At 38.7% G+C, this 72,089-nt stretch overlaps 3 protein-coding genes, 1 long non-coding RNA gene and 1 pseudogene across 11 annotated transcripts; 4 read left to right on the top strand and 1 right to left on the bottom strand.

Annotated features, from left to right (window-relative positions):
• Window positions 1-25,515: 25,515 nt before the first annotated feature.
• LOC147501490 (cytochrome P450 CYP82D47-like) lies at window positions 25,516-27,726 on the top strand. Its single transcript, XM_086606559.1, has 2 exons — window positions 25,516-26,592; window positions 26,854-27,726. The coding sequence occupies exons 1-2, from the start codon at window positions 25,657-25,659 to the stop codon at window positions 27,472-27,474; spliced, it is 1,557 nt and encodes a 518-aa protein (XP_086462685.1). The 5' UTR covers window positions 25,516-25,656; the 3' UTR covers window positions 27,475-27,726.
• An 11,039-nt stretch (window positions 27,727-38,765) lies between these two features.
• Window positions 38,766-43,149, bottom strand: LOC147501488 (uncharacterized). The gene is made up of 3 exons (XR_015221393.1): window positions 42,705-43,149; window positions 40,503-40,560; window positions 38,766-39,131 (listed from the first exon to the last, which is right to left on the bottom strand). It is a non-coding gene; the product is annotated as an uncharacterized LOC147501488 (long non-coding RNA).
• LOC147501489 (ACT domain-containing protein ACR12 pseudogene) lies at window positions 40,772-42,453 on the top strand (annotated as a pseudogene).
• A 1,565-nt stretch (window positions 43,150-44,714) lies between the features above and the next one.
• Window positions 44,715-64,113, top strand: LOC147501487 (uncharacterized). 8 transcript variants are annotated; one of them, XM_086606554.1, is made up of 20 exons: window positions 44,715-44,932; window positions 45,022-45,054; window positions 45,138-50,073; window positions 50,160-50,348; window positions 50,980-51,094; window positions 51,258-52,311; window positions 53,515-53,962; window positions 55,067-55,120; window positions 55,217-58,028; window positions 58,154-58,267; window positions 58,435-58,565; window positions 59,085-59,177; window positions 59,337-59,606; window positions 60,481-61,105; window positions 61,186-61,305; window positions 61,825-61,900; window positions 61,990-62,286; window positions 62,411-62,818; window positions 63,178-63,331; window positions 63,757-64,113. In XM_086606554.1, exons 1-17 carry the CDS (start codon window positions 44,748-44,750, stop codon window positions 62,087-62,089), a joined length of 11,355 nt encoding a protein of 3,784 aa, XP_086462680.1. In that variant the 5' UTR covers window positions 44,715-44,747; the 3' UTR covers window positions 62,090-62,286; window positions 62,411-62,818; window positions 63,178-63,331; window positions 63,757-64,113. The 8 variants fall into 8 exon arrangements, with proteins under 8 accessions (XP_086462680.1, XP_086462677.1, XP_086462682.1 ...); XM_086606551.1 differs by having other exon boundaries at window positions 62,411-62,822; XM_086606556.1 differs by lacking the exon at window positions 61,186-61,305 and having other exon boundaries at window positions 62,411-62,822.
• A 3,304-nt stretch (window positions 64,114-67,417) lies between these two features.
• LOC147501486 (uncharacterized) lies at window positions 67,418-67,804 on the top strand. The gene has a single exon (XM_086604317.1). The coding sequence runs from the start codon at window positions 67,418-67,420 to the stop codon at window positions 67,802-67,804; it is 387 nt and encodes a 128-aa protein (XP_086460443.1).
• The last annotated feature ends 4,285 nt before the right edge of the window (window positions 67,805-72,089 follow it).

The following is a 72,089-nucleotide window of genomic DNA, read 5'->3' as shown; positions in this document are numbered from 1 at the left end:
CTCACTAAAAAGGTAGAGGCCATTTATGTTCAACAAAAGCCTATCCCCGTCATGAACGTAAATTCAAATCCATGTAGTTTTCATTTGGAGCCCCGACCATCCCGACTCCCATCGTCCTATAGCCTATGAACAGGCTTGTTCCATTAATAGTGAACCTAACGCCCCTTGGAGACAAAATCCCAACTTCGGTTGGAGAAATAACCAACACGTCACAGCTCCAGGGTACAATAATCAATATGTTAGGCCAACACAAAGTTTTAACCAAGCTCCACCACGACAAGGACAGGGTCAGGGTAATTTTAATAATTATAACAACCAAGTGCAACCTCGACAAGGTCAAGCACAAAGTCAAGGTAGTTATAATAATTATAATGTTAATAGAGGTATCATTCCGGTAAATAATAACTATCAAAATCCACCCATAAATAATTCACGTGAAATAGTTCCAGTCACACCACCCGTGACTACTACACCCGCACAACCGGATCGTCTTGACACCTTCATACAAGTGAGCCAAAAACTTTTCCAAACCATGGCTCAATCTAACCAATAGCTTCTACAATCCGTTAATAATTTAACCCAACAGTTGGCTCAAGATAAAGCCCAACCCAAAGGTGTGTTTTCAAGTCACGAAATACCTAATCCTAAAACAACAAATACAGCCTTTGAGGTAACCGATAATACTAGTAATGAATATGAAAATGTAGGTGAGCTAAAGGCCATCACCACTCTCCGTTCTGGCAGAGTGGTTGATAACAAAGTAACTATGCCTATAGTTACCCCACCAGTAGCCCTTACACCTGCTATTTTACTAGATACCGAAATAGAAACTGAAGAGCCTACCACTGTAGAGGTACCAGTTACAACACAACCTAAGAAACAGAAAGCCACGGTTAAACATCCAGGTGATACCATTGCTAAATATAGACAGAAACCACCGTTTCCACAAAAATTAGCCGTGTTAACTAGGGATACTAATTATGAGGAGATTAGGGACGTTTTCAAGAATCTAACTATAAACCTTCCCTTCCTCGAAGCTATTAAAAAGCTACCACACCATGCTAAGTTTCTTAAGGAATTGTGTACTACTAGGCGTAAGACCAATATACCAAAAGACGCCTTTTTAACAGAACAATTCCCAACTCTATCTGAACATAATGGAATTGTTAAGTACAAGGACCCTGGTCGTCCTACTGTACAATGCACCTTAGGAGATTCTTATACGACGACCGCGTTATTAGACTTGGGGGCTAGTGTTAACTTACTCCTGTTTTATTTGTATAGACAAATAGGTCTAGACGAGATGTAACCCACTAAAATGACGTTGCAATTAGCTGATCGGTCTATTAAGTATCCTAAGGGTGTCGTCGAAAATGTTCTGGTAAAAATTCAGGATTTCTACTATCCGGCTGATTTTGTCATCCTCGATACAGAAGTCGTTAACGACTCTGTCCCGATAATCTTAGGGCATTCTTTCCTGGCAACTGCCAATGCGCTCATTAATTGCCGCGATGGTTCAATGTCCATGTCTTTTGGCCATCTTGCTATTGAAGTCAATGTTTTTAAAACAAAGACACAGTTACCCGATTCGTCTATGGATGGAGAGGTTAGCATGATCGAGAGCTTCGCTCGAGATTATTTCAACAACACATTCCCTGATAATCATATGCCCAAATTTCTTTCCTTTAGAAGTTCAGACTCCAACATTTCCATCCCTACACTAGTCGATACACATATTACGGATGAGGATGAGATAGATGACTTTCTCAAAGATGTAGAGGACTATCATAGTAACGAGGATATGACCAATCTAGATAAGCAATTCGATGAGTTTCTTAGAGCAGGTCATGATTCACCCTATCAAGAACTACATTCCACAACATCCACCTCGACTTCCCTCCTTCCACCCTTTCAAAGGAATCTCGAGTTTGCACTCGATCCTTTTGTTTCTTCTGTGCTTCATAAGTTTTTAAATCCACCTAGTAAACAAATACTTCAGAAGACAAAAGCATTTGACACCTTCATTTTTAGACTTGAGACAGTCCCTACACACACCATGAATGAGTTTTGTGCTAAACCCACATCCTCATTTTTTACATGTTGTCCTTCTACAACTTATCCATATCCACCATATTCTCCACAACCATTCACTTTTCCACACTTATTTACTAGAACACCCACTCGTTCAAAAATGAAAAAGAAGGTGCATGCTAGGTTACGTAATAGGGTTATCCGACTTCGCTTTCATTTCACTAGGTTGCGTCATAGGAAATCTTGGTGCTTGATTGTGTTTGGATATGTTTTCTCGTGATATTTATTTATGGAATGATCCTCAACTATTTCAATTTGTTGATATATGATAAACCGCATGTTCATGCATATGTTTAGATAAAGTCTCGAAAGTATCCGACTATAAACGACTCAACTTTTTGTGTTTGGTGCATTTCCTTTCATTTCCATATATTGGTGAGTGCACCATTAAGGTAACCGGGCCCTCCCGGACGGTGTGTGTGGTAAGTACCGGATCCTAAGTCCACGATTAACATAATTCACGTTTTCCACTCTTGCATGTTTTTCTCGGATTTTTGAGTCATGTTTCTCTATGGGGTGAATTATGTCTTTCTTGCTCATTGTTTTTCCTTATAAAAGTAAAAAATATTAAATAATAAACATAGTAATCTAGGAAGTCTCGGGAATCTGACTTTAAAAGACCCACTGTTAAAAAACAAATTTTCGAAACTTTGTTGTAAAAAATTTGTTTGGGGGTGGGGTGTTCGTGTTTCCGTACTAGAATGTTTTATGTCCCATTAGAGTTGCTTAGGCCTTTGAATTGTATTACGATCCGGGTTGACATAATCTTGAATTTAGAGTTCAGTCGTTCGCATAACGTACGTCATGCACGCACTTTGAGGCGTTTTCCACTATCTTATATGTCATCCACGGTCGGAATAGAATGTTTTATGGATCATTGGATTGGAAATTCTCTCCTGATCATTTCCATATCTCATTCGCAAAAATCGGACCGGTAACGAAGCGGCAATTTTGATTTGAAGTTTCGCGAAAAAATCGAAAAATTCACAAATTTCGATTTGGGCTTGGGGCCCAACCCGCTTCACCGACCGACGCTTTTCAGCGCCCTTTACCTTCACCATCAGTTCATCATTTTTTTTTCCACAAACCGCCATTAACAAAACTTCAAACCCGACCTAAAAAAATAAATTAAAAAGAAAACCTAATTAACCCACGCCCACAATCCAAGACCCAACCTAAATCTATCTCTCCAACCGCTACCACAACCTCCACCAATTTACATCAACAAAACCACCGGAAAATCAAAAAAAAAAAAAATTGGTGCTGCGCCACCACCACCACACCACCACCACCATCGTTCTTTTTAGTGAGGTGTCCCTCATTGCTTCCCCCTACCTTCTACAAACCTCAAACCGTATTCAAACTTCCAATGGCTCAAACAACGCGAATTTGACCGAACAAGCTTTTATTGGCGACCACTTCGCTACCGTTTTACGGTGACGAAATGATCGATAGAGATGGAATAGCTTGTGGTACTCGACCGAAGCCTATTACCACGAAGACTTAGTCCGACGGTTCTACAAACGAGGGAGTTGGAGGGACTAGGATTTTGTTATGGTGGCGAAGAGGAGGAAGGAAGTGATCATGGGTTGTTGGCTGAGATTCTAGCCATTCCGCCTAGAATCCATCCGATGTCACGTTGCAGGAGTCCCAATATAATGGGGTAGAGCCATTGATGAAGCGGTGGCGATTCACCGAAGGGAACTACAATGCGAGATCGCATGATTGTGTTCGTCGAGCATCCCTTAGAACCAACCACCGGGCTGCAATTTTCGATGGATTGGTTGGAACGTCATGGGGAAGGAGAAGGTCAGCGACATCGGCCTGAACTGCCTCCACATCTTATGGATACTCCAGGAGCAGAAGTACGAGTTATGTATCTTGGAGTTTTTGCTTAGCATGATTAGGGGAGTAGAGAAGTCTGTTGCACCTCTCCCTGTGTTGATAACCAAGATCATGCTGAAGTTGAGAGCAGCTCAGGCATCAGATAGGTCTTACATCACCCCCTACAATCAAACCCTCGCGATCTATAAGGAGTGTGTCCAACGAGTTTGGGCGTCGAGGATAGAGAAGAAGACGAGGAGGATGGGGGAAATGAGAATGCCGAGGAGGATGGGGGAAATGAGAATGCCTCGGAGGATGAGGAGGACTTGACTTGTTTTGATACGGATGCCCTAGAGAGGTGTTGGTCGGATGCGAACGCATGGCCATAATTCATCGTGGCATCGCGCTCGCTCAACACTATTTCGAAGAAGACCTCGGACTCGACGGCAACTATCCATCATAACTTCGAGATCCATACCCAGAGAGAGGATGAGAGGTGGGAACAGATGAGGGCCGAGCTAGAAGCTCAGCGCCAGTTCCGGACCGACATGCTTGCACGATTCCCACCTCACGGGATTCTCCTTCGAGGACACACTATCGAGGCACGAAAGGCCGTCGCCGAAGGGCGAATAATGGTGCCGGGCCCATCGGGAGCTCGGGAGCCATCTCGGACCGTGTGCCCTCCGCTACCGATGTCTGTGAGTGGTTAGGGATAGTATCGTTTGATGTTCTATTTTTATTTGTAGTTTCATTATTGTCATTTATTTTCATGTAAGTTTTATTTCCGTAATTTGAATTTTGTAGTGAAATGTACTTGAATGAAAATTTTAATATAAATGCGGTTATTTTCATTATCGTGGTTGTTTAATATTGATCCCACCTTCCCAAATTGTTTGGGGGTGGTTTTATCTATTCCAAAGATGATTTTTATATGACCCTCGCCTTAGAATTTATTATGAGTCAAGGTGAAAATATGGCCGTTTAGGCATATCCATGAATAAGTATCATTGTAGGATGAAATCTCGATTAAATAGGTAGATTCTATCATAAATTCAACCTAAAAGATACTAGGTTTGTTTTAGAATCAAGAAAATGAGTTGTTTCCATTTTCGGGTTTGGAAATTTTGGTATTGCCGGAAACTGCCGTAAAAACCTTTTGGCAACTTCCCGATCCGTTTTAGCAACTTAAAACCTATATAAACTTCATACATTCTACACTCACAACTCACACTATACCTAACCTCCATCACTCACCTTTCACTCCCACGTTTCGTCTCATTTTCCGAAGTTTCAAGAACAACGAAAGAACTCCTGAGGAGAGCCGCGCTCGCGCGCTCGCAATTTTTTAGATTTTTGTCGAGCGACTTTTCGGTGTGTGGCGACGACGCGCTCAAACACCGGAATTCCAAATCTTCGTATTTTCGGCCGACTTCCGTGGACCTGAAAATTCCAGTTTTCTGCGGGTAGTTTCCGGATCATTCGCAGCTATTCCAGAGCGTAATTTTGAGATGACATCTCCAACCTTGATACCGAAACAGTCTTTTGAAGATTTGTTCCAAAGCACTACTTATGGTGCTTGGTTTCGCGAGGTGATCACATACGTTGGCTAGGAGCCGCTTATGGTAAGACCTGATGCACTTTATTCTCCAACACTAGCATCTTATTTTTACGATAACTGCATTTTCTTTGAAAGACCAGATGGAGAACAAGTGTTCTCCATCAACATTGATAATGAACCAATGGAAATTATCAGGTTCTTGCTAGCATTTGTTCTTGGACTTGCTATGCCCGCTGAAATACAAGACCCATGGTGCTATTGGGTAGATAATATGTATGTCTACACTTATGAGTTTTTGCATGAGTCGTATGGCGGGCATTTTCCATATCGAGGACCAAGGGAATATAACGTCGCTTTTGGTAGCTTTGTCCATGAACATAGGAACTGTGTTATGTTTTGGATCATGCTAAACATTTTAGGGAATGGCGTTTTTCTTACGTGAATGATGCCACTTGCGCCGCTTCTTCCTTTCTTTAGCCACGGGACGTATGTGTCATGACCTTCCCGAACCTTGATGTCTAGTTTAGCTTCGATCCCATAGCATGAGGCATAAGTTCCTTCTTATGCCTATTCTAGTTTCCCGTATTATGCTATATTTCTTTCCCTGTTTTTGTACACGTTTCACGGATTGGATTACGGGATTAATCGCACGACCCACCAATAGTATTATTCGATCTTTCCGTGCAATGACTTGGCAAGGGTGGAGGATACAACATCATTAGGTTGCACCCTACACCCCGTCAGACCAAGTGACTCTTAATAGGTTAGCAATAATAGATGATAAATGGCGGAAAGCCTGGCAAATTATCATGGCATGGCAGGACGCAAAGGAACCTCACTTCTTTATGGAAGAAAAGGATGAGGAAGATGATGAGTAATGCGGGAGATAAGGTAAGTTTTCATTCTAGTTAGTGTCTGCTTATGTCCCAAGCAATTTCATTCTTGTTAACCCCATAATGGGTAGAACTCATATAGAGTTGCGTCGGTTTTATTTCCTATGTTAGTACGTTCTAACTTTATTTTGCAGATGTTCCTGAATTTCACACATTTCAATGGTATTTTTCCTACCCTCTTTATTTACAATACTTTGAGGACAAAGCATGCTTCTTGTTTGGGGGGGCATAGAAACACGTGTAATTAAGGCATCTGTTAGGATATAGATATGTATAATATGCATTTGTTTTCTAGTTAAAATTTCAAAAATTCAAAAATATAAATAAATAAGTTATGATATACACTCAGGAATAGTGGTATTGTTTTCTTTCTCTATGCTCTTAACAACCTAGAAGTCTCACGTAGCTTTTGCATCAGAATAATTGTTAGAAACTTAGGTTAATATGTAGGTAATAATCTTTGCATCTATCTATAAATATATTACATGAGTATCTATGATTGTTAGCAAGAAGTTTCGAAATCTAGGCTAGAATACTTATTATACAAATCCTGTGAGAATATAGCCTAAAAGCCTTATATGAGCGAAACATTTGAGAAATGACACAAGGGAGAAGTAAAATCCGGATAGAGAAATCACACGTCCACTTGCTTGATCACTATGCCATATCCTAAGCGAGAATTTAGGCCCTCTTTGGATCGATATAGCCAGAAATTCAAACCTATGAATTATTTTCCGCTAATCGCCCCTCTGAGCCTTTCTTTAGCCTTCCATAAACCACAATTCCTTTACCCTATTACAAAAACAAAACAAAATAAAAAATTCAACTTACCCAATCTAGAATAAGTCTGAGAATAGAATGAGTGAAGAAAGAAGAAGAGAAAAACCTGTGTAAACAAAAATTAGTTAGTTCTTGAGGAAAAGAAAAGAAGTTTCCATCCAAGGAAAAAAAAAAAAAAATAGAAATAAATAAAAAACTCTAAAAATAGAATAAAAGGAGTCAAAAGCCAAAGAAAAAAAAAAAGAAAAATATGGCTAAGGATGGAAACAAAGTATAGAAGCAAAAAGAAAATAACAAGGTTTTTTCTAAGTTACATAATATGAAAACTCTATTATCTCGGACTTGTCCTTTTTGAATATCCATTTCTTTCCTTCTTAAACCATCTCCTAATCCCCCGAACACCTAATAAAGACCTCTAGCTCAATTAGGAAAAGGTTAGTGTGATAGTAAAGTAGCAGATGTGTTTGATCGACTCCGACTTCCTTGTTGTCATTGAGATTGTAAGGTAAAGTGTGCCCACCGCATTAACCGGAGTAATGGAACTTGAGTGGAAAAATCGAGTGTCAGTATCTTGACTATTATTGTGAGAACCTACTTAAGGACGCTTATTCGAAGTTTTAAACGAACCCGCTAGACATTTCATAGTATTACTCATTGTATATATGTTTATTGTAGATGATTAATTATTATGCATATATTAGCTTAGGTTTAGCCTTGATTACTCTATATGCATTGCTAGTGAGAGGTATAGTTAATTTAGAGCATGAATACTGAAACAATAGTTTTATTTCTTAGTCGTTGTAGTATAGATGAAGTTTGTGAGTACCTTCACTGGAAAACTCTCACGAGGTTATAACTCGTCCACTAGGGAATTCCTAGTGGTTTAAGGCCTTGTCAGATATGGTCAATGCAATCGTGACTCAAATAAACGAAGAGTAGTTAGAACTCCATTTTTATCACTTATTCTAATTTCTCATCTTTGCTTGAGGACAAGCAAAATGCTGTTTGGGGGTGGTTTGATAAGAGCCCAAAACTGTAGTTTTAACCCTCAGAATGCATATACTTTTAGACCAATTATGTGAGTAATAATTAAGAGTTAACACCGACACGTGTTTTTATGCATTTCGGGCTTCAAAGTCCATTATGTGCAGAAATGTGCCACTTTTAGCGAGATAAAGAAGCAAAAGGTCGGTTACTAAGGAGTTCCGTGATTAAAGGCCAAGATTCAAGAAGACAAAGCCTTTCTAAAAAGCCCTGGCCAAAAGCTGAAAAGTCAACGGCGTAAAAAAAGACACAAAAGTCGTAGAACTTCCGAAGACCATATCTTTGGACTCAGACCTCGGAATGGGGCCTACCTTATGTCAAAATGACCGTCTCAAAAAGAGCTTTCCAATGGTCTAAGCTTTGATCCAATCAGAAGAGCAGAAGTGGACGAAAAGTCCGTTGAAACCAACTGCAGCTGAAGAGGCTTTTTTGGACTGAAAGAATTGGGTTTTGGGCCTGATTCTCTGGCCCAAAACATGGTTCCAAGCCCATGCACGATTTTTGGATCTGAAAGTATAAAAACCAAAGCTTAGCTCTTTGTTAATGGTAGATAGGGTAGATAGTTAAGGTAGCTAGTTTTAGACCTAAAACAATAGATCTAGTTTTTATTTAATTAAATTGAGTTTAGTTTATATTCAATTCTTGTTTTAGATTAAACTCTTAGAATCATTACTCTTAATTAGTTTGATTAATAAAATAGCTAGTTTGTTAATTTCGATTCTTGTCATTTACATTTGTGTTAGATCTGATTTCATTTATTACTTGTTATTCAATTCTTAGTTATTAATTAGATTTTAATTATTGTTTAATTTAGATTAGTAAATTTCAATTCTTTATATTATGTTTAGTTTTAATTTAATCGAAATGATTACGTAATGATTCTCGCTAAACCTCCATTAGGGGGTTGAGAAGCCTTGATGAAAGCTTGATTCCGATTACGTAGAAGTCGTCGTAATTTCCTTTCCACTCTAGAAACGATTAGTTCACCATGAGAATGGGTTTAATCGTTCACATGCTAGTTATGAATTGGTAGGAATGCCATGTGTAATTAGGGATTAGGAAGAACCAATTGCTCTGCGAAGCAGTTCAATTCGGATTACGACGATTCGTCGTTAATAGGATTAAGTCGAGTTAAGGTGGAATCAATCCCCCTCTAACTCCTTATCATCAAATCAACGTAGCATTCCAATAGTTGTTCTGATAATCGACTAGTTGCATCTTGTGGATAGTTCCATCGTAGTCTAGTAAATCTCTCATTAGACTTTAGAGTTAAGAGTACTTATATGTAGAGAACATTAACATGCGGAAGGACTAGGAGTGGAACGAATCACTCTACTCCACTATATCTCATAGGATTGAGAGTAGAATCTTTGATAAACATAGGCACATAAGATAGTTTTAGTTTACTTACGTTTTGAGTTTCATCGTTCATTTCGTAGGTAAACTATCAATTTTATGTTTTATCAGTTTCCCTGAACTGGAATCTAATCTTTCTGCCCATAAGATGTGACTTCACCTATCGAGAGAGTTCGGTTGCCTTTGTCGCAAGGCTACCTCACTCCAAAAGCTACGGACATTGTATCCCTCGCTCACATCCTCTCAATGTATACTCCAGCCTTCGCCTTTTTTGGGCTATGGCTGGGAATACTTGGAGTCTGTTCACTCACCCCGGGGCCTCATTTTAGGCAAATGGAATGAATAACCAGCCCTTAGAAAGTCAGAAACGACATAAACAGGACAACTTCAAATCTAAAAACCACAATATGAGGCAATTGCTATCGCCGCTTTCTTCTTTGTTCTTCCTAGACTTTGCTCGAGAGCCTTCGATATCCAACTCTTTGCTCACAGTAGAAGCAACACGCATAGGATCTTTTCTCACGAAATTCATTTACAGTATGTACAACATCCCCAGATCTTTAGAATTGAGAATCATTCTTTGGTCGAGCGACGGAACGATCCGATTTACCAACTATTAGTGGCACATACCATGGAAGAAAAAAAAAAGAAAAATGGAATTTGATTTGGTAAGCGTATAGCTAGCGTTCTCGATTCCTTTCATAGTCTCGGTCTATAGCTTGCCCTATGCTATGGGCTCTCTCTATCTCTACAAAATAAGAATATAATAGCAGAGGTCCGGTTCGTAAAACCAAGGGAAGGGAGAACTAAAAGCGCCTTTTCGTTTTTTCTACGCTAATATCTAAATCTTCGCACAATCTCAATTTGAAATAGGGGAACCCTCCGGGTATCAAGCTAAAATCTCATATCGATAGTGCATTCCCCATCAATTCTGGTCTTCTCCAAATCGTGTCGGTCGTACCGACTCGTGACGAAAAGCTTATCTTATATATATCATTTATCATTTCGATTAAGTACATGCTTGATTCGCTGTTGGTTGGTCTTGATCCTTTCCCATCGGCCGTAGATTTTAGGCAAGTTATAACCCGGATAGTTAATAGTTAGCATTAAAAGCTGATGTGATAACACCTTATTCTGTCAGAGACGGATCTTGTGATATTGATGAGAACACGGTCAAAGCAAATCTCACGTGAGTGATCCAAATTCTTAGGGGCAGCTTCACTTCAGAGCACCCCCTACAAACCTCTTCCCCTTTGGGAAAATATTGGGGGCAAAGGACTTGCCTGTTGATGATTAGTTAATAAGATCGTAAGAGAAGAAATGGACAGTGAAAGGACTGAAAGCGCTTGTCCAGCCTATTTATATTAACCAACTTCGATTCCCCTTCTCCCAATAGAGCTACTTCTAGTCGAATACTTTCATAAACATAAAGACCTTCTTTTTCAATGAAATAAATTTTCCGCTAATAAAGTCACTGACATCAATTGGATCAGACTTGCTCTTGACCAGGTATTCTAGGAACGCATAAAGTAAGGTCTAACTAATATAGTCAGAGGGGGCGAAAATTGGCTTGGGCATTCAGCTGTGAAATTAGGTGTACATCCGCTTCGCCTCCGGTTCTCAGACATCCACTTTTATTAGCGCTTCCCTTTCAGACGCGCAGTCATGGTTCGGCCTTTGATACCGCTCATTGTCCTAAGTGTTGACCATCGAGACTTTAATCTAATGCCATCACCGGAGATACCATACGGTAGTGATCCCGCTTCCGACATGAAATTATTGGAAGTATTTTGCATTGTCATTCATCAAATATGGGGAACGCCCATACTGATCGTCCTATATCTTTGGTTCTCAGATATCCCACTCTAGAAATTGTGATGTAGTCTCAATTGTCAAAGTTGAGTGTCTAGTCGGATAAAACTAGTCTTATGGTTCCCATCCGTGAACCAATCAAAGTAGCTATCCTTCTGGATCCCTGATTCTAAGAGGGCTTCAACTCCGTGATAGATCTCGATCCTAGAATCCTATAGCTTCCTACCCCTCACATCCATAGGGTTAATGAACCAATTGCAGAACCACAATCTCTATCTTAGGTTCGTATAAATTGGAAACCACTGCCTTTAAACAATTCGTTTTGCTTACTTATCAAGGGTAAGCGGCAAGCGATGTACAAACCGATACCAACGCTTCTTAGGCGCAGCTCTCCATTGGTTTTAGTCCTTAAGACCTTAGCACGATCTATCTCTATTCTACGATTACATATAAGAGAAAACCACACCGATAATAGACTCCACTTCGAAAGTAGTGGTAAATCTAGCTCCAAGAAGTGGTAGTCGAAAGTACAATTGTAAGAACAACAGAGACAGAAGTCGTTTTCAGAAATAGATATCCAAGCGGATTGGCTGTTTCTTACTTCCTTCCCTCCGGTCAGCCTCGCTCGCGGCATACTTTTCTAGCTTTATTGCTGGCTCTAAGCCTACCACTTTGAAAACCTCAAGTATCGACAAGGTGGACGTATCTTTGGACTTCGGTACACTCTCTTTACTTCAATGAGTATATGTGTTACCTTTCCCACCAACAGTTGAACATTATACAATTTTCATGAATTTTATGGAAGCTTATGAAGTGCACCAGTTTAACAATCTGGAGGATCTTTACCTTTTTTTTTAGCCTTCCCTTCCCTATGGAGTTGATTTGTTGCATGACGCATCTCTATGTTGCTGATGGGACCATAGTTTGACCACGTCAAAATATTTCACATGCATTGCTTACTTGCATTTTTGCTTTAATCTTCTTTTAATTTGGATAAGTATACTAATGTCTCTTTTCTTTTCCAATTTGTTGTTTGTACCAGATTGGTCAATTGGTTGGCAGTATATTGATAAGGAAAACTTGGGTGGATCGGATGTTGTTCGAATCGGCAGATTATGGGAATTTGGCCAAAATCTTATTTTTTGAAGAACTAATCTTATTTAGTTGATGGCTTTGAAGATTATGTAATTCAGTATATTGGTAGAGACTAATTGTGTGGATGCTCAAATAATTTTTTTGGATGATCTTAATTAATGAAATATATTTTGCTATGATTTATTGTGAATGAATACATCTATGATTGGGGTTTTTAGTTTAATCATAAATTGTATTGGGCAAATTTATAAAAATTGAAATTATTCAAATAATGCGTAGTACCTATTATATATATGAGTAAACTCATTTGCAATGCCAAGCTCGTTGTAAAAGAATCAGTGCTGCAAATGTGTTTAAACAATTACCAACACATTTGGTGCAGCTAAAACCACCAGCAGTGGGGTAGCTAAAAGCACACATTACCAACACATTTGGTGCGGCTAAAACCACCAGTAGTGGGGCAGCTAAAAGCACACTTTTGGCAACGCCCTTGGTGCAGCTAATGGTTTAAACCTTTTGCGACAAAGATCGCTACAGCTAATGTTTTGCTTCTTTTGTGACGCCAAAAGGTGCAACTAAAAGTAACCCTTTTGCAATGCTAGCAAGTGCAGCTAAAATGAACTTTTTGCAATGCCAACTGCTGGAAATAGTTTAAATATTTTAAAAATCATTTTAGTTTGGGAAAATACTTTAGCAACACTAATAAAGTAATAGCAACGGAACAAGGCGTTGCAATAACCTTCAGGCTTTTGCGACGCCAATTGTTGCGTCTTAATTTAGTTTTTGTGACCCAATTTTTTGCAACGCCTTTGCGACGCCCACATTGGCGTTGCTACTGATCATTGGCAGCGCTGTTTCATACTTGTAGCAACACCAGATGGCGTTGCAATTGAGCCTTTCTGTTGTAGTGACAGTTCTTTTTTATGCTTGTAACGAAATGGATGACGGAATGTTACTCAGGCTAATGGAGCTCCACGACCTGGATCATGGACTATTTCAGCTACTACTCCTTTCAGGTACCCATTACGTTCACTGAAGTCAAGTGACCGGAAACGGGCGGGTCCTTTGCGGTGGTGGGTGTGGGATTTGAATACGGACCTGACTCCTTTACGCTGTGCTCGAATCACACGTCCCATTTATTTGGTTTTCCTCTCTGTGTTTTGAGGAAGCGGCTGGGAGAGAATATGGAGTATTCGTTATGTCATGGTGTTCAAGGAATAGCTAGTCAAGTTACTATGTTCTTGCTACTTAGGTATACCATTTATCTTATTTGTGGATGATTATTTAGTTTGGATTCGCTTATGTTTTGTGTGATTCTATTTGGTTTTACTTTATGCTGTCAGATTGGGGAAAGGTGAAATTCCTACAGCTACAACTATAAATTGGGTCTTAAGGATGGAAATTGGGTATTTGAGTAAGATATTTCTATCAAAATATGGTCGCCATTTTGATATGAATCCAAAAGGATGGAGATTGTTTGCCAATCTTTTGGAAAATGCTGCATATGATCTGGCAATATTAACATATGTCTTTCCTCATCTCTTTGTTCCAATTGTTGCAGTCACTAGAGCAGGTCGTTCTACAACTGCATATTAATCCAGGTCTACGACTTTTTATATATTCATCTCATAGTATAATCACAATCTTGCTTATTATACCATTTTACTTTAGTCATGGTTATCTTATTGGTATTTCTAGAAACGAAAGTGTCAAGTGAGTCTACTGGCCAGATCCTTGAGGCAGGATTAAGGTGAATGCCTTGTGGGCATACACATTTTACTAATATAAATAAATAATTGGAAATATCCAAAATAAAGGATGTAAGTATAAGAAAAGGAGAATATGTATGAAAAATACAGATTCAAATAACAACAACATATCTTTAGTGGTTCAAGTGAAATATAATGAGAAACAATGAGAATACCATTTTTTGTGACTCATTTTTATGGTATTGTGGTATAATAGTGTATTTACTTTGTTATTTCATTTTGTTGTCATAACTTTGTGTTAGATGGACTTGTGAGTTGCTTATGGTCTACGTTACCACACGATTTCCATTTGTATTTTTCTAACTTCTCACATAATGACATACTAACTAGTTTTGCTTCTTGAACACACTTATTTTTTGGTCTATTTTTACTGACTCATGCATAACTTTGTTTTTCATGGTCAGGCCATTCATTGTTTTCAATAATCTCTATCTTTGCTATTTTACTGGATGTTCGTAGGAGGTGGTTAATATTTTGAAAGGTTGATTTGATTTGAGATTGAGTTGTCTCCAATGCCGTAGGGGTATGACTTTTATCTATTTTTATACGGGAAATAAGTAGTAAGCTTTTTATTGTCAGCATAAGCTTCAGCAGATAATATTGGATTCACTAGTTCCCCATTAGACATTTATGGACCATATCATGTGTAGTAACACAATTAGAAATTTGTGTCGCAATAGAACATGAAAAATATTACAGCATTGAATTTCATTTGTGTTTTTAACTCATATATATAGCAGTAGGATCTAGTGTAGTTGGTTGTCCTTGCTACTTTAGATTGTCTACAATATTGTTTTTGACGATGTTAGTGCTTACTACAAATGTAATGACCTTAAAGTAATACATGTTTATCTTATGATCCATATGACATCTATGTTTCTGTGTGAGGTACTTGTGTTAAGTCTTTTTTTCCTTGTTTCAAGATGGTACTCTTACCCATTATTCCATGTTGTTTAATTCCAACTCTATTGGGTCTTGCCTATTATTTTTTTCTATCTTCTTGCAAGCTTTGGGCTATGGGCAGATTATTATTTTTCATGTTGTAAAAGGTTGGGAATTTGACCAATGGTGTTTTCATCCTAGGTCCATACATACAACTTGGAAAAAATATTTTCACATTCATTGGACTATTGTATACAGCTTTAAGGAGCATAAGAACAAGGTCATGTCGATATGGCACAGGTTTGTAATCGCAGGATTTGGGTAGGGTCCCACCAGCCTACATATTTACTGCCATTATTTTGGCTGTTATAATAGCAAGTCTATATTTTTTTTAACCATTTTTTTTTTCTTTTTCTGGTGGAACAATTTTCAAATGCCTAAATAACCTCATTAATGGTCCACAATTAATTCAAAAGAAGATGGTACATAGTGCTAAAGAATGTATAAAGTAGCATGCAAGCAACTTAGAAATGTAAAGTGAAGGAGTGGAATCAAAGAGTGAGAAACCTCTTACAGTCCGTCCTTGTGGGTGTGTACGTGTGTTATACTTGTCATTCTAGTTTAGAAGAACTTGTCTAATTTAGTTGAATGTTTTGAAGAAAATGTAATGCGATGTATTGGCAAAGAGAACGTAATTGTAATGGATGATCTTATTTAATGAATTATACTTTGTTATAATTTATTGTACAATGAAATGGGGTTGTTATTGTTATCTACATAAATTGCTCTGGGAAGAATTTGCAAATTCAAAAGAATCAAAATATTGCGTCAAATACATTTGTTGACCATCAAAGCAGCAGGACATTTCAATATGGTAGGGTTAGGCAATTAAAAAGACCCTTTTGCAACGCCGAAGGTGTTGATAAAAGTATATTTTTTGCGACGCCAATGGTGTTGTTAATAATTGTTTTTTCACAACGCCTAGCATTGCAAATAATTTGAAATAATTTGAAAATCAATTCGTTTTGAAAAATAAAGTACCAACGCACATAAATTATTAGCAACACAGTGAGGCGTTGCAAAAGACTAAAAGTTTTTGCAACGCCATTGTTTGTGTCACATTTGATCTTTCCATTTTTTTACAACACCTTTGCGACGCCATGTTTGGCATTGCAATTGATCAATTGCAACACTTTTTTATACATTTAGCGACGGGGTATAGCGCTGCAACTGAGCCTTTCTGTTGTAGTAATCAGCTCGTTCAAAACATTCTCCTTAGAACATATTCCTCGAGAGGACAACAGACATGCAGACAGCTTGGCTTTCCTAGCCTCCAAAATACAAGAGGCATGTGGCATGTCCAACCATAGTCTGCATTGACATTCTGGAACGACCTGCTTACCAGAAAGAAAGTATCAACAGCCTCACAGATTTCCAGCCTTCATCCGAAAAAGAGATCAAACAATCTTGGATGGGCCAATTCCTCAAGTTCATCTTACATGGTGAGATCCCATCAAAACAAAGAATGCTCGTGCAATACAATTCCGAGCCCTAAGATACATAGTGATCAACAAAAGACTGTTCCGCAAATCAGCAGGAGGACCCCTCCTAAGGTGCATAACTCCAAGGGAGGGACAACTCATTTTCGACGAAATCCACAAAAGTGAATGTGGCAACCACGCAGGAGCAAGATCACTGGCACACAAAGCAATAGTCCAAGGGTATTATTGGCCAGGCATGCATATCGAGGCAAAAAGGTACATTCTTAAATGCCTCCAATGTCAAACTTTTAGCCACAATCACCTAAGTCCAAGAAGGGAATTGACCAACATAGCCAGCCTATGGCCGTTCCACATGTGGGGGCTAGACATCATGGGATCATTCATCCCACAAAAGAAATCAGGGCTCAAATACGTCCTAGCAGCCACAGATTACTTCACCAAGTGGGTTGAAGCAATCCCACTAGTCCAAGTCAAGGAAGTCAACGTAATCAAATTCATCTGGAGAGCAAAAAAAACCAATGGCCAGAGCAACTCGAAAACATTCTATGGGCATACAGAACAACAGCTAGATCCAGTACAAATGAGTTTCCGTTCACACTTTGCTTCGGAACGGAAGCAGTGATACCATCAGAGCTCACAATCACAACTACACATTCTGACATTGTTGAATCAGGAGTCAATGATAACATCTTAGCAAAAGAAGTTGATCTCCTAGAAGAACGTAGAGAAACTGTCGCAATATCCCTAGCTCGGTACCACCAAACAATCTAATGTTCTTATAACAAGAAGGTTGTCCCAAGATCTTTCCAAGCTAGCGACCTAGTCCTCAAAAAGACTTTAGCACCAGCCAAGCTCGACCCAACATTGGAAGGCCCCTACATTGTTGACAAAGTTATTGGAAATGGCGCATACTGGATCAAAACCCAACTCGGTGATAGGCTTCCCCAACCTTGGAATACAGCTCTCCTTAAGCACTTTTATCAATAAGTTTTTCTAAGTACATACGTCAATATGAATGAAATTTTATCAACACTTTGAGTGCAACTATCATTTTTGCATTACATGAGCACCTTGCATTTCACACTACGCAGCCCGACCTAAGACATCACAATGTCAGGTCGGATATCAAAGACGGAGTCCAGAACGACTCAACAACAACAGCCAGGTAGCGGTTAATTTTCAATCAATTCAAACCAAGGTCCCCCAAAAGGACCCTAAACCAACTTAACACCAACACCAGGGTTAAGTATGGTTCAACTGTAATTGTCACTCAAAGGCCAATTATCGGACAAAATTCAATCTAGGGGACCCCAAAAGGACCCCAAGTCAACTTACGACCTCACAAAGGGTTTAAGACAGACTCAAATATAATGGCCACTCAAAGGCTAATTATATCAATCAGAAGTTCCCCCAAAAGGAACGAATCAGGGAGTACACCTGGGGACAAGACGAAGCCTAGGTGCCAACTACGCAAATACATAGGTCGTCCTCAAACGCTCTACGACCTGTTACAAAAGACGACCTAGCAAAGTCAAGCAGTTCATCAGGACTAGTATTATGCAGCACAGGTCGTCAAACAACAAATCAGTAGCAACAAAGGCAATCACATGCATACATCAAGCCAACTTCAACAAGTAAGTAATTTAAATATTTCTACTTCAATACAAAATCGGTTAGATACCGAGGCCGCCAGGTTATCCCAGGAAAACAACCTCAGTATCCCCATAAAAAAAAATTGTATTAGTATCAAGAACAAAGAACTATTTAAATATTGTTCAACGACCTCCCAACCCAAGAGCAAACACAAGACGTTCAGAGTCAATTCACACAAGGAAGATTCTCCACATTCAAAGGGTCCCGATCACCACCCTCTGCAGCACCAGAACCAGTAGCCTGATCAACAACAATTTCAGAAACATCCAAACCAGAAACAACAGCTGGAGCAACCGGTGGCACAACGATTTGGTTAGATGGCAGATCAACTGTAATTGTCACTCAAAGGCCAATTATCAGACAAAATTCAATCTAGGGGACCCCCAAAAGGACCCCAAGTCAACTTACGACCTCACAAAGGGTTTAAGACAGACTCAAATATAATGGCCACTCAAAGGCTAATTATATCAATCAGAAGTTCCCCCAAAAGGAACGAATCAGGGAGTACACCTGGGGACAAGACGAAGCCTAGGTGCCAACTACGCAAATACATAGGTCGTCCTCAAACGCTCTACGACCTGTTACAAAAGACGACCTAGCAAAGTCAAGCAGTTCATCAGGACTAGTATTATGCAGCACAGGTCGTCAAACAACAAATCAGTAGCAACAAAGGCAATCACATGCATACATCAAGCCAACTTCAACAAGTAAGTAATTTAAATATTTCTACTTCAATACAAAATCGGTTAGATACCGAGGCCGCCAGGTTATCCCAGGAAAACAACCTCAGTATCCCCAAAAAAAAAATTGTATTAGTATCAAGAACAAAGAACTATTTAAATATTGTTCAACGACCTCCCAACCCAAGAGCAAACACAAGACGTTCAGAGTCAATTCACACAAGGAAGATTCTCCACATTCAAAGGGTCCCGATCACCACCCTCTGCAGCACCAGAACCAGTAGCCTGATCAACAACAATTTCAGAAACATCCAAACCAGAAACAACAGCTGGAGCAACCGGTGGCACAACGATTTGGTTAGATGGCAGATCAGATGGTCTACTAGCATCTACACCAGCATTTGCAGCAGACACTATTGCAGCCCCACTTTCAACAGACATTTTAAGGCAATCATATTTATCCAATACCTTAATATAATCATCTATCAGCACGTAAGTGTCGCCACTCTCCACCAAGTCCACCAAGCCGTTATATGCAGTCTCAGCTCGTTCAACAACGGAACGCAGTCTCTTGCACTCAGCGACCCATTACTGAACCTCCAGCTTGGCAGAGTCCATAGCGGGTTGCAACAGAGCCACTTTACCACCCAACTGTTGCACTTGATCCTCAACCCTGCAACCTCAGTTCTCTCCACTTGTTGTTCAGCCACCAGCCTGGTACAAACTTGCTTGCTGACATCCAGCTCCTTCTTGTAATGATCGGAGATAGACGCCATCTCCTTCAGCTTCCTATACATTGCCAGAACCTAACAAACAAGATAACAAATATGGATATTAGAGTGGATCAAAATCAACAAGGCCCAAAAGGAGCAAGCTCAGAATGGAAGAATACTCACATAGCACAACGACCGTTCCATCTCCACCAAATTCACTTCCAGACCCTTATTATCTAGCTTGCGCCTATCCCCGTCAAGCACAATACTCTTCAACAACGCCCCACCAACCAACTTGGACTTGAAGCTACAGTCACCATTCTCAACAAACTTCTTCAGCCCACTATAGGGGTCCTCATACATAACCATCCTATCAAGGACAGCACTGTCACTCTTCTTACTTGTGTCTCATACTTCTATACCCCTTGCCCCGCTTCAAAGAACAGCTCAAATTTCACCAACTGACTTTCTTCTTTCCACGGACCTCACCACCCCAAAGATCAACAAATTAAATCAATCAGGTTCATCTTCTTCAGATGAACCCGACCTGAAGACGAACGACCTTCAACAGTACTAGGTCGGTTTTCAGACTCAGTTCGGGCCTTCTTAACCCCCTCCGACTCAACCATTTCGAAACGCCTTTTCATATTAGGATTTCGGAACGAAGTGGGAGCATCGCCCACTCCACCAGCATTGCCACTCCCAGCACCCGCATCTTCAGAGGAGAAGTAGTTGGATGTAGAACGATCTGCATCACCAGAGGAGAAGCGGTTGGACGCAAAGCGCCCTCCATCCCCCAGCTCAGAACGTTGGAGTGCCAAACGATTTGCATCACCCAACTCAGAACGTTGGGATAACAAACAATTTGCGTCACCCAACTCAGAACGTCTGGAAGGCGTCACCCTTCCAGCCGTCCTCACCACGCCAAAATGGTGTTCAGTGACCCCACCAGACGTCCTAGCTCCACCATAACGGCTGTCACCAACACCTCCACTCCTTTTCATTCTAGAAATAGGTGCCTTCTTTTGACTCTCCCTCTCCATGACAGATTCCGAGCTAGAATTAGAAAGTTCAACCACTACCTTGTGAGCCCTAGCCTTTTGCTCCAGCCTCTTACGGTTGATTTTTTTCCCTCCACGCTTCTTAAAATAATGCGCAACGTCCCCCAACAAAGCTTGTTTCTCCTCCAAGCTCAAACAAGCAAACCTTTCAATAACACCGTTCTTCGTACGAAAACGGATTGTAATCTCTGCAAAAACAAACCAAATAAATCAGAACGTCCAAATTATAATTTACCATACACATTACGACCTACAACCAACGACCTACCAGGAAATTGTACAACATGTTTATCAATCTCCAAACTAGGCAGACAATATCTACCTACAGCCAACAACGGCTTACACCCCCATTCCTCCTTACTCACCCCCACAATAACAGGAGACTTCCCCTTATAAACATGAAAAGTAAAGTTCATAGCACCCGACCTCCTCACAACAAAGTGCTCCGTCACATCGTTTAAACAGATGTTGTAGCCCCTGTCATTCAACAAATCCAATACATAGAGAATCCTCCAACTATTCCCCACGAGTTGACAGGCCGGGGGCTTTATTCCCCAAAAAGTTCAAAACCTCCACAGTAAGACGGGAAAAGGGCAGCCTCATCTCAGCCTTCAACTGCCCATAACAAACAATTACTCCTCCACCCCAAGGAACGTAGTCGTTAGTATACAAATTCTTTTCCCCAGCCAGATCGTACACAGACAGATCGGATTCTACCCAACCAAACTCCTCCCTCAAAGCGGCATAACAATCCACCGACTTAGGCTTCCTCTCATCCACCGTCTCCAACGAGGAAGACGACAAAGCCTCATCACCACTACGAACCCTCTCCTCAACTTCTTCGTCACTTACCGTTCTCTCTCTCCATTTACCAACTTCAATCTCACCACTCAAAATATCACTAGTCATAGACATTGCACAATCAAAGAAAGAAAGAAAGCTCAAATTTCTAAGTTGAAAACACGAACCTGATGACAAGGGATGAGAAGTTTTTCTTTGCTTTCTTTCCTTTTCTTTCGCTCTGGATTTTTCCTTTTTTTCCACTTTGGTTGAAAAGTGAACAAACAAAAAGCTTTTACAAGTCAAAAACCCCTCAACTAACCAGACACCTCGAGACAATCAAAACGTTCTGTGTTCCCAAAACCTAAATCATTACTCGCCCACAAATCGCTATAACTCTGGGCCCACGAATCTAGCCCAATAGTTCCTACACATTTCCCGAAACCTAAATTCAAAACAAAATAGTTGTTAGACACGTGCTTTCAAACTTTACTTCTTAACCGTTCTCCTTCCACGCAACAGTTGTCCAATGAACGAATAAAAAATAAAGGGGGTTGTATAAGTACCCTCCGTTCTACACTATAGAGCATGTGTCCACATGGCAGGACGTCTTACATTTCGTCCCCACAACATCGATCGCACTACCGACCCAACACCTGTGTCGTCCACCCAGAATTCTGACCATTCATGGAAAGATATCAACTAGCACAATCTTTGAGCTAAATCAACGCCATAATCAATAAAACATTAACTTTGTAACATCACATTAATGGCGAATCATCAAGATAGCACACAAGGTGGATCTGCAATCCATAACGGTTCAAGCACACATCTATAAATATAGAGAGATGAACTACGTAAGGCTTGATTCAATTAAGTTTACCCCGAAAAACTTAATACGTAGACAACTCTTATCCCAAGAAGAGTGCAACCATTCCCTATCCAACAAATCAACAGGTCGTAGTCCCAAAATAACCAACATCTACAGCTACCTACATTACTACCTTGGTGTGAAAGTTCCAAAGTTTGATGGTGGGATCTTTCTTAATCAAGCCAAGTATGCAACTGAACTTCTTGATCGAGCAAATATGACAGGTTGTAAGGCCAGTTCAACACCTATGATGTCCAAGTTGTGAGCACTCGCATATTCAGATACACTATTTTCTAATCCACAATTGTTTCATAGCATTGTTGGAGGCCTTCAATATCTAACGATTACTCACCTGGACATTACATTTAATGTCAATCATGTTGCTCAGTAAATGCAACCACCTACCAAATTTCCATTTCCAACTCCTCAAACAGATCCTTCGGTATATTTAAGGAACACTACATCATGGTATATAATTGCTCGATAATAGTCCATTGGTCTTATGTACTTTCTCCGACGTTGATTGGGCAGGGTGACCTACCACTCGTCGCTCAACATCCGGAAAAAACAACCGTCGCAAGGTCAAGCCCTGAGGCCAAATATCGAGCCATGGACTCCACCACAGCTGAAATTACATGGCTCACATTCCTCCTTCGCGAGATAGGCATGTACCCTGACCACCTACCTACCTTGTTACGTGAGAATGTTTCGGCATTACACCTTACTGTCAATCCTGTATTTCAGGATTGAACAAAACATATCGAGCTTGACTACCATTTTGTACGAGAGAAGGTTGCATTGGGCTCTTTGATCACAAAGTTTATATCCTCCTCAAATCAAGTTGCTGAGGTGTTTACCAAAGCTTTGCCTCGTGATCAATTCGTTGCACTTCGAACCAAACTGGGTTGTTGGCCCTTACCGCAGCCCAGTTTGAGGGAGTGTATTGGAGATTCATCTCGTGATATTTTGCAATCACAAGATACCAAAGTTGGATCATTTCTAGATGATTCTCATGAGAACTAGTGATATACGCCATGTATAATCTCCGTTGATCCTATTGTGTATATTAATTTGTTAAGAAATCTTGTCAATTATATTGTATGCAAGTATCTTTCCATTTTCCATATGAATTTTTGATTGAGGAAACCACAACTCTATCATTGTCGTAAGCATATATATATATATATATAGCTCTTATAAATGTTTAATGTACCAGCTCTTGAGACGACCACTCACTCAAAGTCTAGATTATCTTTAGTAGGGTTTACACGGTTTGTCTGACTGAAGATCCGACACTTACTGGGAGTTCAATGACGCATAGTGGGGCGTGCTCACAAAAGAACAAAAAAGAGCAAGGTTTTTTTTTTTTTTTTTTTTTAAGTGGAAATTTTATTGATACTGATGAAGAATTTTACAAATAATTAGGACAAGCGTGCAACAAGCTACGCCGCAAGTCCTTTCTGAATAGCAAATCATATCCTTATAAAAACAAACTCGTTAGAACCAAATTGTCATAACGTTATCGTTTCATAACTTTCGAAGTCTCGGAGAAGTTCAATGCATTTGTTCCAAGAAAACCGAAAGTGTTTAAACTAAACGGAATGAAACAATGCCGGTTATTTCGCAAGCTTCCTCATGCTTCATCATCTTCCCCTCGTCGCCGCTTCTCTTACCGCTTTCTCCCACTTCAAAGTCATCATTCCCCAACCCTACCAATGAGAGACTCAGGTTATATCAACACATGCATATTTCCCCCTCGGACCAATCAGTAAATCAAGACATCCGCAGGCCGAAGAGTCGATCTTCCCTCATTCAGATCAGTGAGAAAGTTAACAGAAGTTTTTTTCTTCACTTGTACCTCAGCCCTCCAAAATGCATCACATAAAATGTCTCTGACATAATTATGTCGGTATTTGAAACCTGGAAAATGTCGACAGTGTGCTGCATGGTCCCCGAAAGCATCCAATCTATTTTTTTTTTTTTTTTTTTAAAGAGTCTAAAGGATCAATTTCGGGGGAAAACAACTCTAGATCAAGGATACCGTTTTTTTTTAGTAACTCACAAGCATAAAGTAACCCATGAACATACATACGATTTCAATTTTAGTAACCCAAGGACAAAATAAGTGGGCCCGACCTTTTTACTTTTTTTAAAATACAAATTTTACCCTTTCGTGTTATTATAGATATAAAACATGTAAATTTTTATTTATTTTTTAAATATCAGATTCACCCTCTGTGTTATGTTTATAAAGCAAAAAAAATTGGTGATTGTTCGTATCCAAATAGGTGAACATACCTCATAAACTATATTGATGTATGAACAATGATTATTCATACCCCAAATATGTATGAACAATGAATGTTCATACTATATTCCAATATGTATTCTTACTAATCATATATTATGTTGAGGTATGAATAGTGATTGTGCATAGCTCATGTTGATGTATGAACAATGATTGTACATAGCTTATGTTGAAGTATGAACAATGATTGTTTATACGTTATTGTTTATACGAACAATGATTAATATTTATAGCTCATATTGAGGTATGAACAACAATTAATGTTCATACGAACATTGAAAATTGATTGTTCATAGCTCATGTTTGAGGCATGAACAGTGATTGTTCATACTTCAAATAGGTATCAACAATAATTGTTCATATTTCAATACATGTTCTTACTGATAATACATTATGTTGAAGTATGAACCGAGTAATTTCGGTTAGGTCGAACCATTTATTATTTCGCGTCAAGAGTATACTTGACCGTTCATCTACCTGGTCCTTATGAGTGATTAAAAATAAAAGATGGAGTTGAATTACTTTTTGAGCAGTTTTGTCCTTTAAAGTCACTCTCTGTTTTATAAATCTGGTGTAGTGGCTAGTGGGTACTTATTTTATAGTTTTCTATTTTTGTTTTTTAAATCTGGCATAGCCTAAAGTGGTGCACTTACTTTATAGTTTTCTGTTTTTTTTCACTTATCAAAAAAAATTAAAATAAATAAGATCCAAAACAAACTCACATTCTCTCTTTTCCTTTTTGTTTTTGATTTTCGACAATATTATAATAATATGGCGAAGGGTAACTGTCAACCGGTGGTCAACATCAAATTTAATAGAGTTCGGTCACACGTACATGTCCTCATACATAATAAATGTAGTCTTCATCTGTATTTTATCGGCATAAGTTCGGTGTATTTAATGTTAACAATGAGCATTGGGCAGGCCTGCTCGTTCATCTCCTCGTAAAGTCTTCAAAACTACTTAGAATAAGCTAAGGAATTCATGGATTCACTTCAACAGTGTTTAGGAGGTATTCTTGCCTTACTAATCTTTCTTGGTTATCTGCAATGGAAGAGAAGGAGTGACAAGTGCACAGAAGCTCCTCAACCGGATGGGGCATGGCCCATCATAGGCCATTTGCCTATGTTAATGAGACCCCAAATCATACATAGAACGTTGAGCACCATGGCTGATAAACAGGGCCCAGCGTTCACTCTCCGGCTTGGTATACATAAAACATTGGTGGTGAGTAGTTGGGAGGTAGCCAAGGAGTGTTTCACTACCAACGACAAGGTCCTCGCAACCCGCCCAACCTCCATCGCCGTAGAGATATTGGGCTACAATTATGCCTTATTTGCCTTTGCTCCTTATGGCTCATATTGGCGTGAAGGCCGCAGGATAGCAATACTTGAGCTTCTCTCAAACCATAGGCTCGAGTTGCTGAAACATGTTCGGATCTCTGAGGTGAGCACATCAATAAGAGAATTGTACCACTTCTGGCAAGCAAATTGTGATATAACAAATGGATCTATTTTGGTGGAGATGAAACAATGGTTTGGTGACTTGACACTAAACGTGGTTGTTAGAATGGTTGCTGGAAAGCGGTACATGGGTGGCAGTGTTAAATCGGATGATGTTGAGGGAAGGCGATTTCAGAAGGCCATTAAAGATCTCTTTGAGTTATTTGGACTGTTTGTATTGTCAGACGCACTTCCATATCTGGGGTGGTTAGACCTCCACGGCCATAAGAAAGCCATGAAACAGACTGCCAAAGAACTGGATAGCATTATGCAGAGATGGTTGGAAGAACATCGTCGAAATTTATTGGATGATAAAACAAAGGAGGAGAAGGACTTCATGTATGTATTGTTATCTATCATTGGCGATAAAAAGCTATTTGGTTATGACGCCGACATCGCTAACAAAGCTATTTGCCTAGTAAGTACTACTGTTAACTTAAAGATATATATGCCCCCGAGTTTATCATGTGATTTAGTGGTTTTGTATGTCTGCGTGTCTGTAACTGCCTGCAATTTCTCCAAAAATAAGGAATTTCCCTTGTCATCAAACAAACTAATAATTGCACAGATTATTCTCATATCAACAATTAAGGATGAAAATCACACACACGCACACAAACATGCATAAACACATGCACATGCAAATGATATTAACAATTTAGCATTGTGCTGTTTGCAGAATATGATTATAGCAGGTACTGATACTCAAATGATCACTCTAACATGGGTTCTTTCTTTACTACTCAACAATCGACACATTTTAAAGAAGGCCCAAGAAGAAATCGACACTAGTGTTGGAAAAGATAGACAAGTCGATGAGTCAGACATAGTGAAGCTAGCGTACCTCCAAGCAATTGTGAAGGAAGCGTTGCGTCTCTACCCACCTGCTCCTCTATCCGCACAACACGAGGCCATGGAGGACTGCACTGTGGCTGGATATTATGTCCCAGCTGGTACACGCCTAATAACAAACATACGGAAGATTCAACGAGATCCACGCGTATGGTCTAACCCTGGTGAGTTTCATCCAGAGAGATTTCTCACAAACCAAGCAAATGTGGACTTTAGAGGTCAATGTTTTGAGTACATTCCTTTCGGATCTGGAAGACGAATCTGCCCAGGCATTTCATTTGCGCTTCAAGTGGTGCACTTGACATTAGCACGTATCCTACAGGGCTTTGATTTTGAAACACCAATGAATGCATCTGTGGACATGACTGAGGCACCGGGACTGACAAATGACAAAGCAACCCCTCTTCAAGTTCTAATCACCCCACGTCTCCACCCAAACCTATACTAAGGATGCAGTGCTAAGCTGATATTATGATCCAGATTTCTGTTTGAAGTTATAAATCATACCACATTATTGAGTTAAGTGGGTATGTAAGAGAACCTTTTCGTAACTTATGACGCCTGCAATCTATACATACGCATGCATGTACACTTAAAATGTGTGGCAAAGTTGTATACTTTGTAAGCGACTCTCTGTGTTGTATTTAGCTACTAGTTAATGCGCGTGCGAATTTTATAAAGAAGCATCCTTTCAACAGTGTGTTAACGTTATTCTTATTTGTACGTAATACTTTCAATCTTACATTTACAATAATAGTTTATCAATTATCACAATGGATTCTATTATTGTTTTCTATTCCATTTTAGTATTGTGGAGACATTCATGGCAACTGTTTCGGCAATAAACTGCTTCAACACAACGAGAGCAATGGTGACGAACGCACTAAGAAATAGAGGATTTTGATGTTGGGGGAGATGAAACTGAACCAAATAATGGTCGCCGCTATGTACTCCAAGATCTATTCTCTAGGGATCAAGTTTCCACGTAGTTCCTTATGAAAAATAATGTGGTATTTATATAGGTAGAGTAGAGAGTCCTTGTAGCTCAAGTAATCTTGTTGTTTGAGTAATTGTGATAGAATACAATTTGTCAATTGATAATTATATCTTTGATAAGAAATGAATCGGATATAAATCAATGTACATTAGTGGCGATCATGTGGCTAAGGTTGACGCTTTAGACACATGAGTTAATGGGTTTATACATTGATCCATGATATTGCGAATTGGGCTTTAGCCCTGTTGATTAAATGAATAAAATAGAGACCCCTACTAATGGGCGTTTGCCCACGTAGGTGGGGGTCGAACATCACCGCCCCTCTTTGTCGGTGAACAAAGTTCACATGGCAAAGAAGAAAAGATAAATCACGAAAGCGTGAATTAATAAAAGAGTAAGCGGAGTGTATAACAAAGTGTCGTGTGAGCGTAAACGATAAGATAAATGGACAATCGGGAAAATTTTGTGAATTAGTGGAAATGAAAAAATGTCAAATTAACATTATACGGGACGAATGGCGTAGTTAAATAAAAACGGCCGAAAACGATAGATAGAATAAAAGATGCACATAAATAAAATTGCAAAAGAAATTGATTGGCTTAAAATCACGAGATCAACGCGTCCACGATAATAACGTGAAATCGAATTCGACGAAGCGTGCCAACGGAATAGCGATATTTGGACTATACCGTTGAAAATTAAACGTAGGGGCAGTATAGTAATAACAATAATAAAAGGAAGTTAAACAGTAATTGGACTCAAAGTGTTCGGATGAGATAAGAATTGAGAGTAGAGATGAAGTCGGAGTTGGAGAAGAATTCCACCAGCACTGGAAAACCCGCGCATAATCCTATATAAGTGCTGGGGCCGCATATCCTACTCCATAAAAAAAAAATAATAATAAAAAATTAAAAATAATAATAAAAAATAAAAATAAAAAATAAAAACATAATACAAGGGTTACTTACCACGGTATCATCAGCCTCCAAGATGCGCTGAAGGGTGAGTATTCCGCTATCAAATCTTGCTGTAGCGAAAGATACAACAAAATCTTTTGAAGGCGCCAGTAACAGGATGACTTTGTAAATAAGCCGTTTTTCATGATCTTTCCGATCACTTTTTACTGGTGCGATAGTAAGAATAGATGAAGACGATGATGAGAGGAGTTGCCTGGAACAATAGGAACGTATAGGTGGATGAGAACGATACTAACTTTTTCTTCAAAACCCGCAACTTTTCTTCATCGAAACTTCTCTTGCCTACGTCTGCGTCGGAGAATATGACAGAACAATGTCAATGATTTTCGATAGTATAAACCAGGTATGATAGTATTATTTTTATCGGTTATTGCAAACTTGTGTTTAAGTCCGAAAGATGATGAAATCGGATATTTTTGCCGCAGTTAAAACGGAAGATGTAGTAGGGCCAAAAAATTCATGAAAAAGTCGCGAAGAAAAAAATATCGTTCGAATGAAGTCAATGCCTTAGAAGAGATAGAGAAAGTGAAGATACTCAACCAAAAATTAGAAGAGGCAAACAAAGCGTTAAGCGAAACCATCAGAGAGTTAGAAGACGAAAACAAAAACTTAACCGAGCGGACGGAATAAGCAGATGAGAGATCGTACGAAGAATTTGGGAAAGCCTGTGAGATAATGAAGGAACACAAACACTTAAAAGCAGATGTGATAGAATTGAAGTCATTCGTGGCGACCAAAGATCAGGAACTTAAACGTGCGCAAAAAGAGGTAGAGAAAAATAACAAGCAAATGATGATTTAAACGAGCGGCTCGGCCAAGATCACATGCAAATGGCACCGTGAATCGTCCGTAAGACAACCGTGAGACTTTAATAGAAACGGGCGATGAACTAGAACGTGAGAAGATGAATTACAAGGATTTGTAACGAAGTTGTATATGTGAAAAGTTGGGAAGAAACCATTGGATTTTCCCAAACCAATGATCATGTGATTTGCGAAGTATGTAATACCGTAGAGCTAAAAATTCTTTTTTATGAAAATAAAAATAAAGTATGTGTTGGCTATTGAATATCATTGTGATGTCAGATAACATACCTGTATAAAACTTAGTGTTGTTGATTTATGAATGTAAAAGAACGAGACGCCCCCATGTAGAGAGAAAAACCTCCCAATATAGAACCATTGAAGAAAATTATTGAAAGGCAAAGGGGACATGATCGTCCTCAATGAACCTAGCTAGTCAGGTGTTAAAATATTTGTACCGAATGTGAAGCAAGGCCTGACAACTGTTGGAGTTGTCACGGGTTCAAAGTCGTCACCCGTGCACTGGAACCAAACTAAAACACAACGCCATTGCCTTAGTAGTGGAATTAGCACGAATATTGTATTGTGGGAGTATTGTAATAATTGTTCCGAGCAAGAATAACCATCTTATTGACTCGGATTTCCCTCAAGTAGGCATGAATGCGACTTACTTGGACCGAAAAAGGCATAATATGGATGACCTTTCTGGAATGAACGTTAATGAATGACATTGTTGAACATAAGAGTACAGACGAATAGAGAAATGTAAAATGACAACCAAACTAAGATAATGGAAGTTGAATGCCTTTATTGATGGATAAAATAGAACGAACTACATAGATGGATAGATTTGTTATTGATGGAGTAATGTAAAATTGCAAAAAATTTCCTAACGGTAAAACTTGCGAAGGTGGTAAGCATTCCATGGCTTCTCTATTATTCTTCCAGAAATAGTACGGAGGAAATATGACCCCTTAGATGCTGGATGATCTATGATGTAGGGTCCTTGCTAATTTTCCCCAAACTTTCCTGATTCTATAAGCTTTGGGTTTCTACAGAGAACCCAGTCTTCAGGAGCAAAAGACTTAGGACGGATCTTCTTGTCGTAGTTCCGTTTCATGTCAGCTTGATACTTAATAAGCTGTTGTAGTCCCTCAGAGCGAACCTCATCAATAAGAGCTTTTGACTGAGCCAAAGTAGTGTCATTGGAACTGTTTCAACTTTGCCCGACCGAGATGTACTGGAAATCAATTCTATAGGTAAGACTGCTTCAACACCATATGCCAGGTTAAAAGGAGATAATGCAGTTGAATATTTTGGCGTTGTCCTATAAGCCCACAAGACAGCTGGTAACTCCTTGACCCAATTTCCTTTGGCGCCAGTTAAACGCCTCTTTAGTTTGGCCAAAATCACCTTATTGGTGGCTTCGGCCTACCCTATTAACTTCGCGGATGATAAGGTGCGGAGAAGTTATGCCGTATCTTCAAATTAGCAACGTAGGCCGATTTAATTTCTTCAAACATCAAATTGTTTACCATTATCGATACAAGTGCCGAGGGGGATGCCAAAACGACAAACAATATTTCTCCAAAAACATTTTGACGTTGGAAGCATGGATTTGGACCAAAGGCTTTGCTTCTACCCATTTGGTAAAGTGTCGGTTGCCACAAGAAGGAATCATATACTACTTGGAGCTTTAGGTAAAGGGCCAATAATGTCTAAGCCCCATTTGGCAAATGGCCATGGGCTAAGCATGGGATGCAACTCAAGAATGTAGTTTACTCATATTATCGTGCTTTTGGCATGGCTCACACCTCTCGGATAGGTGTTTTACATCCTTTGCATCTCTCGCCACCAATAGCCCCGTGTCATAGCCTTATGAGCTAAACTTAAGCCCCTTGAGTGGCTTCCGCGATAAGCCGGAGTGAATCTCTTCCAAAACTTGAAGTCCTTTCCTGTTTTGAGAGGCATCGCAACATAGGGTTTAAGTCCGAGCCTTTGCGATATAAGTGCAAACTTCCGTCGATGAATGAGATATCACAAAAATTTCCATGCATCGCGTTTGATTCTTTCAATGAGTTTTGGTTCTGGCGAAGTGAAGAAACTTGCAAGTAGTGGATATAAGGAAGACGCCAATCTTGCGCATCGGAGATCATCACTGGCTCTGATAGTATCATATCGGGAACCGGGGACTATCATCTGCTTCATGTACCAACTCGCTATCTGTTTCGGGAGCGAATTCAAGAGGAACAAATGGATCTATAGATTCTAATGGAAGATCCAAAGTATGGTCATGTTGTGAATTTTCCATCTCCCTTTTCCGCTTCCGAGTCATGATTGGTGCGATTATCGTGGGTCATATTTTTTTCAAGGCAAGCGCATGAAAGCAAAACAAGTAATTGCTTTCATGTACATACAAGTCATGCAATTCTTTTTCGGTAAAAGTCAATGCTTGGCTCTTTCACGGAACTCCACGGTGATGTGTCTTAACTCTTCGCTTCTAACGGCGGATAGATAAAGCCGATGAATCAAGCATGGCGATATGTCATTTCGGGATCTTTGAGTGATAGAGATGCTATCAAATTGTCGAAAGGCTATGTATCAAACCAAGATAAGCCGCCATACGATCATCTCTTGCTTCAAAAGACCCCAAACCGATTGGCCACAAGGCGAGAATCCGTGTATAATGGAGCTTTTCGCCCCGAACTTCAAAGTCGTTCTCAAGGCACAAATGGCAGCCTCATACTTTCGGCCGTTATTTGAAGCGGCGAAGCCAAGTCGCACAGATTTCTCAATCTTCTTTCCGCCGGGTTTAACAAAAACACATCCAATTCCAGACCCAGATTTATTATGGGAGCCGTCTGAATAAACAATCCATAGGTCAATGGGATTAGGAATTGCGTTTTGCAAGTTGGTTTTAAATTAAGCCCCGGTTATTGGTGGCAGAATGTCTTCCATGGATTCTTCTTGGCGCAAGAAATCGTCAATAGGAGAATCATCAATCGGAAAATCAGCTATCAAAGAAGCTAGAGCATGTCCTTTTTCAGCAGTACGACTTTCAAAGACAATGCTATATGCACTAAGATAACTTTCCCATTCGGCTAATCTGCTTGATTCCTGTGCATTACGAAAGATCTTGCGTAAGGGATACTCGGTATAAACTCTGACCAACCTTCCCTGGAAGTATGGTTTTAACCGACGAGCGGCATGAACCAATGCAAGTGCCATTTTTTCCATCTTTGAATAACGAGACTCAGCTCCGGTTAGCGTCTTACTGATAAAAAAGACGGGTCTACCATCATCGACGAAAAGAACAGCACTAACAGCTTGAGTTGTAGCTGCTAGGTACATGCCAATCGGTTGACCCGTTGAAGGACTTGTCAATATAGGAGGGTGACCAAGTATTTATCAACTATTGCAATGTCATCTCATAATCAATGTTCCAAGTTGCGCCCCCTTTAAAGTCCGGAAGAAGGGATGACAACGATCGGAATATTTAGAAATAAATCTATGAAGATGCAAAAGCCGACCCGAAGAAAGCCGTTGAATTTCCTTCTTATTTTTGGTGATGGTATATCAATAACGGCACGATATCGATCAGGATTAATCTCAATACCTCTACGAGTCATGAGGTATCCCGAAATTTTCCAGAAGAGAGGCCAAAAGAACATTTGGCGGGATTGAGTCTCATGTTATACTTGTTAAGCCTATCAAAACAAGTTGAAGATCGGAAAGATGATCACCGGTAAGCCGATTTAACGACTATATCATCAATATAAGCCTCCATTATTATCCCGGAGATCGGAAAAATTGTATTGACTAGCTTTTGGTAGGTTGCACCGGCATTTTTCAGACCAAAAGGCATAACGATTAATAGCGAGAAAATGCCTTGGTCGGTAATAAAAGGTGAACTCTTGGTCATCAACATTCAAAGTGATCCGGTAGTACCCGAAGAAGCATCCATGAAAGATAGGCGTTGGAATCGAAGTGGCATCCACTAGTTCGGAATTCGTGGCAATGGATACGGATGAATCGGACAAAATTTGGGTTAAGGTTTGTAAAGTCAATACAAATTCTGATTTGTCCGTTTCTTTTTTAGCCTTGCGGACGACATTAGCAAGCCATTTTGGGTAAGTAACTTCGTCGGATAAAGTTAACCACAAGTAGCTTATCAATCTCATCTTTAACTTTGAGCTTCCGATCGTGCCATTCTTCTTGGTTTTGGCGAAACGGCTGAAACTTGGATCAATGTCAAGTTTATGACAGCAAACGAATGGTCTATTCCGGCATTTCCTCAATTTTCCAAAGTTTAAGATACGCTTTTGGCCCCCATTTGTAAAGGGAAACCAACTCTTGTTGTTCATTTCGAAAGTTCAACGGAAAATAAAAGTGGTTTCTTCTCTGAATCTCCTACTTGTACTTCCAAAAGTCGATCCCAGAAGTGCCCTTGCACATGAGCCTCAATATTATAGATGGAGGGCACGCGCTTTGGTAATAACTTGGCGGGGGAACTTGCAAGGATCATTATTACCTCGAACTTCTGATTTTTTATAATCATCCATTGCTTTGTCATGACAAGAATGGGCAGATACCGTCACTACTGAACCTTGCAAATATGCCCGAGAGAATGGGAACTTGACACCGATGAAATGTGGAGACTACAGACCCCATGGAATGTATCCAATCTCGCCCAAAATTGCGTTATAGTGGGATCGACAAATCCATCAATAAGAAATCGAGCTCAACTTCTTTGTTCATTAATTTGATTGGTAAGGTAATTCTTCCAACCGCGAAGATGTTGTCCCGTCAAAACCGATGATAGGATTGTCTTCGGCGATGATCATACCGTCAGCGAAGTTGCATCGAGAATAACATCCACCGAAAATGACGCCGGAGGTGGCCCCTATGTCGATCATTACCCGTTGAACACGAGAAGCACCTATAGACCACGAAATTATAACTGCGTCATAGTGAGGGTGATATACACCAAGGAGATCATCATCAGTGAATCGGAGGGGCTCTTCTTCAGAAGTCTCGGTCTGGATTCCTTTGACAAAATCGACTTTGTTGATACGGTTAAACTCACCAACATAACAAACTTTCAAATGCTTTTGATTCTTACTCGACTTTTGGAAAAAGACTCAACATGAGAATGGGAAACATTAATGACATGCTCATAAGTTCGCAAAAGAACTTTGTTGAGAGTTTTTAATAAGATATTCATTTAAAAGTCCTTTCTCCACTAATTTCTGAATCCGACCCCGAAGAGAGCGACAAAGTTCTGTCTCATGGCCATAGTCATTATGGAATTTACACCACAAAGCTTTGTCCCTTGTCGCTTTGGTATCTTCCGAAAGTGGATTAAGGCGGGGAAAGAAGATTTCCACTTTTCAACTTCTCATATATAGCAGTACTTGGCATTGAGCGGGGTCAGTTTTAGCTCAGGTAGAGTTTTTCCATCACAATTGAAATTGACTTGCTTCTAACTGTCATTCTTTCCATCGTTATGTTGTTGATCTGACTGTCCTTGCTCCGGCTTAAAATTTTTGCTTTCGGAAAAATCTTTACTCGAATATCTTTGTCCCTTTGTTTGCTTCGCCCGATAGGTTCTCCTCGATCACGGATGTGTTGTTCAGCCCTAACATACGGATCGTGATCGAGTTTTAAAGGGACATCTTTAATTAGAGAGTGGTAAAGATCCCTTACAATGAAGTTCGAACTTACGTCTCTTTCATAATATAATGCTTCTTTAAAGGCTTAAAAGAAGCATCCCATCGAAAACTTCGGAACATCTGCCGCTGCCTTTGAACCTAGTAACAAAAGTATGTAACTTCGTCCACGTTGTTGCTTGATGTTCAGAAGTGAGTCGACATCCTTTGGCGTCTTGCAATTGTGGCGGAAACGATTAACAAACTGATTTTCTAGTTCATTGAATTGGTGAATTGATCTTGAAGGCAACTCACTAAACCAGCGTAACGCTTCTCCCTTTAGAGTCGATGGAAAGAGCTTACATATGAGCGGATCATCTCCACCCCATAACACCAACTTATTTTTGAACGATAGAACATGTAAGCCAGGATCTCCTTCCGACTCATCATAAAGTTCAAAATCGGGTTGTTTGAAGTCGGGATGGTGGTAAGCTTCTTGAATGTCGACCGAAAACTTATCAAGTACGCCATCATTGACTGTCAAGTTTTTCATTCTTACATCCCTTGACTCTCTATCGTTAAGTTCTTTTGCAATCAACTCTTTCAGCTGTTGTTCTGTTAGAGTTAAAGTATTGGCTCGAACAACTGGACACCCCCGGTCGTGCCCATGTGGAGAAGGATACCTTCCATTATCTCTTATTGGAGTTAAAGATCTTTAGCGGTACCCACGATCTCCGACCGGTGATTGTCTTTGTCTATCCTGTAACCGGCTGTCTAGGCGGTAGTCACCCTTGGCGGGTGGTCGGAATAATTATACCACTCCATGTTTTGTTGTTTTTATGCGGGATGCCCACCTTCCCGATCATGTCGGACACATGTCGGATGGCGGTCTTCCCGAAATTGCTTCTCGAGGTAAATCTTCCCTTTGAGATCGGACATGTCTAGGGTAGTAGTTATCCCCGCCAATCCGATTCTCCCCATAAGTACGGATAATAGGGCCATTACTCCTAGAGCGCGCAATCGGTTGATTGTGCTTGAGAAATAGCGTTCTTGAGGAGGACGAAGTGGATCGTGAAGATGGTCCCATACACTTGAATGGCTGCGTCCCTTCATGGTCGCCTTGATGTTGTTGAATTTGCAACATCGCCCACCGCCTTTGCCTCTTTTTGCCTCCTTCTCAAGTTCCTATTTAAATTTTTGACTCGTCATAACTCCCACTCAACCGTATTAGGGGTGAATTGGCTGTTACTATCACCTTTTCCGCTAGTTGGCGTGAGAGTAACGTTCACGTCCATATCCATGTCGACTGAAGGATCGACATGGACAGACGGCGGACCGCATGGAGGATTACTGACTTGTCGATTTTCTTGTTGCAAGGCTGTTAAGGGTGGCGGCTCTTGTACTGCCTTTTGCGGAGGAGGTGGCGCTGCTACAGTTGGATGTTGAGAATTGATTCTACTACTAGGAGCAACTTGATTGTTCAACGGTTCATGCATCGGCCGATTTGAATTTCGAGGGTTGCGATTCTTGTTTGTAGGAGGAATATGTTGACTATTTGGTCTGGTTCTTGTGCTTACCATCTTGATTGTTTCACGTGATAATGAATTCTCTTTTCCCCACAGACGGTGCCAATTATGTTTCGGCAATAAACTGCTTCAACACAACGAGAGCAATGGTGACGAACGCACTAAGAAATAGAGGATTTTGATGTTGGGGGAGATGAAACTGAACCAAATAATGGCTGCGCCACGCATCCAAGATCTATTCTCTATGGATCAAGTTTCCACGTAGTTCCTTATGAAAAATAATGTGGTATTTATATAGGTAGAGTAGAGAGTCCTTGTAGCTCAAGTAATCTTGTTGCTTGAGTAATTGTGATAGAATACAACTTGTAACCGATAATTATCTCTTTGATAAGAAATGAATCGGACATAAATCAATGTACATTAGTGGTCGATCATGTGGCAAAGGTTCAGCCTTAGACACATGAGTTAATGGGATTATACATTGATCCATGATATTGCGAATTGGGCTTTAGCCCTGTTGATTAAATGAATAAAATAGAGACCCCTACTAATGGACGTTTGCCACGTTGGTGGGGGTCGAAACAACAACCATTGTATTATCATTAGCTGTGATGTTATTGTATTAGCATAATAAATTTCTTGGCATGGTATTGTGTAGTAAAATTGCAAATGGACGACATTCTTGAAGTTATCATGAATTAATGTATCCCCGAAGGCTTAGCATGTCATAACTTTCTATGGTAATTGATAATGAAGTGGAGTACGTCTTGAAGAAACTTACATTTTAACAAAAGTAGACTGACGCATTGAACACATGAACTTACTTTTCAAGTTAGATATTGTCCAAAACTATGTTAGATCTATACCATCTATTGAAACTCGATTCGTTAAAATCTCAATTTGAAAATAATTGATATCACAAAGTGATTCAATTAACCAAATGACAAATATCAAACCCCTAGCAAATCACTTCTTCATTTATAGTCGTGAAATACTAATATTGTGTAAAGTTGTTTTTTCTTCAACACCAACAACCAAGACATCATGATGTCCATTAGCTCAAGGAACCATACTGCATAGTGATAATGAAATATAAGCCAACAATGAAAATTCTACTTCCAAAAAGGCCACGCAAAATTTTCTTAGTTGCATCATACAAAAACACAAAATTGTGCATTGTTGAAGCTGTTGGTGCTTGTCTAATTGTATAATCCAAATAAAACATTTATTATTACTGAAATCCAACACAAACTAAATCATTCTATAACCAATAAAACCTTTGATATTTTCCTTTCTATTATTCTTCTTGCCATGCCCAAGCTGAATAGAGTATAAGCATCCACATTAACTTGCTTAGGCTATACTAAATCACATAATTGTAGCTAAAATTATCTATATCGGTGGTAATATTTAGAACGAAGTAGGCATAACTCATGATGTGGCGAATCTAATATAAAAATTCCAATACCAAAGCTATTAAGTTATGACTCCGTCATTCCATGTTGTTTAAAATTTGGAATCCAACATCTTAAGATAAAGTATATAAGCAAAGTCAATTCATACAATTTAGTTTTGTTTTGTCGTTTTTTATTTACACATGCATGGTCTACTAACATTATCTAGAGATCTAGCTTGGAATGTTTCCCAAGTGTTTTCTATAAACGATAAAACTAAGTAAGATGAAATATTCTAAGGGATCTGGCCAGATCCTAAGGATCACAATTAGACTTCAAACTTCAACAAAAAAAGTAATTTAATATTTTTTTTTTGTTACTGGGTAAGCTATAATTTCGACTAACATCAAAATGACACAAATTTATTAAGGAGGGTAGAAACAACATTCCAACTCATTTCCCATAATTCATTATATATTTTCCATGCCAAATGATCTAACTGTCATTACATATTCATACATTTAATCGACTTTCATCACCATGGTGTTGGTCACAACCAACTGAAGTACGTTACAATGAGATTTTGCCATCTCAAAATCCAATCAGGTCTTTCTCTCGAATCTCTACAGTGCGAGGAAGACTTGTAAATTTTTCTAGAGGCAAACATTATGGATGCATTTGTTGATACCTTAACTTATCTGCTTATTGAAGTCACCATTAACTTCTCCATTGTTCTTGCTACCTTAAGCCCTCTTGATAGCTGATATTAGACATGGTAGAAAACCAATAGATCACATACATATTGGATAATCCTTAGTTGTCTTTTGAACATATAGCAAGTTATGCCTCGTAAATTTATGCATTCTAGGAAAAGGTTGTCAAAAGGGAATTCACATGATTAAGACTCAATGACACTAGATAGATGCCCTCAAGCACTGTGAAGATGAAACCATAGTACTATTTATTCAAAAAGGGAGCCACAGTTGTCAATGATATGCTAGAAACTATCCATGTTTGTCACTGTGTTGCCTATATTTCCAATACTAAGCCAGTGACATGAACTAAATGCATAATATATCACTTGAGAAGTCATTGCTCTGAACACTAGGGCTGGTCATCGAGCTACCCGAGTCGAGTTTTGCTATACTCGAGCTCGACTCGCACATGTAGAAGCTCAACTCGAACTCGACTCGAGCTCGCATTCGAGGTTAATATTGAAGCTCAAGCTCGACTCACCTAGTTATACTAATAGCTCAAGCTCGACTCGGCTCGACTCGTTTTACATTTCGAGCTCGAGCTCAGGTTCAAACTCGAGTTCAATTATGCTCGTTTGAACTCGAACTCGAGCTCAAACTCGAAAAAAATGTATATAAAACATTAAAACTAGTATAAATTGTAAATTATAGTTGGGTATAAAGTATAAAATGTCGTATAAATTATAAATTATATACTACGTATGGGCTTATAAAACGAGTAGCTCGCGAGCTACTCAAACTCGAGCTCGACTCGAGTAGCTCGCGAGTTATGAGCTACTCGAACTCGAACTCGAACTACTCGCTATCTAGAATGAGCTTTAAATTAAGCTCAAGCTCGACTCATACTTTTGTGCGAACGAGTTTGAGTCGAGCCTTCGACGAGCCGAGCTCGAGCTACTCACGAATAGCTCGACTCGATGACCAGCCCTATTGAACACAACAATATTGACTCTACCATATGATTATTAGAACATAATCCTCCCTGTTGCAAACGACACACCACTATCGATACTGTACGAATGTTTTAGTTAATTTCATTTAATAAAAATATTAACATAATTATGTGTCAATAAGAAGAATAAACTTGCAAAGACTTCTTAAAAATAATAATAATAATAATAATAATAATAATAATAATAATAATAATAAATAAATAAATAAATAAATAAAACCAGTCAATTCCAAGTAAAAATATGTAAAAGAATAAACCATTGAAAAAACGTAAACTACCGACAATGACTCACCCCACTAAGAATTCTTACTAATTCGCAAACATACAATGCAAATAGTGACTAACCATTAAGGTTCAACGCAAGAATGTAAATAGATAATCTATAACTAATTGCTAAACAACAAAATAGTTTGGGATTCAATACCTCTTTTCAAGGGAAGTTTTAGAGATATGATTATCAAGTTGACCTTCTTCCCATCTGGCTAGAACACAAACAACAACAATAATGCCTAGTGAGAGATCATGGATTACTTTTAAAACAAACAAACATATTTTCATAGCTATAAAGAGGAGAAGAGAATTTTTATTCAAATGATACTGGATCTTACTAAGTCATCGTGCACTCTATTAGATGCTTACCAGCAAGAATTTGAGACTGAAAATTCAAAGAGAACACTGAATATGTTTTGCCACGAAGTCACAGTTAGGGTTTCTGTAATACTATACCAGGAAGTCATGGTGCATGTGTATCTGAAAAGAGTAGATCTTCCATAGTTCCTTTTGATAAGTGCTTCCGCACAATAAAAAGCCAAAGAAATTGAGAAAACAGAAACATGAAAGAGGAAGAAATTGCAGTTTAATTCAACAATACCAATCAATTATTTATTTAAAAGTAAGTAAAATGCACTGAGAAGAAGGAATAGGTAGCTGCTGGGCTGCCAATTACAACAACTGTTTGGTAACATTGGGATGCTATCTGGAGGAAGCCTTTGACACTTTTTACCATCGAAATAGATTGCATGGGGTAAAACCTACCTGTTGCTAAACGTAAACAATTCTGCATTCTTGCCCATTATCTCAGTTGACACTGAGCCCTCTTGCACATCACTGGCTTGTAGAAGCATCTCGCGTTAACATTACTTATTCCACATAAAATAGCCAACTTCAGGGAGAATTGAAGACGATGATGAAGATGAAGAAGAAGAAATGAAAGCGTTGGCGACAACCATTAATTTTGTTTGTCTGAGAGAGAAAAGAGATCGGATAACTTCAAGATCTTTACACCTTTCGAATTTGTTTCTCAGATTTCTCTTATTCGTCATGGATTGTTCTTTGACCACACTACAACACCAACCATTTCCAGTGAAAACAAATATGTATTGAGAGCTTCAATTGACTCTCCAAAAACAATGGGATCCTTCTCATCTATGGTTGGTCAGGAAGCTGATTCGATTCCCATGCCAATAATCTTGATAGATCAAGATTCAGATTATGATGCAACTATTATACAACTTAGCTTTGGAGATCGTCTTGGGGAACTTATTGACACGTTGAAGGCCCTCAAAGACTTAGGCCTGGATGTGGCGAAGGGTACTATCACAACTGAGGCGTCAGTATTACAAACAAAGTTTTTTATTACACTATTGGACACTGGGCGCAAAGTTAAGGATCCTAATATGCTAGAAAGAATCAGGCTTACCATCATCAACAACCTTCTAAAGTATCATCTAGAATGTAGTGAACGTCTTGCTATGGGTGAGGCTTTTGGAATTAAAGCTCCAGAGAAGAAGGTGGATATTGCAACACACATTCATGTTAAGGCTGATGGACCCAAGAGGCCGGAGCTTGCTTTACATCGAGACAGCGGATCGACCTGGATTGTTACTGGAAATTATTAAGATTGTGACTGATATCAATGTAAATGAGGAAGCAACAGAGATTGACACAGAAGGTTTGGTAGCCAAAGACACATTTCATGTTAGTTACCGGGAGCAGCACTGAACAATTCATTATCACAGGTATTGATAAATTGTCTGCGCTATTACCTTCGAAGGCCTGAGATAGATGAGGACAGCTACCGACCCTTCAAAGAAACAGTCATTGTGAACCATTGTTATTGATGTGTATTAGCGGGCATGTTCCTGGGATTTAGTTCACTATACCAAAAAAACATAAAAGAAATGTCATTATAGTGAAGTTTGGTTGGTGGTTGAATTCTTTCTTGGGACTCATTGGAGGACTGCAAAAACACCTACTGACCACCAATTGTTTCAAGATGTTTCTACTGTTGTATTATGTAATATATTGACCTTAACACGGTTTACGGGTCGGTAGTGTTATAGTTGGTGGATTTTTTCATCCAGCCACATTTTCTTTAGTGCTATATACATATCTTGGATACAATCAGGACTTACGGTCGTCAATCACAGACACTTGGCTAAAAAGTGTTAGCACATTTCCTAAAGCCGATTTCATATTGTGTTGGTAATAGCTAAAAGACATTGTTATTCAATCTCTTTAGAACATTTCTAATGTGCAAAAAAAAAAAAAAACTTATTGAAGGGATACTATTAATATTTAAAGCTTAATAATAGACTACATATTCTGAAGTAAAAAATATAAGCACCTGCAAATCCATATGTTTGCAGCAGTGTACTGTTAAAGCTGTAAACTGATGGAGACAAACTCAGTCCAGGATGTTGAACTGCTGAATTACATGATGAATAATTTCTCCCATAGCTGTAGTTAGAGATTGTTATTTTTATCCTCCAAGGTTTCTCACATGCAAGTGGACTCAAATTGGGCACGTGTGATCCATGGACATCATAGGGTTCTCGAGGTATGTTGGATCCGCTTGCAACAATGAAAAATCCTGACTTCAGTCACATACATATAATATTGGAAAAGGAAGACAAATTAACTTCAACCACTACACTCATGAAGCAAATAGATATTCAAAGAAGACCCGAAACTCTAAAGTTTTTCTGTCAAAAAGATAAAATAGATACGTATACTTCATTTATGAAAATCAATTTGCGTAATTACAAAAATCGCAAAAGAAAATCAATTTACAAAATAAAGCCTAAAAAATGGGAAATCTGATAAAATCAAATCGATAATATAACCCGTAGTTCAAAAGTTCATAATTACAAAAATCGCATAGATGGAAATTTCTTCTTAAAAATAATTAAAAGATACCCGGATCTCAATAAAATAGCATTCAAAAAGGTCTTAAATTGTTATAACTCTACAAAATGTGGTTAAGGAAATTAAAGTTGGATTCCAAAATACAACTCTCATAAACAATCAAATAGAAAGTTCAAAGTTCAAGTCTAGAAACACAATTTTTACTGTATAATTAAACTTCTTTGCCATCAATATACGGTGCAACTTGAATGGGAGAAAGAGATAATTGATGTGCAAAATAAAATAAATGGAAGGGAACCACAATATGTAGAAGAACAGGAGTCACATCCACTTAAGTGTGTGTTTGTTAAATTTTAACTCATGGAAAGGAAAGGAAATAAAATGGGTGGTCGGAAAATAAAAAATAATTAAAATGGAATGGAATGGAATGGAATGGAAAGGAAATAATTTTAAATGGTATGTGTTTGGTAAAAAAAAATTTTGGGGAAAGGAAAGTAAAAAGTGCATAATTTAAAAGAATAGGAAAAGGAATAATCGTGTTTGTTTCAAAAGCTATGGAAAGGAATAATTGTATTGTTGAGTGAATAAAGTGTATTAGTAGTAAGTTCCTATTTATCTATTTCCTTTCATTTCCTTTCCAAAACAAAATTTGGGGGGTTAGCTAAAGCAAATATTTTGCAAATGCATTAAAATAACAAAAATTTGTTTAATATGGAAAAGCTCCATTTCCAAATCAATTGGGTAAAAAACGAAAAATTGGAAAAGTGGATTAATCTTTATTTTTCTTTTTAAAAAGTTTAATTTTAATGCAATGAACTTCCATTGAAAATGGAACAAACATGAATAACTAACGGAAAATGTAACAAATTTCTCAAAAAACTCCTCAAAAAATAATTAAAGGTGATGGGATAATGGAACAATTTGTCAAAGAAAAAGAAAAAAAACTAAAGCAAATGCATTGAACTAATAACCCAAAGATGGGATAAATCTTGATTAATCATAATGGAACATGTTTTCACCGCTAAGGAGAAATAACTGTCATAATGGCCAAAGTGAGAACCAAGGGTTTTCACAATTAAGACATTTAATTAATTCCTAAACCAACATGTGTTGGCCAGCATGGTGATAGTGGAGAATTGAAAGGGAGACGAAAGTTTGGAGAACGAAGGGTTTTTTCTGTTTAATTTCACAATTAATAATCTAGTTAATTTCTAATCCAACTCACATGCTGTTGTTGATTTACTAATAAACTTGGGCCAATGAAACTCGGAATATTGGTTTATCATCAATAAAGGGGGTTATGTAAATCTGTAATAGTAGAAGTATATATAAAAGTGAGAAGATAAATATATAATTCAACTTTCTTGATTGATATCGATTTTGCTTGATATTTGGTACAAAATCCGGAATCCAATATATCGGTAGATACTTTTCTCCTTTTGGGCCTGGATCCAAAAGTCCACCAATCCTCTCAACGCGCCAACTAAACAAAAGAGTAGAGGGAGAGGAAAAAAATTAAAAAATGCAAGGTCTGCACCACCAACAACAACAGTTAGCAGCACTCCTCTCAGTCGCACTCCCAAAAGAAAATAAAAACAACTCAGAAAACGACGAAGCCTCTCGAATCTCCGCTTTAAATTCTCTCCACCGCGCAATTCTTTACCCTCCAAACTCTCTCCTCATTTCCCACTCCTCCACTTTCCTCTCCCAAAAAATAAAACAACTCAGAAAACGAAGAAGCCTCTCGAATCTCCGCTTTTAGAATTCTCTCCACCTTGCAATCCTTTCAAGGTCTCTCAAGGTCTCTCTTCTCTCCTCAACAACGACACGTAAGCATCTCATAACTCAATTTTGTTAAAAAAAAATCAATCTAATCTCAACCGTTAGTTATAATTTAATCTCTTTACAACAGGTCATATGCGGTGCGTAGAGCGGCGGCTATAGGGTACGGAGCATTAAGTGGAGTGTTAAGTAGTACTCAAATATTAATACAAGATAGATTTGTAAATTTACTATTACCATTACTTAGAAAAAATGGAAATGCTGACCTGGCATTACAATCACTTGTTGAATATATTAACATTGGTGAAGTTAATTCCGTTGAACGACATATTATACCTATACTCAAATCATGTCAACAAGTACTCGAAGACGAAAGAACCTCCTTAAATGTATTGAATCATTTGTTGAGTGTTTTAGTTTTAGTGTCGGTGAAGTTTTTTAGAGTTTTCGGGTTGCATTTTGTTGATATTGTTGACTTGTTACTTGGTTGGGCGTTAGTACCGGATTTATTGGAGGGGGATAGAGGGGTTATTATGGATAGTTTTATGCAGTTTAGGAAACATTGGTTGAGTAATTTGGATTTTTCGTTAGGGTTGTTGTCCAAGTTTTTAGGTGATATGGATGTTTTGGTTGAAGACGAGAGTCCGGGGACAGATGACCAGTTTAGGAGATTGGTTGCGTTGTTGTCGTGTTTTTTGACTGTTTTGAAAGTTGCGGCTACGGAGATGTTGGAGATGAGTATGCTTGATCAGATTAGGGAGCCGGTTATTAGGATGGTTCCGCAGTTGTTGAATTGTTTGTCTATGGTTGGGAAGAAGTTTGGGTGGGGGAAACAGATTGCTGAGTTGTGGAGATGTTTGACACTTTTGGCTGAGATTTTGTGTGAAAAGTTTTCGAGTTTTTATCCGGTTACATTTGATGTCTTGTTCCAGAGTTTGAGTAAGGGTAGTAATGGGAATGGGAATACTTCTGTTGGGTCTCGCAAGGTTAGGTCTGTTGAGATTCATGGTATTTTGAAGACGAATCTGCAGTTACTTGCTTTACAAAAGCTTGGTATTCTTCCGTCGGCTGTGGAGAAAATACTGCAGTTTGATTCGTCTGTTAGTCAGCTGCGTTTGCATCCGAATCCCCTTGTGACAGGGGGTTGTGCAGCTTCATATCTGTTCTTGCTCCAGCATGGGAGTAATGAAGTTGTTGAACAGTCTATTTCATTATTGATTGAGGAGCTAGAGTTATTAAAGTCGCTGCTTCAAAAAAGTTTGGATTCTGAAAAAGAGATCAATCGTATAGCAGATTATGAACCATATTCTGAACATGAGTTAATTGCATTGTTTAAGTTTGATTTGAAGGTCTTGTTGGGTAGCGTTTCCTTAAGAAGTGGTGATGGGAGCTTGTTGGGCCAGCCAGAAGTTGCGGCGTGCTATAACAAGAGGTCAGTGAAAATGGTGTCTAGTATTCTTGAAAAGCTGAATCCTTTCGAGTCACCTATTCGAGGTTGTGTGGAGGTTCAAGTCAGTGTTTTGAGGACCTTAAACAAGCTCAGTGAAGTTGAACTCTTAAGTAAGTTCTTTGTAAGAAAAAATTTAAGCAAGAAGACTCCTGCTGGTCTTGAAGATGAAAAGTTTGCCAGTCAGTATACTTCCAAGAATGCAGTTTCCAGTGTGGCCATTGAGTATTTAAAGAAGTACAACACGTTCCTTGTTAAGTCTCTCCATGCTTCTTCACCTCTTACGGTTAAATTAGAAGCCCTGCAATGGGTTCATAGCTTTTGTAAGGCTGTTGTAACTGTAAAGGAGGATGAGAGTTTGGTCAAAAGACATCATGAAGAAAGTGGGTTTGTTAATATAGGTGGTAACTTGATTCCTGCTCTTTTGAATGCAGCTTCAGATAGGGAGCCGAAAGTGAGGTCCTGTGTTGCGTCAGGCTTAGAAACGCTTTTGCAAGCAAGGCTTATTTACCCTGGAAATTTGTATGAAATTGCAGGAGTCATCCTCGAGAAACTTGGTGATCCTGATACTTCTATAAAAAATGCATTCTTAAAGGTTCTTTCATTTGTATTGCCTATAACAGTTTACACGTGTGGTCTATTTGACTATGAACTGAATATCACATGTAGGCCTGACATTCTTAGGGTTGGGAATAGGTCTTACCTGCACTGGAAGCAATTATTTGCACTCAAGCAATTGCCCCAGAAACTCCATTCACAGCAACTTGTTACCATTTTGAGTTACATATCACAAAAATGGAAGGTTCCACTTTCTTCTTGGATCCAACGTCTCATTCACAGCTGCCATGATACACCGAACTTTACTTCGTGTCAAATTGAAGAAGCACAACATCATGGGTCTGATGGCTTATGGATGGACTTGGCAATGGAGGAAAATATGCTGGATAAAATTTGCTCAGTGAACAACCTGGCTGCTTTGTGGTGGTCTATACATGAAGCAGCGCGATACTGTGTCACTGTCCGCCTACGAACAAACCTCGGCGGACCTTCACAAACGTTTGCAGCCTTGGAACGCATGCTTCTTGATATATCACATATTTTGCAATTGGAATCTGAACAAAATGATGTTAGCTTAAGTACAAGTCTATCTGGAGCTCACTTATTACCTATGCGGTCATTTTTGGATTTTGTAGAAGCCCTCAAGAAAAATGTATATAATGCTTATGATGGGTCTTTAGTGCTACCATGTGCTACAAAGCAGAGTTCTATATTTTTTCGTGCAAACAAGAAGGTTTGCGAGGAGTGGTTTTCTCGCATATCTGAGCCAATGCTAAATGCTGGATTGGCACTGCATAGTCAAGATGCGATATTTCATTATTGTGCAGTACGCTTGCAAGAACTCCGAAATCTAGTGGCATCAACTTTAAAGGACAAACCCAGGGCACAGAGAGTTGAGAATCTCAAAAACAGATTTGCTGGTGATATCTTGAGGATTCTTCGGCATGCAGCGCTGGCTTTGTGCAGAAGTCGGGAACCAGAGGCTTTAATTGGTCTTCAAAGATGGACTGAAATGACATTCTCTTCCTTGTGTATGGAAGAAAATCAGGTTAGAGGTCAGACTTGGATCTTAGGATCTTTTACGTGGATCACAGCGCTTGTATATCAGGCTCAGGGGCAGTACGAAAGGGCAGCTGCTCAGTTCTCACACCTGCTTCAGACTGAGGAGGAACTCAGTTTAATGGGTTCTGACGGAGTACAGTTTGTCATTGAACGTGTAATCGAGAGTTATACCGCTCTTTCTGATTGGAAGTCTCTAGAATCCTGGCTATTGGAGTTGCAGGCACTTCGCGCGAAGCATGCTGGGAAGGATTATTCTGGTGCTTTAACTGCTGCTGGAAACGAAATAAATGCTGTTCATGCTTTGGCACGCTTTGATGAGGGAGATTATCAGGCAGCATGGTCTTACTTGGATTTGACGCCAAAAACCAGTAATATGCTCACACTTGATCCAAAACTAGCACTGCAGCGGAGTGAGCAGATGCTCTTGCAAGCAATGCTTCTTAAAAGTGATGGGAAGGTAGATAAGGTACCACGGGAAATAGAGAAGGCCAAGCTGATGCTGGATGAAGTGTTGTCTGTTCTTCCCTTCGATGGATTAACTGAGGCAGCGGCATATGCTACCCAATTGCATTGCATTTCTGTTTTTGAAGAAGGCTACAAACCTAGGGGTGGGCAAGAACAATCTGAAGAACTTCAGACAATTATGAACTCTTATAATCAAGTTATGGCATCTCCAATTAGTACAGTTCATCAAGATTGTAATCTATGGCTAAAGGTTTTCCGTGTTTATCGTACTGTGCTCCCAAATTTCCCCATGACCCTACAGCTTTGTCAGAAATTGATGAATCTATCCCGTAAGCAGAGCAATTTTGCTATGGCACATCGTTTGAGCCATTATCTTAAAGATAATATTGCAAGTTGCTCCGACGAGGTATATCGCAAGTTTCTTTCGTTAGATTTGCAGTATGAGGAGATCCTGCTGATGCATGCTGAAAATCATACTGAAGATGCCTTCACTAGTCTCTGGTCATTTGTAAGCCCTGATTTGATATCTCCAACAACAATCATCCCTGATACTACTGAGAACAGTCTGAAGGCAAAGGCTTTCTTGAAACTCTCAATTTGGTTGAGACAGAATTACTCTGACATTAGTCTGGAAAATATCGTTTTTAAGATGCTTGAGGGGTTCAAAACTTCTGATGATTCTTCTGTCAGCAGAAATGGGCACTCTTTAAGCAGTGGGACTGTAGCTTCTGAGCCCAACTTTGAGCTTCTTCTTGAGGAAATTGTGGGTACGGCTTCGAAGATGTCGTCTATACTCTGTCCCACAATGGGTAAGTCATGGCTTTCTTATGCTTCTTGGTGTTATAGCCAAGCGAAGCTCTCCCTCTCCATACAACATGATCTTGTTCTCCAGACTTCTGTTTTGTCTCCCATTATTCTTCCTGAAGTTTCTCCAAATAGGTTTCATCTAACCAACGAAGAGATTTCAACAGTGGAAAATACCATCTTACAGCTTTTTCAGAACAAGAGATATGTGAACAATGGAGATGGTGCAGGTGAGGAATGCATTGTATGGCCTGCTTATGGCGAATGTGAGAGAAACGAAAATCCTGTGAATGCTTTGGTTCATCAGGTGGTGAACATAATTGAAGCTGCAGGTGGAGCACCTGGGGTAGAAGACTACAACGGTGAACGCCTCTCTGCAACTTTAGCATCTGAGTTGGAATTGTTTTTACTCCGTACCGATGTTGCCCTAGATAAAGGGGAGATTTCATCTTCAGTCAATGAATTGGTTTATGTTTGGCGGTCATTGAGGCAGAGAAGGGTTAACCTCTTTGGGCACGCAGCTCATGGTTTTTTGCAATACCTTTCATATTCATCTTCCCTTTGGGAAGGCAATCTAGTTAGCTCTAATCTTTATTCTCTGAAGCAAAAGACTGAATGCCACACTCTCAGGGCTATGTTATATCTCCTAAATATTCTTCTCAACTATGGAGTGGAGTTGAGAGATACCCTTGAAACTGGTCTTTCAACAGCTCCTTTGTTGCCATGGCAGGTTGGATTTTGTTATAGTACAAGTCTACTGGAGTATTTCACTTAATGAAAGTATTTAATTTAGCTTCTATTTTCTTCTTTATGCAGGAAATTACGCCCCAACTGTTTGCCCAGTTAACTACCCATCCAGAGCAAGTCGTTCGAAAGCAATTGGAGGGCTTGTTGATGATGTTGGCTAGGCAATCTCCTTGTTCTGTAGTGTATCCTACACTAGTTGATATAAATTCATCTGAACTGGAGCCTTCAGAGGAGCTTCAACACATACTAGGGTGTTTGGTAACAGTCTATCTTCCAAATATTTATATTTACATTTGTGGTTCTCTTTGCTGTCCTGTAAATCTTCATGGCCTTTTTGTCTTTGTTTGTGTTGTTCTTTTCTTTATTCACGTTTTAGGTTTTTGTTTTTTAATGGTTCCTTTCTTTTGTTCTTGGTTACTTTTCATGTCCTTTTGTTATGGTCATTTGATCTGTGCACAAGCATTGCATTCATCGTGGTTTTACTTTTATATGAATTTTACAGTAAAAGTTTTATATTGTTTGGTATGCCCCTGTTCTTATACTGGGCTTCCTATCCCTAATATTTCAGACCAACAAGGAAAATATATTCTGCTTAGTTCCATTTGTTATGGTTTTGCAGTAAAGGTTGAGTTTTAGTTTGTGCATTTTCGAGGGATGTTTTACCATCAAGCACTGAAAATTTAAAGTTTGTTTTGGGGTGTTGATGTCATTTTTTGGATTATGTCAATATAATAGTGATCAAGAAAGGCAAAAATAAATAATAAAAGTGATTTTCTGGGGTGTTGCAATTTTTTATTTTTTTATTTTTAAATTGATTTTTATCCCGGAACATAATTTTGCTGGTGTAAGTTGGAGTATGAAAATATTAGAATGTCTTTTCTTAATGCAGAGCAAGCTTTACCCAAGATTAGTTCAAGATGTTCAACTCATGATAAATCAGCTAGGAAATGTAACCGTTCTTTGGGAGGAACTATGGCTTAGCACCCTTCAAGATCTCCATGCAGGTGTGTTTTGGAGCACAAAATGTCACAATCTTCTATCATTTCTTGATGTTACCTTTGAGTTTCCAACTTTTAATGTGGTTTCTGGTTATTTTGTTAGTAAGACCAAATTTATGTGCTTTTACTCCTAGTCTCTTTGTGCATGATTGCCACTTTTTGTGCTCAGATGTCATAAGGCGCATAAATATGCTGAGAGAGGAAGCTGCACGGATTGCTGAGAATGTCACTCTTAGTCATAGTGAGAAAAACAAAATAAATGCTGCAAAATACTCGGCTATGATGGCTCCCGTTGTTGTGGCCTTGGAGCGTCGTTTAGTTTCAACTTCTCGAAAACCTGAAACTCCTCATGAGACAAGGTTCCAGAAGGAGTTTGGAGAACAACTAAAATCTGCCATTTTGGCCTTTAAAACTCCTCCAGCATCTGCAACAGCACTTGGGGATGTGTGGCGTCCTTTTGACACTATTGCTGCTTCTTTAGCATCGTATCACAGGAAATCATCTATTCATTTAAGTGATGTTGCCCCACAGCTGGCCTTGCTATCATCTTCTGATGTTCCAATGCCTGGTCTCGAGAAGCAAGTTTCACCTGAATCTGCTGGTGGTGCTTCTCCTGATCTTCAGAGAACTGTTACCATTGCTTCCTTTTGTGAGCAAGTGACTGTCCTCTCAACCAAGACCAAACCCAAGAAAATTGCTATGCTAGGCTCAGATGGTGAAAAGTATACATATCTCTTGAAAGGGCGAGAGGATCTACGTCTTGATGCTAGAATTATGCAGCTTTTGCAAGCTATTAATGGCTTTTTGCGCTACTCCTCTAATATGCGTAGTCGTTCCCTTGCTATCCGTTATTACTCTGTGACACCAATCAGTGGTAGAGCTGGTCTTATTCAATGGGTAGACAACGTTGTAAGCATATACAGTGTCTTCAAGTCGTGGCAAAACCGTGTGCAACTAATGCAGCTTTCTGGAATGGCTGCTGGCGCTACGAATATTACTGCTCCTCCACCTGTTCCCCGACCAAGTGATATGTTCTATGGAAAAATTATTCCAGCACTTAAGGAGAAAGGAATTCGAAGGGTAATCTCCCGGAGAGACTGGCCCCATGAAGTGAAGCGAAAAGTTCTTCTGGATCTTATGAAGGAAACTCCTAGACAACTTCTTCATCAAGAAATTTGGTGCGCTAGTGAAGGATTCAAGGCCTTCAGCTCAAAATTGATGAGGTACTCTAGGTTCTCCTCTCAGAACCTGCACATTCTACCGTTCTACCCTCTATTTTTCTCTGTTTGACCAAGCAATCACTACATATATTCATATGAATGCCCCATCTTCAAATTCTTGAAAATTTCATTTTGTCGAACTTAATATTTATAATTTACTCATTCTGTTGGGCGCTTTTGTTTTTCTTGGAGCTGATATTTGCTGATCGATTTTGTAGAAAGTCAGTTTACTTCTTGTTACACTGACAAGAATGAATATAGTACGTCTGCGCATGCACATCTTGACACAGTTATAACTGCTATCTTATGTATGCATAGCTATTTGTATCTACTGTTATTTATTGTCGTCTGTGAGAAACTCAAATTGTATAGTCTAATTTTGGCCACAGATAATTTCTAATGTGTTGTAACATAAATAATTAAGCTTCTTGCCATAATTTTAAAACTTTTGTAGATAGTTAGGGAATGAGATCTAAAATTGAAGAGTAAGGGGGTGAATGTTATAGGGAAATGTTTGATATTGGATAGAGTTAAGTACACAGATGAAAGTGGGGATAAGGTTGCATACAAGGCTAGAGAATAGTGAATGATCTCTCTTGAAACCATTTAATCAGTTGACAGAATCTGACACTGAATTATAAAACTCTTCTCTTTTCTTTGGTACCATTAGTAGTAGTTGATCGATCCAAATCCTCTTATTTATGTGTGGGCAGATTTGATACTGTTGTGCAAGACGACAAGCGGGATTGTCCCTTTGAAATGGAATAACGGACCAATTAACAAAATTGATACCTAACGACAATTTCGATCATGCATTAATGCTTAGCACATTTCTCTTTTATGTTATTTAAATCATTTGTTCAACTTCGTTTTTTGGTATTAGTTTGGAAGTTAGTATATCCCCAATCTAGCATTTTTTTCGGGTAGAGTTGTACACCTTAATGTTGTAATTCATATCCTTAGAAACATGTTGCATATTTATTATCTCTTGGTTTTGACTCAGACGTGATGTTCATTATTTGTACAACGTAGTATACCAGTTAACATGCAAGAGAACTTCACTGTTTTCTGCAACTGCATCATATATGCATATTTTGACTTCTCAAATTATTTAATCTAAATGTTGTTTTCTAGTTAACATATCACCAAGGTAATTTTTTGTAGTGCTTCTGTTCTTTGACCTATTTATATTTTCCTCCCTCGTAGATATTCTGGGAGCGTGGCAGCCATGAGCATGGTAGGGCATGTTCTCGGCCTGGGAGATAGACATTTGGATAACATTCTTTTGGACTTTTGTAGTGGAGAAGTTGTCCATATAGATTACAATGTGTGTTTTGATAAGGGAAGGAGATTAAAAATTCCAGAGATTGTCCCATTTCGCCTTACTCAGACAATTGAAGCGGCTCTAGGTTTGACGGGAACTGAGGGTACCTTTAGAGCGAACTGCGAGGCAGTTCTTGGTGTCCTGAGGAAGAACAAGGACATAATATTAATGTTGTTGGACGTTTTTGTTTGGGATCCATTAGTAGAGTGGACACGTGGAGATAATCACGATGAGGCAACAATAGGCGGTGAAGAAAAAAAAGGCATGGAGTTGGCAGTTAGCTTGAGCTTATTTGCCTCTCGCGTACAAGAGATTCGTGTTCCCATACAGGTACTTCTGCATTTGCAGCTCTTAGCCTATGATATGTGTTATTCAATTTTAAGTTTTATCTATTTATTTATTTATTTCCCTTTCTTTTCTCTCCCTCTCCACTCCCCCCTTATTTTTAAATTTCACAGGAGTTGTATGTGTACTTCTGCGTGTCTTCAAGATGATGTAAAACTTTGTAGATATTGCCATCTTAGAATATAGAATTGTAACTGTCAAAACCTAAATATTTGGATCATCAAATCTCAAGGTATTAAATGATTGTTATTTTCGACAGGATTGCCCATATATCTTTACTGAACATTTATTTCTTTATGTAAACACTTAGTTGCATACGTATTATGTACAAAGGTAAAATCATTTAGGATGAGCTGTTCTCTTGAAAAGGGGAAACCAACAGTCTTATGACATAATTATCATTTACTTACTTTTCTAGTATTCTCTAGTCATTTATTAGTAATTTAGCCTATATGTGTTTTCAAAAACGTTGTACTGACATTTTTCATTTTCATTAAGACGCTGCTAAAGTGCTAATCCATTTTTGTTGGGTAGGTTTAGTTTCATTGTTTTCTGTGGAATTATAAGGTTCAGATGAATGAGGCTGCATTTCAAGTGTTGGTGCATAACAGGACTGTAAGGGAGTGTTTTGGTTTTGGAAATACAGACGGTTATTCCTAATTAAACTCAGTCACAGTTTACAAGATTCCTGTACTATCTTAGAAGCATGGATTTGGATACGAGTATTGTATTCTACACCAAATGGACTGAGATATGATAAATCCTGATAAAATTGGATATGAGTATCCAAGGATATTGCACTAAAATTGGATATGATTCTATGGCTAAATGTACTGTGTATATATAAATGACATTCACTTTCTATTTTTTATTCTATCTTGTTACATACAATTTTTTGTACTCTTATAGTGCCTTTCTAACTTTCATGAGGGAACCATAATTCTATTAATCATTAATTAAGGAAAAAGTGAAGAAGACAGAGACATCACCTTTATAATCTTGATAATACAACAGAGTTTTTTATGTTCACATCATTTTTTATTTTTATTAATGCATAGCAATGCTTGATTGTTCTAATTTGTGAACCAGGAACACCATGACCTTTTACTTGTTACCTTACCTGCTGTTGAATTCGCACTCGAGGTATGGAATAATGTATTCCAGTATTTTGGATTTCAATTTCTATTAGCTACAATTGATAATAATCTTTAACTATGTAAACGTTTGTACCTGTTCCAGAGGTTCTCAGATGTTTTAAATCAATATGAGGTTGTTTCTACCCTTTTCTATCGTGCCGACAAAGAGAGGTCAAACCTTGTTTTGCATGAAACTACTGTGAAGTCAATTGTTGCTGAAGCAACACGTAATTCAGAGAAAATCCATGCTGCCTTTGAAGTACAGGCCCACGAATTTGTTCAAGCAAAATCCGTTGCAGGTGAGAAAGCCCAAGAGGCAGCAATATGGCTGGAGCAGCATGGAAAAGTCCTTGATGCTTTACGAAGTGGTTCTTTGCCTGAAGTCCAAGCACTTAGAGGCATGCAAGAAGCTTTATCTCTTACATCTGCTGTTGTGGTTGCGGGGGTGCCGTTGACCATTGTCCCTGAGCCAACCCAGGTGCATTGTCATGATTTAGATGGGGATGTTTCTCAGCTCATCACTGAGTTGGATGATGGAATTTCTTGTGCTACTGAAGCACTCCAGGTGTATACATCCGCATTGCAGAGAATTCTACCATTAAATTACGTTTCCACTAGTCCCTTGCATGGTTGGGCACAACTTCTGCAACTATCAGTAAATAATCTTTCCCCTGATATTTTATCTCTTGCCCATAGACAAGCTGCTGACCTTATCTCAAAGACACAAGGAGATAGTCTTGAATCTTTCCAAGTGAGGCATGATGATCTTTGTCATAATGTGGAGAAATATGTAGCAGAGATAGAAAAGGTCGAGGAAGAGTGTTCTGAATTAGTAAACTCTATTGGCTCAGACACTGAGGCAAAAGCTAAGGATCGTTTACTATCTGCTTTCACTAAGTATATGCAGTCTGCTGGTTTCTCAAAGAGAGAAGATGGATCTTTTATTCAATTGGGTGTCTCAAGGGATGTCAGGATGCAAAGGGAACTTGAAGAGAAAAAGGAAAAGGTGTTATCTGTTCTACATGTAGCAGCAACTGCTCTATATAATGAGGTAAAAGGTAAGGTATTTAACATATCGAGTACTGGAGGGGTCGGATGGAGACATGCAGAAGATACTTCACACAATCATTCAGTGTCTATTTTCCGTGAATTTGAAGAACAAATAGAGAAGTGCATACTCGTCTCAGGGTACATAAATGAACTCCGTCAGTTTATTGGCATGGATTTACCTAATTTAAGTACAGATATGGATCATGCAAAACATTCTTTTGAAGGGAACTGGGCTTCGATATTCAGAGCCAGTTTGAATTCTTGTAGGATCTTGATTGGGCGAATGACTGAAGTCTTTCTCCCAGAGTTGATAAGATCAGTTGTTTCATATAACTCAGAAGTAATGGATGCATTTGGATCTCTTTCACAGATCAGAGGATCCATGGATACGGCACTGGAACAGCTGGTTGAGGCAGAACTAGAGAGGGCATCCTTGGCAGAGCTTGAGCAAAGTTACTTTGTGAAGGTTGGGCGTATCACTGAACAGCAATTGGCTCTTGAAGAAGCTGCAGCTAAGGGAAGAGATGATCTTTCATGGGAAGAGGCAGAAGAGCTTGCATCCCAAGAAGAAGCTTGTAGAGAACAACTAGACCAACTCCATCGATCCTGGAACCAGAAAGATGAGAGGAAGTCCACTGTCATAAAGAGGGAAAATGGTATTAGAAATGCCCTAGTTTCTTCAGAAAAGTGTCTGTTATCTCTAATTAATGCCGACCAAGCAAGGGATCTACATATATTGAGAAGCCAAGCCATTTTGGCTTCCTTGGCTGGACCTTTTTCAGAATTGGAAACTGTTGATAAAATAGTCTCCTCATTTGATGCTCATGCTGGTTCATACTCAAATGGGTCCTATAATGTAGTGGATTTGATGACTTCCGGATACTCTATATCAGAATCAGTCTGGAAGTTTGGCAGCTTATTGAGCAATCATTGCTTCTTCATTTGGAAAGTGTGTATCATGGACTCCATTCTTGATTCTTGCATACATGACATATCCTCTTCTGTGGATCATACTTTAGGATTTGATCAACTTTACAATGTTTTGAAGAAAAAACTAGAAACACAACTTCAAGAACATGTTGGGCAGTACTTGAGAGAGCGGGTTGCTCCTGCTTTCTTGGCTCGGTTAGAGAAGGAAAGTGAGCACCTGAACAAATTGACTGAGGCAACAAAAGAAGTTGGCTATGAGCTCGTAAAAAGAGATGGTGGAGCTGTGAAGCGGGTACAGCTTATGCTTGAAGAATATTGCACTGCACATGAGACTGCTAGAGCTGCGATGTCAGCAGCCTCCCTTATGAAAAGGCAGGTGGCTGAGCTCAAGGAAGCACTTCACAAAACAATGTTAGAGATTGTTCAGATTGAATGGATGCATGATGTTTCGTTTCCTTATCTACAAAAAAATAAGCTTATAGCTCAGAAGTTTATTTCAAGTGATGACAGTATATACACCACCATTTTAAACCTTGACAGACGTAAGTTATTAGACAATGTACAATCTGCTATGTCAGCGATAGCCAGGTCTGTTGAGTGCCTGCAAGCTTGTGAAAGGACTTCTGTGTCAGCAGAGGGACAGCTTGAGAGAGCAATGGGGTGGGCTTGTGCTGGTCCCACTCCCAGTGCTAATGCCTCGGGCAAGAGCTCAGGCATTCCTCCTGAGTTCCATGATCACCTGAAGAGAAGACGGCAGCTTCTATGGGCGGCTCGAGAGCAAGCGTCAAATGTTATCAATATCTGCTCATCTGTATTGGAGTTTGAAGCATCTAGAGAAGGTATTTTGCATATTTCTGGGGAGGATGGGAGGTCCTGGCAACAAGCTTATTTAAATGCTCTGACAAAGCTGGATGTCACATATCATTCTTTTACATGTTAGTTCCCAGATTTACTCAATTAATTTCCCCAGTGAAGTTAAAGTTGATTTCTTTGTTAACATATCGTAGAGTTTGCGTTAATATGTTGTTATCCGTTGTTTCTTGTGTATCTTAATTATCAGGTGTTGAACAAGAGTGGAAGCAAGCAAAGAGCAGCTTGGAAGCTGCTTCCAATAGCTTGATTTCTACCAGTAGTGAACTCTGCAGTGCTTCTTCTGTGGCAAAGTCAGCGTCTGGTAAAGGTTTCAATTTTTCAGCTAGCATGCGTTATAATGTTGTGTTCACTGACTTTTGATATGCATCAGAATTTGTTGCTCAAACATTTTCTAGGAAAACCAGGAAACTGTGTAGTTTGTTTGTTTCTCAAGAGGGGGAGAGCTTATACTGAAATGTGTATTTGCAGGTGATCTGCAAAGCACACTGGCAGCAATGCGGGATTTTGCCTGTGAAGCCAGCGTGGCACTATCTTCTTTTGGCCGAGTTGCAAGGGGACATACTGCTCTGACTTCTGAGTGTGGATCAATGCTTGAAGAGGTTTGAAAATACATGCTATGCACAAGAAATCTGTCTCCTTATAAGATGTAGTCCTGTATGAAATCCTGATGCTGGATTTGTTTGTTTAGCATTTAGCAATTCATCTTTTCTTCAGAATTGTGGGAAAGGTCCAGCATTTGTAGTTTTCATAGCTAACTATTTCCAACTAATGGAGAAAATCACTTTTCCGCCTACCCTTGCTTCAAATCCAGTGCAACTGAGTGTTGACCTGTCACAGGTTTACTAGTTACTCGACATATCCTGCAGCATAAGCTTTACTTGCAGCAAAACAGAAACATAAGTAAGGTAATAAAAAAAAATTAAGTGTACAGAGTAACTCACCTCATAAAACCAATGCAACATTTAGAGTATTGAATGGTGGACATTATTCTAGTTTTAGGCCAATAAGCATTACCAGTTCTATATGTTTTTATTGAATATTTATTTGCAAATTGGACATTATGTCATCAATAGTTTTCGGTAATTTTCTTTGCTAACACCCTATTTTTTTATCTGAAGGTTCTGGCAATAACCGAGGGTCTACATGATGTTCACAGTTTAGGGAAGGAGGCTGCTGCAGTACACACTGCTCTTATGACTGATCTCTCAAAGGTTCCCTTTTTTTCACCTTTTTTTTCAAGCTGAATCTTCTCTACTTTATTCTATATATTTATTTTAAGTTTTTGCTTATTAGCTTTATGACTCAGTTTCTAGTCAATGAGTTGCAGTTTCAATAATCAACGCTATGATCTTGGTCTTCTCTTTATGTAGGCAAATACAATCCTTCTTCCATTCGAATCAATGCTTTCTAAGGATGTGGCTGCTATGACGGATGCTATTTCCAAGGACAGAGAAAGCAAGATGGAGATCCCTCCTTTTCATGGACAAGCAATATACCAGTCATATTGTTTGAGGGTTAGGGAGACTTCTCAGTCATTAAAGCCTTTGGTTCCCTCACTTACTGTTTCTGTGAAAGAGCTCCATTCCATGTTGACCAGGCTTGCACGAACTGCAAGTCTCCATGCAGGGAACCTCCACAAAGTAATTTCTTCCTTTAATAAAAAAAATCTTTTTATTATGAATATAATAATCTTGGCCTATAGATGATCCTGGAAATCACTGTTTTGATAAATTTAAACATGTGCTCAATGAGAGGGTCATCACCCTTAGTGAACCTTTCCCTTCATAGCCGTAGGCACAACTAGCTGTAGACTGGACTGCCATCTCATAATTTGGAGCATTCAATCAGAAAGTTACTTATTAATAGGACGCAACATGCTCTAAAATCTTATGTTGGGGCACTTCTAACATCTGTACTTGTGAAATTTTTCAATACATTAATCTTTTTTATCTGTTTTCCAACGCACTGGTCCCAATGGGTACGGCCAATTTGTCCAAGCCATGAGTCGATCTGGGAGAACTTTGAGTTTGATTTAAATAGTGTAGATAAGCATTGTTTTAAAAGTGGGTCTTGTTAGTACGTGCAGGATCTCCCTCTATGAATTTTTCATACTTCTAAAATACAACCATGATTTGGTGGGTATCTGGTGTAAATAAGTAGGCCGTGACAAAAACTTGGGGATTTGACCTTCATCATAGGTTATGGATATCCAAAAACGTGTTATAATCTTGGGTTTCATAAACTTTTGGATTCTGACACGTTTTCGAAGTTTTATAATAAGTTTTCAAACTTGGTCCCATTTTGCGGTTTGCTCAAACTGACAGAATGCCCCACTTTTTGGGAAATTTGAGGAAATGGTGAGATGCCTGCAAAACACGGAGGATGGGGAACTCTGGAAGATAGACCTTGCCCTAGCATATACATTTTTTGGTTACTATTCTTGTAGTTTTCTGTTTTTCCAAGTTGCTGGTTATTCATAAATAATTTTTGAATACTGTCATTTCACCGTCATAGGCACTGGAAGGACTGGGAGAGAGTGAGGCAGTAAGGTCACAAGAAATCGGTTTGTCAAGGTCCGACCTTGAAAGTAATCCAGGTTTGTTTGACAAGGAGCGGGATCTCCTCCCACAAATGAATGGGGGAAGCAACCCTGAGCTTCTTAATGATGGTGACTGTTCATTTGAAGATGAAGGATGGATCTCTCCTCCTGAAAGCATATACAGTAGCAGCTCAGGGTCTTATGGTTCCTCAGGGGCAACAAGTTTGCCTACACAATCAGATCAATTTAGTGTTGTTGGTGAAACAAGTGTGACAGATCAATTTAGTGGCAGCGAGGACGTAAGATATTCAAATGTAGTAGAAAGTTCTTTGCCTGCACAATCAGAAACTGATTATGTCAAGAATCATTCTACTGACCCTGTCATTCAGCCATGTGATTATCCAAGTGACCATCTTGAAGCTTCGCAACAACCTGATGTCAAATCTACAGCTAAAGATATAAACCCTTCACATCCTTCAGATAAGTTAGAGGAGGTAGATTCTGAGGGTAAAGATGAAACAGATGTGTTGGATCAAGTAAAAGGTCAGAATGCGAATCAAGTAGCTCCTTCTGTAGAGTGTGGAAATCGAGTAAAAAGAGGTAAGAATCAAATTCATATTTCAAACGAGAATGGCAATAATCATAGATCGTAATGTAAGAGTTATGCTTTTGATTTTCAGTATTTATTCAAGCATTACGCTTGCTGAAGGTCATGAATCCAAATTTACCTAGTGGCGTTTGCTGTCGATGGAGCAAATGGAAACTTGAAGGCACATTGTGCCATGTGATAATAACATTATGTGGGCATAATTTTTTTTTTTTTTTTAAATTCCTCTTAATTCCAATTTATTCCATAGCAATTTTGTGCAAGTTTTCATTAACTCCGTAAAGTAAATATTTTTCACCCGCCACTTTCCTGCCCCCTTTCTAAAGAAAATGGTTGTCTATGATATGGTAGGTGGGACAGTTATTGTCGTTATATTATGCATAACTTCATTGTCTTGTACTTGATCATTTCTTATGCACGTTTTTGTGGTATATATTACATATAATACTTGAATTTCAAATCTTTGCAATCTGTTTCGTGTGTTTTTGTGTATAGTTCCATAGGATTTTCCACTTAGAGATGGGCCAAACTTAGATTATCCCAAAGATTTGAAAAACTTAATTTTGTGAGTATGGTGTTTCTGTTGGATTGTATGGCATGGTTTATATGTCTTTCACTTGAAGGTCTCAGTTTTGTCCTTCAGACTAGAAGCACCTAGTGCATTTAAGAAGTTTTCGAGTTCTTAATTTTGTTTGCAACTATTGTTTGATAGGTAAAAGCGTTTACGCTTTATCTGTGCTAAGGCGAGTGGAGATGAAACTAAATGGTCGAGATATTGACAACAACAGGTATCTGTGATTAACTTAAGTTTCAGTTTAAGAGCTCTTCCAATATAGCTGATTAAATTTTCTGTGGATGTTGTTGGTACTTTTTGCAGGGAAATCAGTGTTACTGAGCAAGTTGATTATCTTCTTAAGCAAGCTACCAGTGTAGATAATCTATGTAACATGTACGAAGGTTGGACACCTTGGATCTGAAAGGGGAATAATTTAAGCTTTTATGCTTTCTGAACACACAGTGAAAATAGTTACATCAAGGGGAAGTTGGAACTGGGCACAATGTGGATAACAGGAGGACGCAATACGTTTGCATGTTTGGTGGGTGCATTCTCGGTATGGTGTTTAAACAATTTTGAGCACTGAGTACTTGTATGTCACAAGTTCCAAGTGATTAGGTAATTTAGCTATTACAGCACAGCAATTCCCATTTGTATTCAGTTTCCAAGTCCCTCTCATGAAACATACAAGGGCAATCAGTTGGAGTACTTTTCAAAGGGGCTTCATTGCAAAGTCTGACAGGACCAAGCTCTCGATGGAGTTGTCGTGGCTGGGCAAAGGGCTCCACATTAAGTGAGATTAAAACATCATTTCCTGTTAACTACGGCTATGCTGTGATTAGCTTCTCATGTATCAGTTGTCTTAAAAGTCAAGCTGGAACTCACTTCAGGAATTCATAGGGACAAATTCTCAGAACCATACGTCTTCGCAGGATAAGCTGTTGGAGCCAGGGGAGTAAACTATCTTCTGTAGTTCACCACTGGCAACGTTGAGCACTGAAATACAGAATTTGAGTCCACAAACAACCCAATCCTGAGCTCAGTTGGAATGTTATTCTTCAATGGAATCTAAGATATAGTGGATTCATTTGGGAGAACTTTGAATTGATTTCAGTGCATTCATGCTCAGTTGGTGCAGGAAGGAAATTTTGTAGGTAATTCCTTAATAGATGGTATCTTGTCAGGAGAATTGAATGCTCTCATCAAATTTTCTGATTTAGACAGATAATATCTTTGGTTATTTTGTATTGGAATATCAGACTATGGGTTGATCATATCCCCCAAAACCAGAACCTTGGATCATAGCAATAATGCATGCTGTATTTTTTCCCTTGAGTGGTCTTTTGTTGAACAATACTAGTTTATGTTTTGTTTATTAACCGCAAATTTACTCTATTGTTGTCTTGTTTTCGGTTTAGTTTTTGAAAGTCTCCAGCTCAAATTTCTCTGTAATGCATATTTCATATTATGTGGGCCTCTTATTGCCTTTGTTTTTACTTTTAATACCAGGTCAATTCCTGTGAAGTGTTCAGAGCTATTACATGTGGTTGAGGAACTTTGGCTGTTTTTGATTGTTCAAGTCTTCAAAGTAGGAGTGAATGGTGGAAGAACTATTATTATGCAGGCAAAGACCGTCAAAAATTACTTTATCCTGAAATCTGAGGTCAGCAGATGAATTAGTCTTTCTCCATTTATTGTTATTAATTTGATATATATGTGTTTTATATTTTCTCTCACAATTTCAACTGCATCATTGCTCTTTGGTTTCACGCTTCAAGATTTAGAATTCTTACAATCTTTTTAATGTTAATTTATTGTTGTCTAAACTCTAAACTGAAGGATGAAGCTATCTGCATAAAAATACTTTTTATCCTCAGAATTGAAAATCTAAAATTACTTCACCATGAGGCGTTCGCTCTTCCGTATCACTCCTTCATCTTACATTTAAAGTATATGAACGTTTCACCTAGTTGAAGTAAGGATGTTAATTCACTAAGAAGGTATTTTAAGGTTTCAGTTGTTACATTGTAATGTAGTATTTATTGATTTGGACTCGTCAATTGCTCAGATCTGAATTTTCCTCTTCAGGTGGACTGGATAACTGGATACTTGAACCAAGGAAGGATATAGTAGAGAACAGGTTACTGCATGAAAACCTTACAAAGGTTTGAAATGTTACATAGTTTTATTGACTTGTTCCTCAGGTCTGTTTGTCCTTGGGTGGATAGATGGATACCAGAACCTTTAGTTTTGGCTATTTTTTATGGAGCCATTAGCTATGAAGGGAAGATACAGTAGAGAGTAGTCTCATGCAACGGGCAGGTGTGTTTTATGTAATTTGTAGTAACTAATTGACTACTCTAATTGTAGATGAATGCATAAAACATCATGAACTTGGACTTCACATCACTATTCAGACTCTAGATTATGGGTACTGTTTAACTTTCCAGTTTCTTCATTTTCTTCGTTGAGCATTTATTTATGAGAAACCACAACCGTGGGAAATATTTAGGTTCCAGAAGTTCGAACATCCTTTATATACTCAAAGAGGGTCTAGAAATAAAATCAGGACTAAATGATTGCATAATAGAGCTGGTCAAAGTGCATTAAACTTTCAAGGTGGTTTCAAGTCAGAGTCTCCTTGAGACCCCAGATTATTTGGAGGATACTGGCCTAGTGAGATGGGTGTGGTCGTAGCCACAGGACCTGAGCCGGTTTTAGCACCCACACAATGTTGTGAGTATTCACATTTTTATTTTACGAAGAACCCATATTTTTTTAGTTGAAAATGGATAGCTAAAATGTATTTAGGACTGCGGGTTTGTTCGTACCTTGTTAGCAATTCGCCCAATTGGCAAATCGAATTTTTGAAGCGCCATACTTTAATATTTTCGAATTGGAATGGTTGAAAGATTTGGAATAATTTGTGATTTTTTCTTAAAAAGTATAATATGGTTTTTGACGAATTTTTCAAAAATTCGGTTAAAAAATTGTTGGTTGTTAAAAAAATAAATTGAAAGAAAATTATGTTTTGTTTTGTTATTTTTTATGTATTTTATGTTTCTATTCATATTTTTTGGGTAATATTTAAATTGTCATATGAAGTTTGGTGGAATTCAATAGCAAGTTAATGAATATATTTATGTGAATTGTTCAATTGGTTTCAATGTTTCGTAGTTAAATTGTTTGGATATGTTTGTTACGTTGTAAAGAATGACAATTATTATTAATATTTACTAGTAAATTATCTCGAATATTTAGCTTCCAAATTTTTACAACTAAACATTTAAAATATGTATTAATTAAATACAACATAATTATTGTATTGTGAATTTTTGACCGAATATTTGATCATACCATTTTTTTAAGTCACCAAATAATTTTTGAATTATTCCCATATCCTATTTTTGTGGTATCTCGAATTGCTAACAAGAGTTCGTACTCTCATGCATATTTGAGAAAGTCAAACGTAGTAGTCAAGGAAATTTTGGATCTTAGGTACTAGTTTTTGTTAGATCAACGAACTAATTAGGTTTTAGGAGAGTTTTGATAATATCCAAAACCAATCAATAAACCCAGGGCCGGCCCTGGGCCTATGTTGCCTAATGCCTTGCATAGGGCCCCCAAATGTTTGCTAATTTTAAGGGCCCTGTCCACCACTTCAACCCACTACCATGTTAACTTATGATATAGCCCACGCACAGAGACAAAGGTCCACATCAACACAAAAGTCCATTTTAGAGTTCAGCCGTAAGAGAAAACCCAAATCGATTCGTTTTAGCTTTTTTTGAGTCACATAACGAAACAGAACGAAATCAAGACAAGTACTGAACAAGACAAAAAAAATCATATACCAATGAACCCAAACCGTTTCTCCCACAGAACGAAACAATATCAAGTTCAGAAAACAAGTAAGATTCTTCTCTTAATCTCTTAATGCCTAGGAAGTTGAATTGAACACTTGACTTTATTACTTTTAGTTCATAAAACAAGCTGATTTAGTTACTTTTAGTTGATTTTATTATCAAGTTGTTGTTGTTTTGTCGGATTTTTTCGATGGCACGCACTAGAACATATCCCTCTGGTCATGAAAAAAGGAAAAAGAAACAAAGAATGGAAGCAATGGCTCAATCTCAAGTAGGAGCTATAAAAAGTTCTTTCTTAACCACCTAAAACAAGAAGAGAGTTCAAATGCAAATCCCATTAACGAGGTAGTGAGAATCACAATGGCTTTGGAGAAGAAATAAATGATGAACAAATGCTTGAAGGGCATGAAAGTTGGTAAATGAGGAACGGATTAATGAAGGGTTTTGGTAAATGAGGAACGAGTTAATGAAGAGTGTGAAGAATTAGATAATGTGGAATCTGGAAATGTGGTGATTGAAGAACATGCACAAGCTAATAATGATTATGAGGGACCCAGTGAATTATTATGATCGGGAAATTGGGATAAGATTGACCAAACTTTTAGAGACTTACTAGTACAAAAGGGTCAATAAGAGATCATAGTGGTAATTTTCCTAGAAATTGAAGGAAGGGCGTTTTTCTTCCACTTATTTAACATTTGGAGAATGGGGAGAAGCAAGATAGAAGTTGGCTCGTCTATTCTACGCTTTAGACAAGGTATATTGTTTCATTTGTAAGTTGTTCAAGCAAAATGCAAATACCTCTCGGTTTGATGAAGGATATGACAATTGGAGAAATCTCACGACAAGGCTTAAACAATATGAACAACGTCCTCATCATAAAAGACGTCTAAAATATTGGATTGAATTGGTGGATCGACTTGGCAAGAATGAAACAATTGATAAACATCTTCAGGAACAGATTTCGAAAGAAAGGGAACATTGGAGGGAATTGTTACAGAGGATACTTGTTGTTGTGAAAACTCTTGCTAAGAATAATTTGCCGTTTCGCGGGAAGCATGAAAAGATTTATGAAGATAATAATGGAATTTTTGAGTATAATTGAAATGATGGGTAAATTTGATCCGGTTATCGTAAAACACCTCGAGCGTATTCAAAAGAGTGAAATTCACTATCATTATCTCGGTCACAAGATTAGAATGAATTGATAGAAATGTTGGCGGTGAGGTTAAATGTTGATTGTGAAGAAAATCCAAGATGCAAAGTATTTCTCGATCATCCTTGATTGTACACGATATAAGTCACTTAAGAACAAATGTCTCTTGTTATGCGGTGTGTGGATGTTTCAACGAGTCCAACGAAGGTAGAAGAATATTTTCTAGAATTTTGGAAGGTGGATGACACATCAGGTTTGGGACTTTTTAATAAACTGAAAGATATGCTAGATACTCTTGAACTCGACATTGGTAATATAAGAGGCCAAGGTTATGATAATGGATCCAATATGAAAGGGAAACACAAAGGTGTACAGAATAGATTGCTCGAAGTTAATCCTAGAGCATTCTATACTCCATGCGGTTGTCACACGCTTAATCTTGCTCTATGTGATATGGCGAACTCTTGTCCAAAAGCTGTATCTTTTTTCGGAGTGGTACAACGTATATATTCGGTGTTTTCTTCTTCTACAAAGCGATGGCAAGTTTTTAAAGATAAGGTTAAAGGTGGTCTTACTCTTAAGAACGATAAAAGAGAGCTTGATTCGAGATGCTTTACTTTACTTGGTTGATACTAGTGATGATCCAAAACAAAGAGTGATCTTTGAGTCTCTAGCAACACATGAGCTTGAAAATTTTGAATTTTGGTTGGTATGATTATTTGGTACAATGTATTGTCACAAGGTTAACTATGTTAGCAAACTCTTGCAAAAAGAAGACATGCATATGGATGTAGCTATAAAGAAGTTGGAAGGACTCATTTCATATTTTGAAAGGTACAGAGTAACTGGATTTGATGAGGCTATGGTGGAAGCTAAGGAGATTGCGGCTGATATGCAAGTTGAACCTGTTTTTCATGAAAAACGCATCATTCGTAGAAAAAGACAGTTTGATGATAATGTCACTGAAGAATTGCCACAATCTGCTGAAGAATTGTTCAGAATCCACTACTTCATTTATATAGTTGACCAAGCTCTTTCCTCATTAAGGAGTCGATTTGAAGAATTTAAAAAATTTGAAGGAATTTTCGGGTTTTTGTATGATTTCTGCAAATAATGCTAGTTTAAAAGCTTCTTGTGAGAACCTTGAAAAGTATTATACGATGTCGATATTGATGGGAGAGAGTTATTTTCGAACTAAAGATCTTGAGAAGATTTGCCGAAGGCATAAAGAAAGGTGATGTGTTGGATCATTTGAAGTTAACGGTTAGTTGTTTTCCAAATGCATGGCTGAGAATATTACTCACTATACCGATTCTGATTGTATCCGGAGAAAGGAGTTTTTCAAAGTTGAAATTGATAAAATCTTACCTTTGATCAAGCATGTCACAAGATAGATTAAATGGATTAGCCATGTTATCCATTGAGAAGGGTTGGTAGAGAAAATTGACTATGCAAGTGTAATCAGTGATTTCGCAAGTAGAAATGGATCAAGATCTATTTTTGGTTAATAGTTTATAAATGTACTTTTCTTTTTAGTTTTATTGTGCTAAGAGAACTATATGATGCTTGATCAATGGGGTTAGGTTCCATGTCCCCCCCTTGGGGCAGTCACAAGTGATTTGGGAAGAAACAAGAAAGAAAAAATATTTTGCGAGTTTTTTTGTTACTTATTTTTTAATTAGTATATAGGCCCCATTTTCAGGAGCTTGCATAGGGCCCTTTGAAACGCAGGGCCGGCCCTGAATAAACCACTGGCCTGATTGGTGCAATTGACAGGTGTACACATGTGGTACTGTGGTGAGAAACTGCTGGCACAAAAAACCGGTGGCGTAATCGCCTGATTGTTGTCTTTGATTTTTAATATTTAAAAATCGAAATATATATATTAGTTTCTGTATGAGGCTCTACTGGTTAATACTCGTTTACAAATTACAAGTCTTCTTGACTTCCACTGATTACGAAAGTTCATTCTAATAGCAGTAAAACTTTGAAACCATTTCATATTTTGTTTCAAGTTCAATTCAAAACTACAGCACATAGTAACCATTGAAACAGTAGGTCGCATTTCATTTCCATTCCATCGAAACAGTGGGTCTATAGCCGCTTTGATTGCTGTATATAATCCTATTCCATTCATCAAATATTTCTATAATCACACTTCCAATCACTCTAACCAAAAGCTATAAAAGGATCTATATCTCTTTATTTGTTGTTCGTCCCCATAATACTGAAAATATGTCTGCATTGGTTGATATTTGGACTAGAGAGTTTGCAAAGCTACGTGAAAATGGTCAATCCATGTTTCCAATTGGTTCCCCGAAGCTTGCAGGAGCTGAATTGAAAAGCAAGTCATCTGAGTCGACGTCGTCGACGCCTGTTTTAGCTCGACTTTTTCAATTCGAGTCAAGCACCTCCGAGGGCACTTACTCTGAGGATACCATTCTCATGATAATGGAATGCTTTAGCCCTTGAGATTGAAAAATGATGGTTATGAACTAACAGCTTTTATGTACCTTTTCTTTATGCGTTTCTTCTTGTACAAACATATTAGTTGTCGTAATGGAACTATGGAAGGCTTCTTTTTGTTTTAACTAAAGTTAGAACTAATTTCTGTTCTGATTAGTGTAACTTCGTGATTCGTGGGTCGAAGTGTGGAATACAATTTTGTGCCAATTCCCTTGTGGAGAGGCTCTCCAATAAGGCAATAACATACTAAAAATCGAACACAGTACAGGACAGATCAAAAGGCTGAATTCCCTTTTCGCTTGGGGGTGTTTGTTTTGAGTGAATATTGCTTACGATAGGGCGAGCAAACTTAAAAAGAGCTTAGTGTTGAATGAACTTCCTTCAATCAATCACTCAGCTTCACTTTAGTAAGCAACAATTTGTGCTTAATGGTGCTGAATGGCTATAAGTACATTTGGAATACCCATTCAGCAGAGTTCAACAATTTAATCGAACACCATTTACTCAGCAACCAGAACCAGCAATTAACATTCAGCAGCACTTGAAACAAACTGTAAAGTTCATACTCGAGGTAGTTAATTAACGTTATATACTCAAAATGAATATATGTTCTTTGATGCTATTATAAAATTTTGTTTGCCAAGTAAGTTCGTTCTCTGTCAATCCATAGATGGCAAATGTTTTAATTAGGCCCGTATCCAATCTTCTTTCAATGATCATCCGCAGCTAGCGAATGTTTGGAATCTATAGGGCAGCGTTGTCGATCGGGAACAAACAACTAGAAGTGTAGCTGTAGAATTTGAGGAAGGTAATTGTAGTGGTAGGGTTCGCGATATAAGAGATGAGAGGTGATGCGACCTAATGCCAACTAAGATAGTAGGAACCGATGAGTAGGGGATCGACATGGGAATGGGACCAAGTCAAAATATCCAGAGAGTGCATGTGCACAGTAACAGTCCGCGACATGCAAGTACACAGTAGGAACCCTACACGTGGAAGACACGGGAGCGATGGATGAGAAGACAGGTAGACGGCTGCGATGGGGGAGAGGGAGGTATAAAAGGAATAGTGAAAGAGAGAAAGGAGGGGAAAAAAAGAGAAGAGAGTGGTGAGACCTAGGAAAAAAGAGTGTGTGTAGGAGAGACACCCAACATTTGGTGCCGTCTGTGGGGACAAGAGCTAGACAACTGAAGAAATGGCCACAAGAGTGAAGTGAGGAGTAGGAAGGCCAAGGAAGGTGGCGGTTGCGGAGGAAGAGGGGGAATCAGTGAGGAATGATAGGGGAGAGCAAGGCGGAGAGGATACCACTGCATCGGTGTCAGAAGGGACAAGACTGTTGCATGAGGAGATAGCAAGGTTGAGGGAGGAGAACGATGGACTGCGGAGGGAGAAAGAAACCATAGAGGAGTCGGAGAGAGAGGCGTCTGAGTCAGAGGGAGAGGAGGCCCAACTTGGCGGAAGACGTGGTGCCCGGGATCACGAGGGAGCAGATGAGGGAAATGATAGCCAGCGACTTGAAAGCAAATATAGAAAAAGCTAAGAGCATTGGTGGAGCGGCGAATCAGGTGGTGGCGGGGCTGAACCACAACCCATTGGCTGACGCGATCTGGAAGGCTAAGGTGCCAAAGCGGTTCAACCAGCCCAGATTTGAGAGGTATGATGGTACAGAAGATCCGGCGGACCATATCCACCACTTCCTGCAACAGATGTCGTTGTGGCAAGAGCCTAGGTATGATGGACTGTGGTGTATGATGTTTCCAACGAGTTTGAAAGGAGGAGCTTCTGACTGGTATTACCGGTTGACATCAAAGAACATAAACAACTTTCAAGAGTTGGAGCAAGCTTTCGTGGACCACTTCATACATTAGAAAAAGCGAGTAATAGATATCGCGGTTATGTTCAATGTAAGAACGAGATCCACGGAGTCAGTGAGGGAATTCTTATGCAGATTCAAGGTCGGAGACGTTGAAAGTGGAAAACTTGGATGAAAGAACCGCACTGATTGCATTTGAGAGGGGATTGCGACCGGGAACTAGGGTACATAAGTCCATGGCCAAAAATGAGATCGCGACGCTGCAAGAGTTATATCCAAGGGTGGAGAAATATAGAAGATATGATGTCACACCCCGAATTTCGACAGAATTCGGAAAAAACATTATTTGTCCCCGACTCTTGATTCAGAGGGTGACGACTCTCAACTTCAAAACCCATAAAAGCGGTTTCAAATATGCGGATAATAAAAAACCATAAAAATTTCAATTAAACAAATGTCCTCTTCATTACAAAAATTTACAAATAAGATTAGGTTACAAATCTCTTTTCAATAACTCCTTATTAAAATTTACAAATGAAATACAAAAACATTGTCTGGGCGGAAATTTATATCACCTCGAGGGAAAACAAAGCGGATCCCGAGATGATCTTAATAAAAAAAAAAAAGCGGCAACCACTCTTCTTCAACAACACTAAAGTCCTAAAACTTATCAACTATGTTCATTGAATGAACACAACAGATAAGCAAACATACAAATCGGGTCGAGATTATAAAATCTTTGGTGTGAGTAAACTCTAAAAATACATCATATACTTATACATATATATACCTAATCCCTAAAAGGCGGTTAGTTCCTCCACATGGAAGCCTTAACTTTCAACGACTAATATAACATCCTTAAACATAATAATTAAGGCGCGGTGGTTCCTCTCTTGGAGTTTTAACTTCTCACTAACCACACAACAAACTATACGATCATAAACTGGTGGAGAAATATAGGTTCAACTAAACAAATAATCAACCAAACGTATTCCATAATTATATTAATTTAGACTTTTTCTTTGTGTCCCTAAAATCGCGTCGTATCTATGTCTTACCTGGTTTCCCGCTACCCTAATCCAATGACCCAACGCCGAACATGTACATCCACATGCCTCCC

This window comes from Coptis chinensis, chromosome 4 (assembly GCF_015680905.1).
Source record: "Coptis chinensis isolate HL-2020 chromosome 4, ASM1568090v1, whole genome shotgun sequence".
Classification (NCBI taxonomy): Eukaryota; Viridiplantae; Streptophyta; class Magnoliopsida; order Ranunculales; family Ranunculaceae; genus Coptis; species Coptis chinensis.
The sequence above is the reverse complement of the archived record's forward strand: the minus strand, read 5'-3'. Positions and strand labels throughout refer to the sequence as shown.

Bases quoted from the DNA above. Each gene is read 5' to 3' on its own strand.
- LOC147501490 (XM_086606559.1), top strand. From the start codon at position 25,657: ATGGATTCACTTCAACAGTGTTTAGGAGGTATTCTTGCCTTACTAATC. The intron at 26,593-26,853 runs GTAAGTACTACT...TGCTGTTTGCAG, and splicing joins CTAACAAAGCTATTTGCCTA to AATATGATTATAGCAGGTAC.
- LOC147501487 (XM_086606554.1), top strand. From the start codon at position 44,748: ATGCAAGGTCTGCACCACCAACAACAACAGTTAGCAGCACTCCTCTCA. The intron at 55,121-55,216 runs GTATGGAATAAT...TACCTGTTCCAG, and splicing joins CTGTTGAATTCGCACTCGAG to AGGTTCTCAGATGTTTTAAA. The intron at 58,268-58,434 runs GTAAAGGTTTCA...GTGTATTTGCAG, and splicing joins TGTGGCAAAGTCAGCGTCTG to GTGATCTGCAAAGCACACTG.
- LOC147501486 (XM_086604317.1), top strand. From the start codon at position 67,418: ATGTATTGTCACAAGGTTAACTATGTTAGCAAACTCTTGCAAAAAGAA.